Raw genomic sequence first — 52941 nt, forward strand, 5'->3', positions numbered from 1 at the left:
AATGCCATACCTACTATGCCAGTCAGGGCCATGCCATACCTGCCATCCCATTCCATACCATGCCTGCCAGGCCAGGCCTTTCACACCACACCACGCCACGCCAGGCCGGACGAAGCCGAGGCGCAAGACCCCCCACTCCCCATGCGGCCTCCTCAACCTGGGCCAGTCCCCGGGCTCCCAAATTTCCTCAGGCCGCACCGCGGAGGGAGGAGGTTCCTGCGGAAAGGAGGGGGGTCACACCCACACGTGAGGCACCCGGGGGAGGGAAGGAGTGGGCCCCGCCTGCGTGTGTGTGTGTGTGTGAGAGAGAGAGAGAGAAATCGATCCATCGATCGACCGATCCACCGAGCGAGGCAGCTGAGGCGTCCCTGAGGCGAGCGGCCTCGTCCTGGCCAGGGTAGGCCCCGCCCCTACCCCGCGCCCGCCCCTCCCGCGCCCGCCGCCGCCATGTTGAGGCGGTCGCTGCCCGGCGCTGCTGGGTGAGGCCTGAGCGGGCCCGGGCGGCGGCGGAGCCCGCGGCGGACCAGCCCGGTCGGTAAGTGCGGGGCGGGCGGCTCGGGGGACTGAGGCCGGGAAGGGCTGGCGGCGGCGGAGGGACAGCCTCCCGGGGTGACGGCTCTTAGGGGCCCTCCGCGGGGCAGCCCGGCTGCTTGGGCAGCCCAGCCCCGCGGCGGAGCGCTCGGCCTCGGGGGGCTGGCAACGAGAGGGACGCCTGGCAGGGACTCCCCCAGGCGGGCCCGGGGCGTTGGTGGGCCTGAACCAGGTTGGCAGAGGCGGCCTCGCTGCCCACCCTCCTGGGTCGCCTCTGCCCCAGCTGGGGGTCCTTGCGGGAGGCCTGGCCCTCCTTCCTGGGCGCTATCCGCCTCTGCAAGCCCCCCACCCCAATATATGGGACCCCCCCCCATCTAGTAGCGTCGTCCTGCAGCCAGGCTGGCATTCGTGCCCGGCTGGTGCTTATGCGAGACCTGCGCCAACTTTGGTGGCAGCTGCCAGGCTCAGGGATGCCCCATTTCTTCCTGCTGCTCTTCTCCTCCTCCTCCTTATTTATTTTATTTATTTGTTTTGTATTGGTGGTACACAAAGGTATATAATGATATGATACTAGTGAAAGCGAAACATTAGGACAGGGGAGGGAAGGCACTTTGCTGCACTCCTCCTCCTCCTCGCAGGTCCCTCCTGGCCATAGAAACATAGAAGATTGACAGCAGAAAAAGACCTCCTGGTCCATCTAGTCTGCCCTTATATTATTTCCTGTATTTTATCTTAGGATGGATCTGTGTTTATCCCAGGCATGTTTCAATTCAGTTGCCAACCACCTCTGCTGGAAGTTTGTTCCAAGCATCTACTACTCTTTCAGGGAAATAATATTTTCTCCTCATATTGCTTCTGATCTTTCTCACAACTCACCTCAGATTGTGCCCCCTTGTTCTTGGGTTCACTTTCCTATTTTGCCATCATCCTTATTTTATTTTGTTTTGTTTTGTTTGTTTGTTTTGTCAAGCACGTATTGGTGATATACAAAGGTATATAATACTATTTATACACGTGGTACTAGTAAAAGGGAAACATTAGGAGGGGGGGCGGAAGGCACGCTAGTGCACTACTCTTTTAATAGGAAAGTGAACACAAGAACAAGGGGACACAATCTGAAGTTAGTTGGGGGAAAGATCAAAGGCAACATGAGAAAATATTATTTTACTGAAAGAGTAGTAGATCCTTGGAACAAACTTCCAGCAGACGTGGTTGGTAAATCCACAGTAACTGAATTTAAACATGCCTGGGATAAACATATCCACTGTAAGATAAAATACAGGAAATAGTATAAGGGCAGACTAGATGGACCATGAGGTCTTTTTCTGCCGTCAGACTTCTATGTTTCCATGTTTCTATGTTTCTACTCCTCCTCCTCCTCCTTGCCGGTCCCTCCTGGCCATCATCCTCACTAGATTCCTTACCACGGGTACTCCGCCGCCAATGCTGAAATGCATTTCTAATCAGGACCTCTTGTTTGCAACCCCTCTTTGTGTGTGTGTGAGTGTGTGTGTATTGCATGGCAGCCTCTTCTCCTGCCACTCTTCCCTGGTATCACACTCACTCGGCTGGCCGGCTGTGTAAATATTTATTTATTTATTAGATTTGTATGCCGCCCCTCTCCGTAGACTCGGGGCGGCTAACAACAATAATAAAAAACAGCATATAACAAATCTAATATTTAAATTACTAAAAACCCTTATTAAAAACCAAGCATACACACAAACATACCATGCATAAATTGTATAGGCCTAGGGGGAAGGTATATCTCAATTCCCCCATGCCTGACAACAGAGGTGGGTTTTAAGGAGCTTATGAAAGGCAAGGAGGGTGGGGGCAATTCTGATCTCTGGGGGGAGTTGGTTGCAGAGGGCCGGGGCCGCCACAGAGAAGGCTCTTCCCCTGGGCCTTAGCAATAGCATTTACACTTATATACTGCTTCAGAGTGCTTTTACAGCCCTCTCTAAGCTGTTTACAGAATCAACCTCTTGCCCCCAACAATCTGGGTCCTCTTTTTACTCACCTCGGAAGGATGGAAGGCTGAGTCAACCTTGAGCCGGTGGTGAGATTTGAACTGCTTGAACTACATCTAGCAGTTAACCAAAGTAGCCTGCAGTGCTGCACTCTAACCACTGCACTACCTCCAGCTCTTGTAAATACTTTATTGTCATTGTATGTCCAAGTGCCGCCTCTATCTTGGTTGAGGCAGGCAGGGTTCCCTTGGGTCCCATTTGTTGGGGGTCGAGGGAAAGGGAGGGTCTTGCCTTCTCTTTCTGCTCAAGATCCTCATGGACAATTGGTGGGACACTGTGTGAGACAGAAGGCTGGACACCATGGGCTTTGGCCCGATTCAGCAGGGCTCTTTTTAGGTTATGTATGCATATACACAATATCCGAGTCTTTGGAGAAGGGCGGCATACAAGTCATAGAAACATAGAAGTCTAATAAATTATTATTATTATTATTATTATTATTATTATTATTATTATTATTACTGGTATCACACTCACTCGGCTGGCTGGCTGTGTAAATATAAATAAATAGCAATAGCATTTACACTTATATACCACTTCAGAGTGCTTTTACAGCTCTCTCTAATCATCTAATTAATAATAATAATAATAACAACAACAATAATAATACTCACACAACAAAATTCACATGACTTGCTTCCCCTGCCCTTAAAGTCCTGCTATCTGCAGAAGATCAAGAACAGTTTGCAAATGGCATTGGCTCATTTGGGGGGCAACGAGGCATACCGATGGTACCCACTGTTCCAATGGTCTTTTTAGGCCACCCAAACTGGCACTGGGCAAGGCAGATTTGGCCAAAGAAAATCATGCCCCATCCAGCCCTACAGAGGAAATCCCAGGGGAGCTGTCCATATTCGGCTTGTTCTCCTCCCCCTGTTTTGTTTTTTGACCCAAGTCATCTTTTATTAAACTGTTTTCTCTCTTCCTGCTCATAGTAAATACTCCTTCCGATTTAGTGCCTGGCGTTTTAAGAGCTGCAGTCTCTTAATGTTTATGTGGGCTTAGCAGAGTAACAAGAGACCATGATAATTGTGATTTTTTCCCCCCCTGCCTCCCCCATAAAAGGAAGTTGTTATGTAATGGACCTCAGTTCACAGACTGCAAAGCTTTTCACATTAACTAGTAGAAAATAGCTTGGAAGATGCCAACCTCCCTCCCCTCCCCTGGCTGAAATCTGCTCAAAGTTACTTGTATTTCCGCAGAAGGATCGGTTAGATCTGATGGAATATGAAATCTTTTAAATAGTGCTGGGTTTCCCTTTATTTTTTCCCCTTCTGGCCGTTGAAATGAACCACTGTTTTCTTAGCTCAATGCATTTGCACACAGCTCAGGACAGTGGTGGATAACATTTTTTTCATCACGTGCTGAAAGTGCGCGCAGGTGTGTGCCGGGACCCATAATGCAATTCGCCTGTGATTCCCCCCCACCCATATGTCCTGCCCCCTCGAAACCTGGGGAAGGTCATTTTCACCCTCTCAAGGATTTAGATTTAATTGGATTTGTATACCGCCCCTCTCCGAGGACTCTGGGCGGCTCACAGCATGTGCAAAAAACAGAAAAACAGTAATAACAATCCAATTAATAGTACATTAAAAACAATCTTTAAAATTCTAATTAAAAACTATCATTACCATTCATTCAACAATCATACTAAACATTCATTGGTCGGGGGGAAGATCTAATAACCCCAGACCTAGCGGTAAAGATGAGTTTTTAAACTCTTTCGGAAGGTGAGGAGGGTGGAGGCAATGCGAATCTCCGGGGGGGGGGAGCTGATTCCAGAGGGATGGGGCCCCTACAGAGAAGGCTCTTCCCCTAGGTCCCACCAAGCTGGCATTGTTTGGTCAACAGGACCCTAAGGTGACCAACTCTGTGGGACCTCACTGGACGCTGGGATTCATGCGGCAGAAGGCGGCCTTGGAGATTATTATTATTATTATTTATTGGATTTGTATGCCGCCCCTCTTCGCAGACTCGGGGCGGCTAACAACAGCAGTAAAACAGTACAACAAAATCCAATACTAAAAAAAATAGTTAAAAACCCATTACTGTATATAAAAACCAATCATACATACAAACATACCATTCATAAAATTGTGAAGGCCTAGGGGGAAAGTGTATCTTAGTTCCCCCATGCCTGGCGGCAAAGGTGGGTTTTAAGCAGCTTATGAAAGGCAAGGAGGGTGGGGGCAATTCTAATCTCTGGGGGGGAGTTGATTCCAGAGGGTCAGGGCCGCCACAGAAAAGGCTCTTCCTCTGGGTCCCGCCAAGCGACATTGTTTGGTTGACGGGCCCCGGAGAAGACCCACTCTGTGGGACCTAACTGGCCGCTGGGATTCATGCGGCAGAAGGCGGTCCCTGAGATATTCTGGCCCAGTGCCATGAAGGGCTTTATAGTTTGATCCTATGCCATATAGTGCTTTATAGGTCATAACCAACACTTTGAATTGTGTCCGGAAACAGATTGGTAGCCAATGCAGACCACGGAGTGATGACGAGATATGGGTATGTCTTGGAAGGCCTAAAACTGCTCGCGCGGCTTCATTTTGGACGAGTTGAAGTTTCCGAACACTCTCCAAAGTTAGCCCCATGTAGAGAGCATTGCAGTAGTCGAGCCTCGGGAGGGCGAAAAACAGGCCTCCCAGAAGTCCAGAAGGGGGCCAAAAATCAGTGGCCAGCCTGCACATGAGTGGTGGAGATGAGAAGGATGATGGTTCATGTGCCTGCAAAGAGGGCTCTGCGTGCCACCTATAGCACACGTACCATAGGTTCGCCATCACGGCCATAGGACCTATTATTAGTCTATGTTAGGTATCTTCATTATATTATCCCAGTATGTGCGATATCAATCGTAGGTAAGGATGTATATGAGGCTTAGATTGTCTGCAGCTGAACCACAGTTTGGGAACTCATGACCTCATTGTACTGATTAAGAAACCAGGAAACGATGAGTTCTAACCCCGTTTTAGGCATAAAACAATTGGCAGGGTCACTTTATTTATTTATTATTTATTTATTTATTGGATTTGTATGCCGCCCCTCTCCGGAGACTCGGGACGGCTAACAACAGCAATAAAACAATGTACAATAATAATCCAATAAATACTAAAAATGATTAAAAACCCCATTAATATAAAAAAACCAAACATACATACAGACATACCATACATGAAATTGTAAAGATCCAGGGGGAAAGAGCATCTCAATTCCCCCATGCCTAGCGGCAGAGGTGGGTTTTAAGTAGCTTACAAAAGGCAAGGAGGGTGGGGGCAATTCTAATCTCTGGGGGAGTTGGTTCCAATGGGCTGGGGCCGCCACAGAGAAGGCTCTTCCCCTGGGTCCCGCCAAGCGGCATTGTTTAGTTGACGGGACCCGGAGAAGACCCACTCTGTGGGACCTAACCGGTCGCTAGGATTCGTGCAGCAGAATATAACAAAGACTTTGGGCCAGTACCTTTCTCAACCCAACCTACCTTACAGGAGTTGTGGGGAAAGTAGGAGGAGAAAGGAATATTAGGTATGTTCACCTCCTTGAGTTACTTATAAAGTAATAAAAGAGGGATTAAGTTCTAATAAATAATAAAGTAGAGTTTTATATGTGTTGATAGAATAACAGAATTGGAAGGGACCTTGGAGGTCTTCTAGTCTACTAGATCTTCTAGTAGAGTTTTATACGTGTTAATAGAATAACAGAATTGGAAGGGACCTTGGTGGTCTTCTAGTCTTCAAGCATGAAACCCTCTCCATTTCAGACAAATGATTGTCCAGTCTATCCTTAAAACCTCCAGTGTTGGAGCACCACAACTTCTGGTGGCAAGTTGTTCCACCGATTAATTCTTCTAAATGTTCCTTGTGCTCAAATAAGTAGATTAAAGCACAGGGACTTATATTTATATCGCTATTTGGTGTCTGTGTGTGTGTGTGTGTGTGTGTGTGTGTGTGTGTGGAGTAGTCAAAGGAATTGTTTGTTGAGTTTCCAAGCAGTTTACCCCTTCATCGGTAGACCAAATAAATGTGTTCAACTTTAGCCAGGTGGCATTATCTCAATGTTCATGTGATTGTCACATGAAGATAGACTCCTTACACGCAGCAGAACAACCTTGGTCTAAAATACGCTGCCCCTTTTTATCTACCAAGGCAAGCAATGGTTTATGGAACAAGCTATCATGATTACAGGAAGCCATAAACCACAGTTTGGGAACACAATGGTTGACTCACACAGCATGTTGAACCAAAACAGATCTGAATCCAACAAAAGGGAAGGATAGGGGAAAAGTTCAAGGAAATATCTTCACTAGGATACTCTTGGCTGCTGGTGAATTCAGCTTTAAAAATAGATCCGAAAGTCTTCTGAACAAGGAATGTTTCTCCTGTTTATGATTTTAACCTTGAATTTGTGTTGATAAAATATTATCTACCGCAAAGCAGTCCTTCACTAGGCAGGGCTTTTCATGTTTTCAGCCTACTTTCTGGATAAGATTTGTTGTATTTTTTGGGCTTTGTGTTGTTGGGGGAGGAAATTGGCAAACCGTAATGTTTGGGGTTCACACGCAAATAGTGAGCTATAATGTGGTTGGATTTTTTGGGGAGGTTAGGCTGCTGTTGAAATCACCCATTATGGATTAGTGTGTAACGTGCAAGCCCATTATGGCCTGTTCATCAAGTTGTGCTTATAAAATCTTAAGCGTTATGTGAACACAATCAGAAAGAGAAGATCACTTAGAGCGCTGGTGAGACCCCATTTGGAATGCTGTGTTCAGTTCTGGAGACCTCACCTACAAAAAGATATTGATCACATTGAACAGGGTCCAAAGACCGGCTGCAAAAATGGTGGAAGCATAAAACTTATCAGGAAAGACTCAATGAACTCAATATGTGTAGTCTTGGGGACAGAAGATTGTGATCCCGCTGTATAGAGCGATGGTGAGACTCCATTTGGAATGCTGTGTTCAGTTCTGGAGACCTCACCTACAAAAAGATATTGATAAAATTGAACGGGGTCCAAAGACGGGCTACAAAAATGGTGGAAGGTCTTAAGCATCAAACGTATCAGGAAAGACTTCATGAACTCAATCTGTATAGTCTGGAGGACAGAAGGAAAAGGGGAGACATGATAAAAACATTTAAATATGTTAAAGGGTTAAATAAGATTCAGGAGGGAAGTATTTTTAATAGGAAAGTGAACACAAGAACAAGGGGACACAATCTGAGGTGAGTTGGGGGGAAAAATCAGAAGCTGTTTTCACCTTCCCCAGGCATTGAATTATGGGCATGGGCACTGGCGCATGAGAAATACCATGCACACATGCTATTTCAGCACATGTTGTTTTTACCACTGTTGTTAGTCGCCCCGAGTTCACGGAGAGGGGTGGCATACAAATCCAATAAAGAAAGAAAGAAAGAAAGAAAGAAAGAAAGAAAGAAAGAAAGAAAGAAAGAAAGAAAGAAAGAAAGATTCTCCTGCTTGATCAAGGGGTTAGACTAGAAAACCCCCAAGGTCCCCTTCCAGCCCTGTGATTCTGCATATCTTGGTTGACACAACATGCTAAGCTAAAATCAAACAGACAAACACTGTAAATATGGCTTAGTGAAAGGGTGAGACTCACTAGGTAGCCAACTAGGTAGGTAACTTTAGGCAGATTAATTTCCCCTCCTCAATTTCAGAATTTAGGAAACGTTCCGTGCAATATACAGTGCAGGATATGGGTATACAGTACAGTACAGGATTATGCAGTGTATATGTATCTGTGTGTATTTGTGTGGTGCATTGGTTGGGGGTCATGCAACATCCGGGACTGTATTAAAAGTTTGCAGCATTAGGAAGGTTGAGAACCACCGTCCCAGAAGATAGTTTTGCCTCTTCATCTACCATTGGGATGCTGCAGAGCCCTCTTCCGCCTTCAAAACCATTGACTGTGTTGGGTAACCTTGAAAAGGGGCCCTTACAAGGTGCTACCAGACGGTCCAGCTGCACCAAGGTTTTTTAATGAGGCATTACTCCTCCAACCCGATGGCATAACAGAGGGTGATCTTCCAAGTATCTGTGCAAATTTGGACAACTTTTCCTCCCACAATCAGGATCAGGAAGGGGGGGGGGGAGCAGGCCACCTGCCTGTTGATGGCAAAAGGCAGGATCAGGAATTGAAGGGGGAGGAATATACATACATACATACATACATACATACATACATACATACATACATACCGGTACATACATACATACATACATACTCAGGGCAGATAGATAGATGGATGGATGGATGGATGGATGGATGGATGGATAGATGGTAGGTAGGTAGGTAGGTAGATAGATAGATAGATAGATAGATAGATAGATAGATAGATAGATAGATAGATATACATACATCTAGATGGATAGATAGATAGATAGATAGATAGATAGATAGATAGATATACAGATAGATAGATATACAGATAGATAGATAGATAGATAGATAGATAGATAGATAGATAGATAGATAGATAGATAGATAGATAGATATACAGATGGATGGATGGATGGATGGATGGATGGATGGATGGATGGATGGATGGATGGATGGATGGGCGGGCAGATGGATGGATGGAATAGATAGGTAGATAGACAGACAGACAGACATCCTTTGATAGGGAGGGAGAGAGAGTCCCCGAAGTGGGGTGGCATATAAGTCCAATAAATAAATAAATAATAAATAAGAGATACATACATACATACATGCATGCATACAGTACATGCATACAATACACGAGTGGGTTAGAGCCCAGTTGCATTTGTGCCTGTTCAGAAATATAGTAATCGCCATTGGGATCCATGAAATCAAAATGGTTAAGTGGTGCAGACTTGGAATCTCATTTATCCATCCCTACCCTGCCTTTTACAAGATGTTCCCCAAGATGGTGAACATACGCAACCGACTTCCCTCCTCCGATCTTCCCCACCACAACAACCCTGAGAGGTGGCTTGGGCTAAGAGAGAGAGAAAGGGAGGCAGGCCCCCAAAGTCACCCAGCTGGCTTTGTTCATTTGTTCAGATTCAGGTTCTGGTGTTTGGGGTTTTTTTTTTCCCCATCTGCAGCAACCAACCTGGAGTCTGGTGGGTGAGGGGCAGTCCTCAGTCTTTCTGATATTACCATAAAAGCTGCATTACCTCCCATACTAATGACAAGATTAGCAATTGCGGGATTTTTTATTTAAAAAAACCCCAGTAAATGAAATGTGAGAGGCAGAAGGACGGGAGCTTCAAATTGCTGTCACCGTCCCCTGCAGCGTGCTCAGGTTTAAGTCTTGCTTTCTCACTCATTAGCCTGGGGGAAAAGGTCTTCCTTGGGCCTCCAGGAGATATTGCCGCTGGGTTAGCGGCGATAATGAAAATTTCAAAACAAGCGAAAGTTTAAAGCTCTCCCTCTCGCTCTCCCCCGTCAGGAACAACGCCGAGATCTCATTTCCTCCCTCCCTCCCTGTTTCCTTTCTTTCTGCCTGTCTTTTTAATTTTTAAAACCCAGTCCAGATTGTTTAGTGAGCGCCTGGCATGAAGTGAAACCATAAGCACCCCGTCCCAAGCGCCTGGTGAACTTTGCAGCAAGGAAATGGAAGACTTCCTTGTTCCTGTGGGCGGTCAGCGTTGACCGTTCTGGACGGAAGGTCAGAGAGGCTGGCCGGCTCTTCAAGACCTTTGTACTGTGCACCACCCGGGACCGAAATATATATTTTTTTGACTCGTTTTGTTTTGCGTACGCAACCCCTGGGGGAGATCAAGCGTCCCCATTGTTTCACAACCCTCTGGCAGCCGAAAGGGAGTTTGCTCCGATGCAGATTTTGGCTGCGTTTCCCTCCTGGCTTGGGCCCAACTGCCAAAAGTCTGTGCACGCTTTGATTTCTTCAGTCCCTTCACTTTGGGCCCAAACCGGCGACGGAAAAGTTGCCGACTGCACCAGCAGGAAACAGAGACGGCAGAAGAGCCGTGCAGGATAATGATAGGAAACTGGGCAGGGCAGGGGGATTAAACTGGAAGAAAATAATAATAATAATAATAACAAGAGAGTTGGAAGGGACCTTAGAGGTCTTCTAGCCCAACCCCTTGCTTGGGAAGGAAACCCTACACTACTTCAGACAGATGGTTCTCCAAGTGTTGGAGCATTCACAACTTCTGCAGGCAACTTCTTTTCCACTGATTAATTGTTCTAACTGTCAGGAAATTTCTCCTTAGTTTTAAGTTGCTTCTCTCCTTGTTTAGTTTCCACCCATTGCTTCTTGTTCTACCCTCAGGTGCTTTGGAGAATAGCTTGACTCCCCCTTCTTTGTGGCAACGTTTGAGATATTGGAAGGCTGCTATCATATCTCCCCTGGTCCTTCTTTTCATTAAACTAGCCATGCCCAGTTCTATTATTATTATTATTATTATTATTATTATTATTATTATTATTATTATTATTATTATTTATTAGATTTGTATGCCGCCCCTCTCCGAAGACTCGGGCTGGCTCACAACAACAATCAAAAACAATATAATATTGCAACAAATCTAACATTAAAAGAGAACAATATATAAAACCCCGACAATTTAAAACCCATGCAACACATACATACCAAAAACATAAAATATAAAAGCCTAGAGGAGATGTCTCAATTCCCCCATGCCTGGCAATATAGATGGCTCTTGAGTAATTTGCGAAAGATAAGGTGGGCGGGAGCTGTTCTAATCTCCGGGGGGAGTTGATTCCAGAGGGCCGGGGCCGCCACAGAGAAGGCTCTTCCCCTGGGGCCCGCCAAACGACACTGTTTGGCCGACGGGACCCGAAGAAGGCCAACTCTGTAGGGCCTTATCGGCCGCTGGGATTTGTGCGGTAGAAGGCGGTTCCGGAGGTATTCTGGTCCACTGCCATGTAGGGCTTGCAACTGTTAAAATAGAATAGAATAGAATAGAATTTTTTATTGGCCAAGTGTGATTGGACACACAAGGAATTTGTCTTGGTGCATATGCCCTCAGCGTCCATAAAATAAAATATACATTTGTCAAGAATCATGTGGTACGACACTTAATGATTGTCACAGGGGTCAAATAAGCAATGAAGAAGCAATATTAATAAAAATCTTAGGATATAAGCAACAAGTTACAGTCATACAGTCAACATGGGAGGAAATGGGTGAAAGGAATGATGAGAAAAACTAGTAGAATAGAAGTGCAGATTTAGTAGAAAGTCTGACAGTGTTGAGGGAATTATTTGTTTAGTAGTTCTTCATGTGTTTTAGCTTCTAATCCCCTAATCATCTTTGTCAGTTTTCTCTGCACTTTTTCTATTTATTTATTTTCTACTGATTTAGTGCATTTGTCCAGTTCTCAAGTTGCTTCTCCCCCTGAATACAATTCTTTATCTCTATATAATATCAATCGCATTAGGATTTATATTTATATACCGCTTCAAATTCTGGGGAGTTGAAATCCACCCCATTTTAAAAGCTGTCTAGCTTGGAAAAACGCTGCCGAATAAAACCATTTTTATTGTGGCGGAGTTCAAGCTTTAGTAGCCTGGAATCTGGAGCCTCTAACGAAGCAGGTTTTAATGTGCATGTTAAACCAACAGTAAACAAACTACATTATAGCCCTGCAGGATATGGGGAGTAGTCAACAGTTGGTACAGTTGGGATTTTATCATCTTCGTTCTCCGATTACAAGACAGAGGCAGTTAGTTTCCCTAAAACACAGTCTGAAGGGTGGAAGCAATTCTCCCTAAACCAGGACTTTTAACGCTAATAGCCCTGCCTGCTAGCAGTTACAGGGATTGAAGGCTGGCAAATCTGGACGGTATCCGGTGTTCTGTCGGGCTCTCTGGTAGACTTCTCCCAAAAATTCACAGGTACAAATTTCAGACACACACACGTTTGAAAATTCAAAACAATGTTCTTTACAATGGAAATTCACTTAAACCAAGCCCTCTTTTGGTATAGCAAAGAGCCCTCGTCTCCAAACAAACTGGTAATTTGTACAAGTCCCTTATCAGTTCTGTGATACTTAGCTTGCAGCTGTGTGGCAATTCACAGTCCTTCTTCTTTCACCAAGTGAAACACACTTTGCTCTGGTTTAGTTTCAAAGCTGGGGGAAATCAGCACACAAAAGGTCAAAGTCAGTAAAGCAGTCACGAAACACAACGAACAGATAATCCTCCACAATGGCCAAACCCACAGGCTGCTCTTTATAGCAGCCTCACTAATCACCCCAGCCCCACCCAACCACAGGTGGCCTCATTTTCTTTGATAATAATCTCTCAGTTGTTGCTGCCTATGCATCGCTCTCCGCATGCGTGGCTGTATCATTAACTCTTGTTCTGAATCCAAGGAGGAGCTAGATAATTGATCTCCTTCTGAGCTGTCTGCCACACTCTCCTCCTCCCTGTCACTCATGTCTTCTTGGTCAGAGGAGCCTTCATCAGCAGATTCCACCGGGGGGGCAAAACAGGCCTGCAGCATGTGGATGTCTCCCCCACATCCACAGTCCTTGGGGCAGGAGCAGGGCCAGAGCTAACCACAACAATAAGAAACTGATAATTAGGGTGCATTTTATACTCTGGATGTAGCTTTTTCCCCCCCAGTCCTAAGTAGCTGCTAACAATCTTCCCATCTCTTACCTTGCAGGCTCTTTCATTGTTACTCTCTGCAAACAATGTTTTCCAAGCCCTAAGCCTTTGCAGGGTTTTTTCATTGCTCTAACTTGCTCCGAATTCCTTTCCAGCCCTAACCAGGTGCTAACAATGTGCCCATGTCACACCAACACTCCGCAGTCTGCATTGGCTGCTGATTAGTTTCCAGGCACAATTCAAAGTGTTGGTTATGACCTGTAAAGCCCTACATGGCATAGGACCAGATTACCTCCAAGACCGCCTTCTGCCGCACGAATCCCAGCGTCCAGTCAGGTCCCACAGAGTTGGCCTCCTCAGGGTCCCATCAGTCATGTTGGCTGGTGGGACCTAGGAGAAGAGCCTTCTCTGTGGGGGCACCGGCCCTATGGAATCAGCTCCTCCTGGAGATTCGCACTGCCCCCACCCTCCTTGCCTTCTGTAAGGGCCTTAAAACTCACTTATGCTGCCAGGCTTGGGCAATTAGATCTTGGCCCCCTCCGTGCCAATAAATGTGATGTATGGCTGTGGTTTGAATTTGTTTGTTTGATTTTTAATATATCAGGATTTTAGCTTATGTAGTTTTTAATTAATTAGATTTGTCTTTGTATTTATTGTTTTATATTATATGCTTTGAGCTGCCCCGAGTCTTCGGAGAGGGGCGGCATACAAATATAATATAATATAATATAATATAATATAATATAATATAATATAATATAATATAATATAATATGTCACTTTCTTCAGTGCCCTTATAACTCCAAACGGTCACTTAAGGAACGGTTGTAAGTCAAGGACTACCTGAATTTATAGGAAGTGTTCATTCCCAGTGTTGCTTCTGATGGCCTTTTTTCAAATTATTATTTCTAGTTTCAACATGGGGGACATGAAAACTCCTGACTTCGACGACCTTCTGGCTGCTTTCGACATTCCTGACCCAACCAGCCTCGACGCCAAGGAAGGCATCCAGACAGCCGGCGAGGAGAACGACAACCACCTCAAGCAGACAGGCATCGGCATAGACGAAAACGCCGCCTTGTCCCACGCCGCCCCTCCGGCTTCCGACGTTCCCGTCGTGAGTGTCATTGTAAAAAACACCTGTCGCCAGGAGTCCTTCGAGGCCGAAAAGGATGGCAACCACCTCGCACCGGGCCTGTTGCACAACGGATTCCGTGGCTCGGAGGCGCCTCTGGAGACTCACGGCTATAGGAAGTTCGATTCGGCCTTTGTCAACGGGGACGGCTTGAGGAATTACCCGGAGAAGACGGAGCAAGCCAAACCGGAGCCCTTACCCACTTTTAGTCAGTTCAGTCCCATCTCCAGCCCGGAGCCGGACGACGTCCTCAAAGAAAACAGTATTGTAGACAAACCTAAACTTGCCCAAACTCCTTATTTCCCACCCCACCCCATGTATATCCCGTCGGGATCGTCCGTGTTAGATTTGCTCAGTAGGACCCTGCCGGAGCCGGAATTCAGTCGGTTCATATCCACCGGCCCATCGCTGCTAGACCTCTTAAGTAAGAAACTGCCCGAACCGGAGCTGAGTATGTTTGATCAATATTGTAAAAGAGACCCAAAGATCGACCTACACAGCCTCCAGGAGAACAGAGCTGAGGTTGGTGCCAAGAGGGAACATGAGAAGAGCCCAGAGAAATGCGACGGGGCTGAAAAAGATCTCGCGGAAACCCCCGGTTCCTTTGGTGAAGGGCTTCCTCTTGCCAACTTCCATGGCAATAACTTGGAGGAAGGGAAAGGCCCTGCGCCCGAGGTGGCCTTCTCTTCCTCCGTCCCGCCTCGCCAGCGTCTGAAGCCCGCTCACTCCAAGCTGTCCTCTTGTGTCGCTGCCCTGGTCGCCCTCCAGGCCAAAAAAGTGGCGGGCGTCCCCAATGAAGAGCAGGCGAACGTGACCAGAGAGCCTCCCGCCACCTTGAAGGACGGCCCGAAGGGGAGCCCCAAAATGCCCAAATCGCCCAAGAGCCCCAGAAGCCCTCTGGAAATAGCGAGGAAGGTCAACAAGACACCCGACTCTCCCCAGAGCGTGTGCAGCGACAGCAGCGGCAAAGGGTCCCCTTCGGTGGGCACCGGCTCCCCACCGGCCATTCCCAAAGTCCGGATCAAGACCATCAAAACCTCTTCGGGGGAAATTAAAAGGATGGTCACGAGAATCGTGGCCGAAGCAGACGACCTGAGCAAGTCGCCTCAAGGTTCGCCTGCGGACGACACAATAGTCGAATCCTTCCCTTCTCCGGAAGCGCCCTCTTTGGAAGCAGAGACGGGCAAGGATTTTGCAAAAGAAAGCCCCCCGGAACCAAATTTAGCCACCCCCCAAACCAACCCTTCGATTTCAGACATTCCCTTCAGCGGCATCCCTGCTGTGTCGCACTCGGCCAACAGCGAGACGGCGAAAGTCGGCCCAGCGGGGCAGCCGCCGAACAAAAACCAGTCGCCAGTGCCCGCGGCGCAGGCCTGCAACCCCGCCAGCCTCCTCCCCAAAGCCGTGCACCTGGCCAATCTCAACCTGGTGCCCCACAGCGTTGCCGCCTCGGTGGCCGCCAGGTCCTCCATCCAGCGGCGCGGCCAGCCCCAGCTGACCCAGGTGACAGTGCCGCTGGTGCAGCAGGTGAAGAAGACCTCCCCGCTGGTGGTCGAGGCGTTCAACAAAGTGTTGCACGGCGCCAACCCAGTGCCAATCTACACGCCCAACCTCAGCCCTCCCGTCGAGAGCAGTATTCACGTCCCGGCATCCGGCTACGGCTGCCTGGAATGCGGGGATTCCTTTGCCTTAGAGAAAAGCCTGATGCAACATTACGGCCGGAGGAGCGTCCACATCGAAGTGGTGTGCACCCAGTGTGCGGCCACGCTGCTCTTCTTCAACAAGTGCAGCCTGCTCAAGCACGCCCGGGATCACAAGAGCAAAGGCTTCATCATGCAGTGTTCGCAGCTCTTCATGAAGCCCATCCACGCTGACCAAATGTTCTCGCCCTACCCGGCCACTTCGCCGGCCTCGTCGAGCCCGCCCGCCTCGCGGTTGTCCTCCCTGCCCCAGAAGACCTGCGCGGCCACGGGGAGCGGGGCGGGCAGCACCGGCGCTGCCCAGCCGGCCCTGCCTCTGTACACAGACCCTTTGAGACTCATTCGTTATGGATTAAAGTGTTTTGAATGTAATAAACAGGCCTTGGACTACGTGGCCCTGGCAGCCCATTATCAGAAGACATCGGACGATAATGAGGGCCTGGTAAGTCACCTTCGGGGGCTCGCGAGTTAATTCCTGTCCATTCTGGTTTCTAATCACCAGGATGGTATTTCCAGCACACGCAGGTAGTTCTCGACTTACGACCGCAATTGAGTCTGAAATTTCGGTCGCTGGGTGGCACATTCGTTAAGTGGATTTTGCCTCGTTTTACCATCGGTCTTGCTGCTTTTACGGGCAACAGCTGTGTGGGTGGCGCAGTGGGTAGAATGCAGTGTTGCTTTCGGCTGCTGACTGCCAGCTGTTCGGCAGTTCGAGTCTCACCGGATCAAAGCTTGACTCAGCCTTCCATCCTTCCGATGTCAGTGAAATGCAGACCCAGATTGTTGGGGGGCAAAAGGCTGGCGTTGTAAACTGCCCAGAGAGCATGGTAAAGCACTATGAAGTGGTATAGTTGTGTAAGTGCTATTGCTAAGTTGGGAGAAAGGAAGGAAGGAAGGAGGGGAAAGAAAGGAAGGAAGCAAAGGAGGGAGGAAGGAAGGGAAGGAAGGAATGGGAGGGAGGGAGGGAAGAAAGGAAGGGAAAGAAGGGAGGTAGAGAAGAAAAGAAGGGGAAGGAAGGAGAGGGAGGGAGGAAAGAAAGGAACGGGAGGGAGGAAGGAAGGAAGCAAAGCAAGGAGGGAAGAAAGGAATGGGAAGGGAAGGGTCAACCTTGAGCTAGTCAGAATCAAACTCCTGGCAGTGGGCAGAATTAGTCTATAACAGTGTTTCCCAACCTTGGCAACTTGAAGATATTTGGACTTCAACTCCCAGAATTCTGGGAGTTGAAGTCCAGATATCTTCAAGTTGCCAAGGTTGGGAAACACTGGTCTATAATACTCACCAAAAGGTCACAAAAGATTATATAACATTACTCCAGGACCCTGCAATTGTCACACATTTGAACCCATTGCTGACCAGCCAGCTGGGGAATTCTGGGAGTTGAAGTCCAAATATTATTTTACTGAAAGAGTAGTAGATCCTTGGAACAAACTTCCAGCAGACGTGGTAGATAAATCCACAGTAACTGAATTTAAACATGCCTGGGATAAACATATATCCATCCTAAGATAAAATACAGAAAATAGTATAAGGGCAGACTAGATGGACCATGAGGTCTTTTTCTGCCGTCAATCTTCTATGTTTCTATGTTTCTATGTTCAAGTTGCCAAGGTTGGGAAACACTGGGTTAGGGGGATTAATGCCGGGTTCAGAACCATCATTCTGCCATTCGAAACCTCGCTTCAATCACAGCAGCCTGAAACAAGGGAGGGGGTTAATGTTAACCCACAATGGAAGGCACGTCGGAGGTCCGATGCTCCTGAAAAAAACACTGGCAGCTCTCCCAGCTAAAGCCCCCCCCCCCCCCCCCCCCCCCAAGAACTACAGCCGACACAAATCAGCAGCCCCACCCACCCTCGAGTTGTCAGTTGTACGGTTTGTCAAGATTGTTGTGAGTTGGCCCCTTCTTTGCATTTGTTTGCTTCCTTTCAGCGAAAACCTTCAAACGACGGTTCCGATGGCTTAATAACCAATTTCCTGTTCAGGCTGAGTTTTGCCTCCGCTGGTGCACCTTGAAAGCCAACCTCGGCCGTCTATTAGCTGTGCAAAAAGAAAATAATAATTGGGGTGGGGGGTGGGTGTAGCTTGTGTGCATGCAACTCCTTTTTCTCTGCCTGCGTAGCCTGCTTGGAAGACCGTTGCGTATGATAATTGTGGTCTCGCTGAGGCTAATCGGCTGCGAGACGCCGTCGTTTACGGGAAGAGGCAAGCGCCTGTGTTGTGATTCTTCAGAAATGTGTACCCGTGAGGTTAAAAGGACAGCAAGGGCTAAAAGAAGTGTTAACAGCCAAGTGGGTTGTTAGCGAACAATCCAAATTCTGCCTTCGGAGATAGAGGGGCGGCATACAAATCTAATAAATAGTAATAATAATAATAATAATTCTGATCAAAGCTCGCCTGTCTTCCTCCCAGGGGAGGCTACCTGTCAACCGTCCCATTGGTAAATGCAGCACAAGGAACTCCAGGGATGCGATGCTAGCAAGAGCATCACTTCACTGGTGATTGGTTATTGAAACGGATGTCCAAGGGCCACCTCTTCCTTCCTTCCTTCCTTCCTTCCTTCCTTCCTTCCTTCCTTCCTTCCTTCCTTCCTTCCTTCCTTCCTTTTTTCTTCCTTCTCCCTGCCCCTTCCCCCCTTTTATCTTTCGTCTTTTCCTTCTTTCCTTCCCTGTTTCAACTCTTTCTCCTTCCTTCCTTCCCTCCCTCCTCTCCCTCCTCCCTTCCATTCTTCCCTTCCTCCCTCTTTCCTTTCCTCCTTCCTTCCTTTTTTCTTCCTTCTCCCTGCCCCTTCCCCCTTTTATCTTTCGTCCTTTCCTTCTTTCCTTCCCTGTTTCAACTCTTTCTCCTTCGTTCGTTCGTTCCTTCTTTCCCTCCCTCCTCTCCCTCCTCCCTTCCATTCTTCCCTTCCTCCCTCTTTCCTTTCCTTTCCTTTCCTCCTTCCTTCCTTCCTTTTTTCTTCCTTCTCCCTGCCCCTTCCCTCCTTTTATCTTTCGTCCTTTCCTTCTTTCCTTTCCTGTTTCAACTCTTTCTCCCTTCCTTCCTTCCTTCCCTCCCTCCTCTCCCTCCTCCCTTCCATTCTTCCCTTCCTCCCTCTTTCCTTTCCTCCTTCCTTCCTTCCTTCCTTCCGCCGTGTGACTAACTGCAGTGAATCACTTAACAACTGAGGGAAGAAAGGCCGTAAGATGGGGCAAAATTAATCTAACCAATGTCTCACTTGGGAAGAGAAATGTTGGGCTCCATTGCCTGTTGTAAATTGAGGACTACCTGTAAGACACTGAGAAAGGAGCACTCCTAATGGAGCGAAGCTGCTTAAAACTTTTCTGGCACATTCATTTGGAAGACCTGTGTATTAAATCAGTACATTTGTATAATGATAATAATGATAATAATGATAATAATAATAATAATAATAATAATTGTTATTATTAAATTAATGATAATGATGATTATCATCATCAATATAACACAGCAAACAAGATCACTATGCTGAATTTCATATTTTATCACCAGTCGGGTGCTTCCCAAGCACCTAGGACTGTGTGATGTAGTAGGACTGTGTGATGTATTATTATTATTATTATTATTATTATTATTATTATTATTATTATTATTATTTATTAGATTTGTATGCCGCCCCTCTCCGAAGAATCAGGGCGGCTCACAACAGTAATAGAAACAATATAACAGTGAAACAAACCTAATATTAAAATAAAACATATCTAAAACCCCAGCAATTTAAAACCATACAACGCATACATACCAAACATAAAATATAAAAGCCTGGGGGCAGGGTGTCTCAGTTCCCCCATGCCTGGCGATATAGGTGGGTCTTGAGTAATTTGCGAAATAATAATAATAATTATTATTATTATTATTATTTCATCATCATCATATTTATTTATTTATTTATTTATTCACAAAAACAAGTGAAACACAGCAAACGAGATTGATATGCTGGATTTTGTATCACAATATCACAAGTCGAACACTTCCCAAGCGTCTAGGACTGTGTGATGTATTTTCGTGTGATGCACGCAGATCTAAGTACGATGGCCTTTCGCAACTGACTGGTCATGATTTTGTCAATGTTTATTGTTTTCAAATGCCGGCTGAGGTCTCTTGGCACAGCACCCAGTGTGCCAATCACCACTGGGACCACCTGTACTGGTTTATGCCAGAGTCATCATAGTTCGATTTTAAGATCCTGATATCAGCTACGGGGTTTTTTTGTTGTTGTTTCTTATCAATTCGACTGTCACCTGGCATTGCAACATCAATGATCCACACTTTTTTCTTTTTCACAATTGTGCGGTCCGATGTATTCTGTTCCGAAACCCTATCAGTTTGAATTCGAAAGTCCCAAATAATTTTGGCATCATCATCGTTGTTGTTGTTGTTGTCAAAATGGGTGAGCATTGTGGTCGGGCGGTAGGAAAAGCAAGTAGGATGCTTGGCTGCATAGCTAGACCACACTGCTCACCCATTTTTGACAACAACAACAACAACAACAACGATATTGACAAAATTGAACAGGTCCAAAGACGGGCTACAAGAATGGCGGAAGGTCTTAAGCATAAAATGTATCAGGAAAGACTTCATGAACTCAATCTGTATAGTCTGGAGGACAGAAGGAAAAGGGGGGACAGGATCGAAACATTTAAATATGTCAAAGGGTTAAATAAGTTCCAGGAGGGAAGTATTTTTAATAGGAAAGTGAACACAAGAACAAGGGGACACAATCTGAAGTTAGTTGGGGGAAAGATCAAAAGCAACATGAGAAAATATTATTTGACTGAAAGAGTAGTAGATCCTTGGAACAAACTTCCAGCAGACGTTGTTGGTAAATCCACAGTCACTGAATTTAAACATGCCTGGGATAAACATATATCCATTGTAAGATAAAATACAGGAAATAGTATAAGGGCAGACTAGATGGACCATGAGGTCTTTTTCTGCCGTCAGTCTTCTAGGTTTCTATGTTTATTTAAGGGGGTCTTCATAGATCTTCATTTAAATGGTTAAGAGAACAATTAGGAATAGACTACAGTGATCCCTCGATTTTCGCGATCTCGTTCTTCGCGAAACGCTGTATCGCGATTTTTTCCCACCCGATGACGTCACTCTCTTCCTTCCTTTCTCATCTTTCTTTCTCTCTCTCTTTCTCTATCTTGCTTCTTCCTCTCTCACACTCTCTTCCTCCCTCTCTCATTTCTTTCTTTCCTTCTCTCTCTTTCTCTATCTCTCCCCCTCTTGCTGGTGGGGTGGGCGGCGGGCGGAGCGGGCGGGCGGGGGCATCAGCGAGATAGACCCAGGGAAGGTTCCTTCGGCCCGCCCAGCAGCTGATCTGCTCGGCAGCGCAGCGAGGAGCCGAATCGGGGTTTCCCCTTTGCGTGTGGGCGGCGGGGGAAACCCTGATCTTCGTCTGCTCGCTGCTGCTGCGCTGCCGAGCAGATCAGCTGCTGGGCGGACCGAAGGAACCTTCCCTGGGTCTTCCCCGCCGCCCACGCAAACTCCACCATCTGCGCATGCGCGGCCATGAAAAAAGGGCGCGCATGCGCAGATGGTGTTTTTACTTCCGCAACCCTACATCGCGAAAAATCGATTATCGCGAGGGGTCTTGGAACGGAACCCTCGCGATAATCGAGGGATCACTGTATTTTGTTCCCCCAGGCCTGACATTTATTGCAGCTTTATGGGAAAATGCAGAGGGCGTGTTGAAATAGAACTACAGTACATCTGATCTCCAGAGTAGCAGAACATCTGTCTTTCGTCTTCCTCCTCCCTCCTGGGAGGCTCCCACATCTGGGAAGCTCCAGATTCTTACAAGCTCCGGCCTTGAAAGTTGTTTCCCTCCCACATTTTCTTCCGTTGTTTCCCTTCCTCTCTTATCTCTGCCTCTTCTTGCGTCCAAATGGCTTTTAATGTTTCCTCTGGCGAAGTTTTGGGAGCTGGAGCATTCATTGGCGACCCTTCTGTTGGTGCAAAGACTGATTTTATTTTATTTTATTTATTTATTTAAAGAAATTATTGGCTTTCAAATGTATTTTGAAACAGACAAATAAATAGCAACCAAAAATTAAAACAATAAAAAAAATTATATCAGCAAACATTCCGTATTTCTGCATTGCTAGATATTTCATTAAATCCTGTAATGATATACATATCAATTAATTACAGTAATATTTGTATTATATCATACAATCACAAAATCCCTACTCAAGTCATTCATATTTACATGTTTATATTCTTTATTTTACTAATTTTTATATACTGTGGTTGATAAATCCACAGGAACTGAATTTAAACATGCCTGGGATAAACATATATCCATTGTAAGATAAAATACAGGAAATAGTATAAGAGCAGACTAGATGGACCAGGAGGTCTTTTTCTGCCGTCAGACTTCTATGTTTCTATATCTTTTGTGATCTTTTTATTTCTATTTGCCCATATTTCACGATACTCGGAATCTTTTTGGCCCCTTAATTCCATCGTCAGTTTGTCCATTTGAGAACAATTATATATTTTATTAATTACTGATTTTTCTGAGGGGGTTTCTGTATTTTTCCAATATTGGATGAAGGTAATTCTGGGCGCAGTCGTAATATGTAATATTAGATATTTTTCAGCTTTACTGTATTGCTTTTTTGTTATTCCCAATAAGAACAATTTCTATAAGAATTCTATCTTTGTTTCTATTATCTCTTATAACCATTAGTGGATTTACCACCACATGTGGAAGAAGATGCCATTGTTGTTGTTTTTTAACAAAGACTGGTTTTAAATGGCCTTGCAAGAATGGTGGAAGGTCTTAAGCATAAAACGTATCAGGAAAGACTTCATGAACTCCATCTGTATAGTCTGGAGGACAGAAGGAAAAGGGGGGACATGATCGAAACATTTAAATAGGTTAAAGGGTTAAATAAGGTCCAGGAGGGAAGTGTTTTTAATAGGAAAGTGAACACAAGAACAAGGGGACACAATCTGAAGTTAGTTGGGGGAAAGATCAGAAGCAACATGAGAAAATATGATTTGACTGAAAGAGTAGTAGATCCTTGGAACAAACTTCCAGCAGACGTGGTTGGTAAATCCACAGTACAGTAACTGAATTTAAACATGCCTGGGATAAACATATATCCATTCTCCGTACTGAAGGAGTGGGTCCAGCAGTCACATGGGTTGCTCCTGTCCAATCCGTTGGAACTGAGCCTAGTATTAAAAAAGACTGCTGGATCCGCCCCTTCCCCAGAATTCGCTCAGTTCGCATATCCTGCGGTTGTATTGTGATAGCTCGTTCAACATACTAACACCTTCCCTTCGATCCTTTTCTTCAAAAGTAGTAAGATTTGTTTTATCATTATTATTTACTTGCACTAATAGCGCCAGCCGTTTGCGGCTCGGCTTTTTTCCTTGGAGAAGTTGCAGTTTCGTTTTTCCCCCGGCGGTTTTGCCGGTTACGATTCCTGCGGCCGCTTGTGGATTCTTCTAATCCTTTGGCCTGGAGGTCCTGGTGCAAGTATTAATCCATTGAATTATTGGCCTCCAGGTCTATTGTATGCCTTCCCTCCAATTCCAATTCTGCCAGACGTGATTAACAAAATCCTCCTGGAGAAGGCCCGAGTAATTCTGATTGCCCCTCACTGGCCTCGCAGGCCCTGGTTCGCGGACCTCCAACAATGTCCGTCCAGGACCCCTGGCGACTCCCCGTTTCGGAGGATATGTTGCGACAGGGGGCCTCCTTCCATCCAGACCCAGAGTGGTTCCACCTCACCGCCTGGTTATTATCCGGAGGGACTTAGACCTGCGAGGGTATGACCCGGACACAGTGGAATTCATCCTGAAGTCTAGAAGAGGGTCTACCAACCGGATCTACGACCATACTTGGTCCAAATTCCATCAGTGGTGCTTGCAGGAGGGCTTATCTCCCCTGTGTCTTCCCATCCACAGGATAATCACCTTCCTCATGAAAGGCTCCCACCAAGGCCTCTCTACCAGCACCATCCGCCGACACCTGGCCGCCATCTCTTCCGTCTTGGCGGGGCCTCGCAGGCAGCCCCTCCGCTCCCTTCCAGAAATCCAAGAATTTCTAAGAGGAGTGGCCAACCTCAGGCCTTCTAAGATCCACAGATATCTCACCTGGGACTTGCCACGGGTTCTCCACTCTCTTACTCAGGCACCTTACGAACCCCTGATCTCTGCGTCCCTCAGGTACCTATCCTTCAAGGTAGCATTCCTGGTGGCGATTACATCCGCCCGACGCATATCTGAGTTGGCAGCCCTTTCTATCAGACAGGACCTTTGTCAGTTTCACCAGGACAAGGTGGTTCTGCGACTGGACCCCACCTTTCTACCAAAGGTCAGTTCCATGTCCCACAGATCTCAGGATATCATATTACCTTCCTTCTGCCTCCAACGAGAGCATCCCCTGGCAACTAGATGGCACACTCTGGATCTCACTAGAGCGCTAAAGGTTTATATCCAACGCACAAGATCCATCCGGAGGTCTGAAGCACTCTTCATAGCCTACCATCCCAGATCCTTGGGATCCAGAGTGTCTTCTACAGTAATAGGTCGTTGGATCAGAGGGACCATCTCTAAGGCCTACGAGACAGCTTCCCTTTCCATTCCAAGGAATATTACAGCGCATTCCACCAGAAGTGCTGCCACATCTGCCGCTTGGGCGACTCAGGCTCCGTTGGAAGAAGTCTGCAAAGCAGCCACTTGGGCCTCGCCAAATTCCTTCATCAACGATTCGTACGCATCAGCGGACGCTGCCTTCGGCAGAAGAGTACTCCAATCCGTTATCTCTCACGATAGCAATGTACTCCCACCCTAGGGACCTATCTCTTGGGTATGTCCCATGTGACTGCTGGACCCACTCCTTCAGTACGGAGAATAGGCATTGATTGCTTACCTGAACGCCTCTTCTCGTACGGTGAGTGGGTACAGCAGTCACTTCCCTCCCTTTGTGTGGTCTTCTTTACCTTCTATTCTATTTTCTTATAACACATGAGAGTTGAACATTAAAGAGCTTCACTACTGAGCCTAGTCTATGGATTCGCGAATTCTGGGGAAGGGGCGGATCCAGCAGTCTTTTTTAATACTAGGCTCAGTTCCAACGGATTGGACAGGAGCAACCCATGTGACTGCTGTACCCACTCACCGTACGAGAAGAGGCGTTCAGGTAAGCAATCAACGCCTATTTTAAGATAAAATACAGGAAATAGTATAAGGGCAGACTAGATGGACCATGAGGTCTTTTTCTGCCGTCAGACTTCTATGTTTCTATGTTGCTTTTACACGTAAGTCACTGTTCAAAGATACAAGAGCACCGACTTAGGAACATTGTTTTCTCAATTAATTCACTTGCGGCAACCTCCATGGTCATGTGTCTTAGATTCGGAGGCTTGATTTTGACTTACTTTTTTTTAAAAAAAAATTTTAATTGAATTTTATACATTAAAAAAATTATAAGCCCATACAAACAGACATTAACACAAATCCAAGTGGATTGTAATGTAAGTGGAAAATGGTTCTTGAGAAGAGGCAAAAAAATCTTGAACATCCGGTTCTTATATAGAAAAGTTTGTAAGTAGAGGCGTTCTTAGGTAGAGGTACCACTGTAGTCCGAATCTTTTTTATCTTTTAATACCATCGTTAGCCGATCCGTTTCCACACAGTCATATACAGTGTTCCCTCGCTTTTCGCGGGGGGATGCGTTCCGAGACCACCCGCGAAAGTCGAATTTCCGCGAAGTAGAGATGCGGAAATAAATACACTATTTTGGGCTATGAAAAGATATTGACAAAATTGAACGGGTCCATAGACGGGCTACAAGAATGGTGAAGCATAAAACGTATCAGGAAAGACTTCATTGACTCAATCTGTATAGTCTGGAGGACGGAAGAAAAAGGGGGGACATGATCGAAACATTTAAATATGTGAAAGGGTTAAATAAGGTTCAGGAGGGAAGTGTTTTTAATAGGAAAGTGAACACAAGAAGAAGGGGGCACAACCTGAAGTTAGTTGGGGGAAAGATCAAAAGCAACAAGAGAAAATATTATTTTACTGAAAGAGTAGTAGAGGCTTGGAACAAACTTCCAGCAGACATGGTTGGTAAATCCACAGTAAGTGAATTTAAACATGCCTGGGATAAACATATATCCATCCTAAGATAAAATACAGGAAATAGTATAAGGGCAGACTAGATGGACCATGAGGTCTTTTTCTGCCGTCAGTCTTCTATGTTTCTATGTTTCTATGAACAGTATCCCAAGCCTTCCCTTAACACTTTAAACCCTTAAATTGCAATTTTCCATCCCCTTAGCAACCATTTAGATTATTACTCGCCATGTTTATTTATTAAAGTTTATTAAAAAAAATATTTATTAAAAGCAGACAAAAGTTTGGAGATGACATATGACGTCATCGGGTGGGAAAAACCGTGGTATAGGGAAAAAAACCCCGCGAAGTATTTTTTAATTCATATTTTTTGAAAAACCGTGGTATAGACTATTCGCGAAGTTCGAACCCGCGAAAATCGAGGGAACACTGTACTTTCTTAATTATTTCTTTCGACTCCCTTTTATGACAGCTGCCACGTCCCAGTGTTACACGATGCCCCTTTGCCCCCTCCTGGAAAGCCAAGCAGATTTGCTGAAGAATCGAGCGGCTAACTTAACAACTGCAGCGATTGGCAATTATGGCAAGAAAGCTCATAAAACTGGGCAAAGCTTAATATTTAACAGATGTCTTCTCCCTTACCGGCAGAAATTTGGGACTCAGTTGCAACCAACCCCGCAGTGGAACAGCAGGGTTGTTTGTTACGTCCTTTGCATTTTGGCAAAAATGTACTGCTCAAAAAAAAATAATAATAAAGGGAATACTCAAAAAACACATCCTAGATCTGAGTAAATGAAATATTCTCATGGAATACTTCGTTCTGTACAAAGTTGAATGTGCACAACAGCAGGTGAAATTGATGGTCAGTCCGTGTCGCTTCCTAAGTGGACAGTTTGAGTTCACAGAAGTTTGATTTACTTGGAGTTATATTGTGTTGTTTAACTGTTCCCTTTATTTTATTTTTTTTGAGCAGTGTACAAAGACCCCAAAATCTTACCTCTCCCTCCCACCTCCCCAGGACCATTTATTTATTTATTTATTCATTCATTCATTCATTCATTCATTCATTCAGTTAGTGATTGATTGATTGATTGATTGATTGGATTTATATGCCGCCCCTGTCCGAAAACTCGGGGCGGCTAACAGCAATCATAAACAGTGTACAATAATAATCCAATACTAAAAGCGAATTAAAAACCCCTTAATATAAAAAACCAAACATACATACAAACATACCATGCGTACAATTGTAAAGGCCTAGGGGGAAAAGGAATCTTAATCCCCCCATGCCTGGCGGCAGAGGTGGGTTTTAAGTAGCTTACGAAAGGCAAGGAGGGTGGGGGCAATTCTAATCTCTGGGGGGAGTTGGTTCCAGAGGGCCGGGGCCACCACAGAGAAGGCTCTTCCCCTGGGTCCCGCCAAGCGGCATTGTTTAGTTGACGGGACCCGGAAAAGACCCACTCTGTGGGACCTAACTGGTCGCTGGGATTCGTGCGGCAGAAGGCGGTCCCTGAGATAATCTGGTCCGGTGCCATGAAGGGCTTTATAGGTCATAACCAACACTTTGAATTGTGATCGGAAACTGATCGGCAACCAATGCAGACTGCGGAGTGTTGGTGTGACATGGGCATATTTGGGAAAGCCCATGATTGCTCTCGCAGCTGCATTCTGCACGATCTGAAGTTTGTGAACACTTTTCAAAGGTAGCCCCATGTAGAGAGCGTTACAGTAGTCGAACCTCGAGGTGATGAGGGCATGAGTGACTGTGAACAGTGACTCCCGGTCCAAATAGGGCCGCAACTGGTGCACCAGGCGAACCTGGGCGAACGCCCCCCTCGCCACAGCTGAAAGATGTGAGCTGTGCGTTGAGGAAGACGCCCAAGTTGCAAACCCTCTCTGAGGGGGTCAATGATCCCCCCCCCCCCCCCAGGGTAATGGACGGACAGATGGAATTGTCCTTGGGAGGCAAGACCCACAGCCACTCCGTCTTGTCTGGGTTGAGTTTGAGGTCAACAGATCTCGCCAGTCTGAAGGTCTTTGGTAGGTTCTCCCAAAGACAAACCCGTGGTAGAAATCAGCGGCGAAATCTACAGGAGCACGTGCTTTGCAGAAGGCTTTGCGCATGCTCAGAGGGTGGGTGAGTGGAGCCCTAGGCTGCCACCGCTACCAGTTCTGCAAACCACCAGCGTCCACCGCTAATGATAAGCCTGAACTGGTAGCAATTGGGAGGAAATTTATTGATTATTTATTTATTGGATTTGTATGCCGCCCCTCTCCGTAGACTCGGGGCGGCTTATGAGCCTCTTTCGTGCAATTTGGAAAGCTTGCATTTATTTATTTATTTATTTATTTATTTATTCATTCATTCATTCATTTATTGGATTTGTATGCCGCCCCTCTCCGTAGACTCGGGGCGGCTAACAACAGTGGTAAAAACAACATGCGACAATCCAATACTAAAACAGCTAAAAACCCTTATTTTAAAACCAATCATACATACAACCATACCATACATAAATTGTAGAGGCCTAGGGGGAAAGAGTATCTCAGTTCCCCCATGCCTGATGACAGAGGTGGGTTTTAAGAAGCTTAACGAAATGCAAGAAGGGTGGGGGCTATTCTAATCTCTGGGGGGAGTTGGTTCCAGAGGGCCGGGGCCGCCACAGAGAAGGCTCTTCCCCTGGGTCTCGCCAAACGACATTGTTTAGTTGACGGGACCTGGAGAAGAGCAACTCTGTGGGACCTAATTGGTCGCTGGGATTCGTGCGGCAGAAGGAGGGCCCGGTGCCATGAAGGGCTTTATTGGTCATAACCAACACTTTGAATTGTGACCGGAAACTGATCGGCAACCAATGCAGACTGCGGAGTGTTGGTGTGAAAGGTAGCAAACGATGGAGTAGGAAGGCGAGAGGGATGCTGCGTGCAAATGCTTTTGGCTTATTTATTGCACACTACACCACAGTGGGTGTGTTTGCCTTTCTAACAGCCTCCGTCACGGAGCTTTTGCAATAAAATCTCCAATGAAAAAGAAATACAAAGGAGCGAAAACAAAGCCGTAAATTTGAACAATCTGCAGAGGAAAAACAGCAGAGATAGAACTTTTTAAAAAGCCACACATTTCAAACTGGCTCGAAGGAATGTTTCTTGTGTCGGGCTGCTTTTGCAAGGCGGTTTTAACCCTTTGCTATTTCATCTAGGGAAATGTTCCCTGCAACCTTTATTTGGGGAGGTTTCCATCCAACCTTTCTTTCTTTGGTGGGCAAAGGATTTGAAATGCGTCCGTAATCATCATAACATGGCAGCAAATTACATGAAAGAATTAAGTGCTCTGAGATTTGAACAAAAAAAACAACCCACCAGTGGTGATACAGAAACCAAAAGAAAATAGAAAGGTGCTCGATATGTTTTCGAGAGTATTGCAGAACTCGGGATTGGGGGGGGGTTAGCTTGATTTTTCTTTCCCTCCCCCCCAAAAAAATAATATTAGAACAGAATAGATTTCTTTATTGGCCAAGTGTGATTGGACACACAAGGAATTTGTCTTTGGTGCAGATGCTCTCAGCGTACATAAAAGAAAATATACATTTGTCAAGAATCACGAGGTACAACACTTAATGATTGTCATAGGGTGCAAATAAACAATAACAATCAATATTTATTTATTTATTTATTTATTTATCTATCTATCTATCAGATTTGTATGCCGCCCCTCTCCGCAGACTCGGGGCGGCTCACAGCAATAATAATACAATGTAAACAAATCCAATATTTAAGTTTAAGTTAATTTAAAACCCCAATTTCACCAATCATACATACTAACATACCATGCATAAATTTTATAAGCCTAGGGGGAGGGAAAGTCTCAATTCCCCCATGCCTGACGACAGAGGTGGGTTTTAAGGAGGTTACGAAAGGTAAGGAGGGTGGGGGCAACTCTGATATCTGTGGGGAGTTGGTTCCAAAGGGTCGGGGCTGCCACAGAGAAGGCTCTTCCCCTGGGTCCCGCCAAACGACATTGTTTCGTTGACGGGTCCCAGAGAAGGCCAACTCTGTGGGACCTAACGGGTCGCTGGGATTCGTGATTTTTTAAAATAAAAATCTTAAGGATACAGGCAACCAATTACAGTCATAATTGGGAGGAAATGGGTGAATTAATGATCTGCAGGTTAAATAGATATTATATAACTACACCCTTACTCCGCATATTGTTTAGGCAGTCAGTCAATCGAAATACCAATTTACAACAATGTCTAAGGGTAATTTCAGCAGATAATTTTCCAGCTGATTATTCTTCTGCCCTTAAATTCCCAGCTGGTAGGATCACTTTGTATTTGGGCTATCATTGTCATGGGTTTCCTTTCCCCTGTCAAGGTTAAAATTAAATACCTGATTAGGTAGGAAGGAAGCCTGTTTGCTCTCAAGGGACATAAATAAATATACAGGAGGCTTTGGCATTTGTTCAGAGAAGGGGAACTTCCCCTAATGAATTGGAGTTGTCATCTACCTCTGTGAGCTGGGAACACTTTGGGGCAGTTTGGGTACAGAAAAAAATAATGCCGGTCAGAAGTTTGATTTCCGAGTCTTATCTGCAGCAGAATGTTTAACAGGCAGTGCAGGATTTGGGCAGTGTATCTTTTGTCCTTGTTTTCCCTCTTGGTCAAACAAGGAAGCTTTTTCAAGCATTTCTCTCCCGGGTGGATAAAAATCAATACTTTTTTTTAAAAAAAATCAGATTTTAAAAATTTTAAATAGGATTTTTAAAATCAAATTTATTTTGATAAAATGCTTTTGGAGTGGAAATCTATCCAAAGGTAGTTTTCTATTTAAGACCCATGAGTAATTTCGTTTATTCGGCATGAAATGGAGCTTAGTTATGTAGCATGAGGCTGCGTATTTTGCAATGTTTACATTTTTGGTCAACTCAATGAATCCGAGCTGTGCCAACTGAGATAATGTGCCCTGCATTGAAGCATTAAGGCAACTTCACAGCCGAGACGAGACGAGAGTTTGCTCTTTAAAAATTATGATTTAAATCGAGTTGATTTAAATCAATAATAATAATAATAATTGGGGTTGGTCTAGAACAGTGATTTCCAACCTTTTTTGAGCCGCGGCACATTTTTTACATTTACAAAACCATGGGGCACATTGAGGGGGGGGGCAGCTAAAAAAAGTTTGGACAAAAAAATTATCTCTCTCTCTCTTCCTCCCTTTCGCTCTATTTCTCTCTCCCTCCCTCCCTCTTTCTCTCCCTTCCTCTTTTTTCCTTTCTCTCTCCATCCCTCTTTCTTTCTCTCTTCCTTCTTTCCTCTTTTTTGCTCTCTTTCTCTCTCCCTCCCTCTATGTCTTTCTCTCTCCCACCTTCCCTCCCTCTCTTTGTCTCTCTCTCTCTCTCTCTCTCTTTCTTTCTTTCTTTCTATCTCTTTCTTTCTCTCTCTCTCTTTCTTTCTCTCTCTTGTTTTTTCTCTCTCTTGCTCTTTCTTTCTCTCTTTCTCTCTCTCTCTTTCTCTCTCTTGTTTTCTTTCTCTCTCTGAGTTTCGCGGCACACCTGACCATGTCTCACGGCACACTAGTGTGCCGTGGCACACTGGTTGAAAAACACTGGTCTAGAAGACCTCCAAGATCCCTCTATTATTCTATTCTAATCTGGCAAGGAAACCTCTGCAAGAAAACCACCAAGCCCAAAGAGCCCCAAGACATTTCAACCCTGAACTAGAAATAACCCTCATCTCTTGGAGCTAGCATCCTATAGAAACAGCTGAATAAAGAGCCTGGACCCCTCTAGGACCATTTCTCAATCTTGGCCATTTTAAAGCTATGTGGACTTCAACTCCCAGCATTCCCCCTGCCAGCCGATGCAAATCAGTCAATCAAGGTTGCCTCTCTATTTCCTCTCTCTCTCCTAGACATGCCAAGTGTGTCAGATGCTGTTGCCGAACAAATGCAGTTATTGCGCTCATCAAAGAATCCACACCCATAAATCTCCCTATTGCTGCCCTGAGTGCGGCGCCATTTGCCGGTCAGCCTACTTCCAAACCCACGTCAAAGAGAACTGCCTGCATTATTCCCGCAAAGTCGGTTACAGGTCAGTGCTAATCTTGAGGAGGAGGAATCCCAGGGTTGGGTGGGGTGGGAGAAAGCAAGATGCCGTTTTTATGCATTTAAAAAAAGAAAACCAAGGAGAAGGACCTCAGTTCTCCTTCCCCTTTGAAGCTTTTAAGGGCCCTTTTAGCTGACCCTTTAAGACTCGTGGACTTCAACTCCCAGCATCCATCATTTCTGGGGGTTGAAATCCACAAGTCTTAAGAGTTGCCAAGGTTGGAGACCCCCAGCTCGAGAGCCAAGATGCTCTAAAAAAAGTACACTGCTCAAAAAAATTAAGGGGAACCCTCCTAGATCTGAATGAATGAAATAGTCTCACTGAATACTTGGTTCTGTACAAAGTTGAATGTGCTGACAACATGTGAAATTGACTGTCAATCAGTGTGGCTTCCTAAGTGGACAGTTTGATTTCACAGAAGTTTGATTTACTAGGAGTTATATTGTGTTGTTTAAGTGTTCCCTTTATTTATTTATTTTGAGCAGTGTATATGACTTTAAAAAAATAATAATCTCCAAATGACTGAGCTTTGGGGGCAGATTGCAGGAGTCTTACGGAACTTGCTCAAGGATCCATTCTGATATTTTTAGTTAGCGATACTGGGCATCTTTCGTTCATTTTATTTTTATTTTTAGCTGACCACAAACAGTAGAATCCTCAGCCTAGTCCTGTCACCGGTGATTTCGCCAGCCTTAGCCCCTGTGAAAAGGGACTCTTTTTTTGTTTATATTTTTCACCAGCTGACTTTCTCAGACGTTGCTACAGCGAGGGAACAATGTCTTGCCCGTTACTCCTTTCTGGAAAATTATGGTTCTTTTCTTCTGGTGCAGGAATGACCAGCAGAGAAGAAGGAGCGAGGCTTAAACTCAGATTAATATTTTCAGCCCGGCTTCAGAGAATTGATATGGTGGGGTGGACCTCATTTTTGCATACTCCCTCTTAACTATCTCAACCTCCGATGTCTACCCATTATCTGCAGCAAGCTATCTAGGCTGCTATCCTGTAACCCAGTGATGGCGAACCTATGGCATGGGGGCCACAGGTGGCGTGCGGAACCATATCTGCTGGCACGTGAGCCGTTGCCCTAGCTCAGATCCAACGTGCATGTGTATGCCGGCCAGCTGAATTTGGGCTCGCACAAAGGCTCTGGGAGGGCGTTTTTGGCTTCCAGAGAACCTCCGGGGGGGTGGGAGAGGGTGTTTTTACCCTCCCCTGGCTACAGGGAAGCCTTTGGAGCCTGGGGAGGGCAAAACAGGAGCCTACTGGGCCCAGCCGAAGTTGGGAAACAGGCCGTTTCCAGCCTCCAGGGGATGTGGGAAGCTGTTTTTGCCCTCCCCGTGCATTAAATTATGGGTGTGGCCACTGGCGCATGCACAATAGTGCATGACACATGCTCTTTTGGCACCAGAGGGGGGGAAAAGGTTCGCCGTCCCTGCTATAACCTGTGAACGTTCACAGGTTCTTCACAAATGATTTATGGTCCCATTTCCTGACTTGTCTCCAGGGATGACGCTGGCAGATGTGCTGCCTTCCAGCTGAGTGTGTCCTCTCCTTTTTTCTCCCCCAGGTGCAGCCACTGCGGAGTGGTGTTCATGTCGCAGGCTATGCTGAAAGTCCACATTCACGAGAAGCACTGCGAGGTCTTCCACAAGTGTTCGTTCTGCCCCATGGCCTTCAAGTCTGCCGACAGCACCACCGCACACATTAACAGCCAGCACCCTGCGGAGCCTCACAAGACATCTCAGTAAGTGGCCTGCTCAGGACGTGGACTTTTTTGTATCGTTCTACAGTGTCTGGAGTTTCTTTGCCTCCTTCATCTGAGCCATGGTGGCTCAATGCGGTATTACAGACTAACTTTGCCCGCTGCCTGGAGTTCGATTTAGAGTGGCTCAAGGTTGACTAGGCTTTCCTTCCTTCCTTCCTTCCTTCCTTCCTTCCTTCCTTCCTTCCTTCCTTCCTTCCTTCCTTCCCTCCCTCTCTCTTTCCTTCCTTCCTTCCCTCCCTCCCTCCCTCTTTCCTTCCTTCCTTCCTTCCTTCCTTCCTTCCTGTTAAAATGCAGTATTAAAGATTAACTCTGCCCAACACTAGGAGTTCGATTTAGAGTGGCTCAAGATTGACTCAGCTTTCCTTCCTTCCTTCCTTCCTTCCTTCTCTTCCTTTCTTCCTTCTTTCCTTCCCTCCTTCCTTCTTTCCTTCCTTCCTTCTTGTTAAAATGCAGTATTAAAGACTAACTGCCCAACACCAGGAGTTCGATTTAGAGTGGCTCAAGATTATCATATAAATACGATAAATAATGATTTTAATGTTTTGATTGCCCAATCCAGTGGACTTTGAAGTCTTGGTCTATTTGCTTTCCCTGCTTCGTTCATTCCTGAAGGTTCTCGTTTTTCCACCTGCAGGGTGATCTACAAATGTTCCTGTGAGACGGTCTTCAACAAGAAGAGACTTCTACAAGAGCACTTCCAGCAAAATGCCAACCGGCTGATGGTGGGCGTGTTCAAGTGCCCCCACTGCCAACTGGTGTATATGCAGAAGCTGCAGTTGATGCAGCACGTCAAGGTCGGTAGTTCAAAGCCACTGTCACCTTTCAGGCTCATCCCTTAAAACACCTGGGCTGCCTTTTATTTTCCCCACCTCTGATGGGCGTTTTCTTAAGAGTGAAGTTGCTTAACTATGATTTAAATGTCAGCCACAAACGACTGAATTTAAAGAACAAGCTAAGCCTATAAGTTGCAGAGTACAGTGACTGGGTTGGCATAGCCTGTTAGTCCCGACATGACAACTTAGCATAGCCAGGACAGCATCCTAAAATCACCTTATTTATTTACGTATTAAAAGTTGTGGTGGCGCAGTGGTTAGAGTGCAGTACTGCAGGCTACTTCTGCTGACTGCTAGCTGCCTGCAGTTTGGCAGTTCGAGTGTCCCCAGGCTCAAGGTTGACTCAGCCTTCCTTCCATCCTTCCAAGGTCAATAAAATGAGGACGCAGATTGTTGGGGGAAATATGCTGACTCTGTAAACCATTTAGAGAGGGCTTTGAAGCACTATGAAGCGGTATATAAGTCTTAAGTGCTATTTATGTATGTATGTATGTATGTATGTATGTATGTATGTATGTATGTATGTATCTTTCAGCTGTGGCGAGGGGGGCGTTTGCCCAGGTTCGCCTGGTGCACCAGTTGCGGCCCTATCTGGACCGGGACTCACTGCTCACAGTCACTCATGCCCTCATCACCTCGAGGTTCGACTACTGTAATGCTCTCTACATGGGGCGACCTTTGAAAAGTGTTCGGAAACTTCAGATCGTGCAGAATGCAGATGCGAGAGCAGTCATGGGCTTACTTAGGTATGCCCATGTTTCACCAACACTCCGCAGTCTGCATTGGTTGCCAATCAATTTCCGGTCACCATTCAAAGTGTTGGTTATGACCTATAAAGCCCTTCATGGCACCGGACCAGAATATCTCCGGGACCGCCTTCTGCCGCACGAATCCCAGCGACCGATTAGGTCCCACAGAGTGGGCCTTCTCCGGGTCCCGTCGACTAAGCAATGTCATTTGGCAGGACCCAGGAGAAGATCCTTCTCTGTGGCAGCCCCGACCCTCTGGAACCAGCTCCCCCCAGATATCAGAGTTGCCCCACCCTCCTCGCCTTTCGTAAGCTCCTTAAAACCCACCTCTGTCGTCAGGCGTGGGGGAATTGAAATTTCCCTTCCCCCTAGGCTTATAGAATTTATACATGGTATGCTTGAATGTATGAGTGGTTCTTTAAATTGGGGTTTTTTAGATTGCTTTTAATATTAGGTTTGTTTACATTGTCTTTTTATATTGTTGTTAGCCGCCCCGAGTCTTCGGAGAGGGGCGGCATACAAATCTAATAAATAAGTAAGTAGATAAGTAAATAAGTAAGTAAATAAGTAAATAAATAAGTAAGTAAATATGTAAGTAAATAAGTAAGTAAGTAAGTAAATAAATAAGTAAATAAGTAAGTAAATAAATAAATAAATAAGTAAGTAAGTAAATAAGCAAATAAATAAGTAAATATGTAAGTAAATAAGTAAGTAAATAAGCAAATAAATAAGTAAATAAGTAAGTAAATAATTAAATAAATAAGTAAATATGTAAGTAAGTAAATAAATAAGTAAATAAGTAAGTAAGTAAGTAAATAAATAAGTAAATAAGTAAGTAAATAATTAAATAAATAAGTAAGTAAGTAAACAAGCAAATAAATAAGTAAATAAGTAAGTAAGTAAGTAAATAAGTAAATAAGTAAGTAAATAAGCAAATAAATAAGTAAATAAGTAAGTAAGTAAGTAAGTAAATAAGCAAATAAATAAGTAAATATGTAAGTAAATAAGTAAATAAATAAGTAAATATGTAAGTAAGTAAATAAATAAATAAATAATAAAATAAATAAAATAAAATAAATTAAGAAGAGATGCAGAGGCTGACACTGAGCTCGATTCCTTGACTTTTTGACTAGAGCATCCATGGAGTCCCGGAAAACCCCCAGGATTTCCCCGGCACTCGGCCGAAGGTTGAGACGACCGCCACGCCCAGTCCCGTCCTTCCCACGCCCAAGGAACTGTCCATCGTCAACGGTACTTCTCAGCCCACCTCTTTGCCCGCGAAAGGCGTCAGCCCGGAATCCAAGGCAAAGTCCAAACCGGGCAGTTGGACTTGCCGGGAGTGCTCGCAGTGGATCCCCGATCGTGAAACTTACGTGTCCCACATGAGGAAAAGCCACGGAAAGGTAACCTCTTGCTTGTTGAAGCATAGGACAAGGGTGTCCAGCAAACCTGGAGAACAGGGAAATCAGGGAATTATCAGGGAATTCGTGAAAAAAACCAGAATAAATCAGGGGGGGAAACCAAACTATTAAAATGTTTAAAAGTCAGGGGGAAATCATGTTTTTTAAAAAAACGGATCGCGCTGCCTGGCAGATTCAAGCAAAAATGAACATAAATGTGGCAACAACTTGCTTCCTCAGCTACCGATATTTGTCCACGGCTTAGACCAGTGTTTCCCCAACCTTGGCCACTTGAAGATATCTGGACTTCAACTCCCAGAATTCCCCAGCCAGCAAATGCTGGCTGGGGAATTCTGGGAGTGGAAGTCCAGATATCTTCAAGTGGCCAAGGTTGGGGAAACACTGGCTTAGCCGTTTGGTATGACGTCATCTACGACCATGCCTTAAGTTATAGAGAAATATTAGGGAAATATCAGGGAATTTCAGAATGCTTTCTCCCCTGGACACCCTGGACATTCTCCCCCATCATTTTTAATATGGTTGCGTCTTCTAACTTCCTAGCAATGCAGTGGAAACAGGAAGAAGACTCCTGCTTGTATTCTTCCCCTTCCTTCTGGTTATTTTATGCTGTTGTTTTACGTTATGTGCATGTTTGCTGGAATTGGGTATGTCTGGGTTAATGAAAAGAAGGACTGGGGGTGACAGGACAGGATATTTGAGGACTCCTACAAAGACAAGGGGTGGGGGTTCAGCCTATTTTCCAAAGCACCTGAAGGCAAGACAAAAAGCAATGGGTGGAAACTAAACAAGGAGAGAAGCAACTTGGAACAAAAGGAGGAATTTCCTGATAGTTAGAACAATTAATCAGTGGAACAACCTGCCTCCAGAAGTTGTGAATGCTCCAACACTGGAAGTTTTAAAGAAGATGTTGGAGTCTACCGAGAGGGGCGGCATACAAATCTAATAAAGAGAGAGAGAGAGAGAGAGAGAGAGAGAGATAGACAGATAGACAGATAGATAGAGAGAGATAGGTAGATAGATAGATAGATAGAGAGAGAGAGAGAGAGAGAGAGAGATAGGTAGATAGATAGATAGAGAGAGAGAGAGAGAGAGAGATAGATAGATAGATAGATAGATGATAGATAGAGATAGATAGAGAGATAGATAGATAGATAGATAGATAGAGATAGATAGAGAGATAGAGATAGAGAGAGAGAGAGAGAGAGAGAGAGAGAGAGAGAGATAGATAGATAGATAGATAGATAGATAGATAGATAGATAGAGATGGATGGATAGATAGATAGATAGATAGATAGATAGAGATAGATAGATAGATAGATAGATAGATAGATAGATAGATAGATAGATAGATAGATAGATAGATAGATAGATAGAGATGGATAGAGAGAGAGAGAGAGAGAGAGAGAGAGATAGATAGACAAACAAACAAACCATCTGTCTGAAGTGGTGTAGGGTTCTCTGCCTGAGGAGGGGGTTGGACTAGAAGACCTCCAAGGTCCCTTCCAACTCTTCTTTTTCTGTTTCTAAACTGACTCTTCCGGTCCCTTTGCAGAACATGAAGAGGTTTCCCTGCCGACAGTGCGAGAGGTCGTTCGGTGCCTCCAACAGTCTGCACAGACACGTTCGCAATAATCACGACACAGCAAAGAAACTCTACACTTGCTGGTGAGTCTGGGAGGGAAGAAACGATGTGCTTGTACACATCCCCTGCTCCTGTCCTTTCCTGCCTGCCTGACTGAGGGACCGTTTTCGTTTCCAGGAGATCCCGTGATGAGGTTAAATAAGGTTCAGGAGGGAAGTGTTTTTAATAGGAAAGTGAACACGAGAACAAGGGGACACAATCTGAAGTTAGTTGGGGGAAAGATCAAAAGCAACGTGAGAAAATATTATTTCACTGAAAGAGTAGTAGATCCTTGGAACAAACTTCCAGCAGACGTGGTTGGTAAATCCACAGTAACTGAACTTAAACATGCCTGGGATAAACATAGATCCATCCTAAGATAAAATACAGGAAATAGTATAAGGGCAGACTAGATGGACCATGAGGTCTTTTTCTGCCGTCAGACTTCTATGCTTCTATGTTTCTAAGCCAGGCATAGAAAAACCTATCTTGGCTACAAAAAATTCCAGTTTAAGAAAGGCTGTTCCACATCAAACACTCACTGCCCAAAACTGTTTCTTTATACTTCCTTTTCTAACTCCTAAAGGGGTTTTCATTCATGTTACGCTGTCTGGCTAATGGGGAGCTTAATTCCCTACCAAGACATCATTTAAACCTCCTTCACTGACAACTGACTAACCTAGAAAACAGTGCCAAGTTATGCCCATGTTTCACCAACACTCCGCAGTCTGCATTCAATTTCCGGTCACAATTCAAAGTGTTGGTTATGACCTTTAAAGCCCTTCATGGCACCGGACCAGAATATCTCCGAGACCGCCTTCTGCCGCACGAATCCCAGCGACCAATTAGGTCCCACAGAGTGGGCCTTCTCCGGGTCCCATCAACTAAACAATGTCGGTTGGCGGGCCCCAGGGGAAGAGCCTTCTCTGTGGCGGCCCCGACTCTCTGGAACCAATTCCCCCCAGAGATTAGAACTGCCCCTACTCTCCTTGCCTTTCGTAAGCTCCTTAAAACCCACCTTTGTCATCAGGCATGGGGGAACTGAGACATCTCCCCCGGGCCTATACAATTTATGCATGGTATGTTTGTATGTATGTTTGCTTAGCAAATGGGTTTTTAAAAAAATATTTTAAATTACAATTTAGATTTGTCATGAATTGTTGTATTTTGTTGTGAGCCGCCCCGAGTCTGCAGAGAGGGGCGGCATACAAATCTAAATAATAAATAAATAAATTTTCTGCGGAACCTGTTTCAGGCTAGAGTTTATTCCTGTTATTCTTCCTGCGGAAAACATTTTAAGGAGGAGGAGAAGGGGGGAAAAAAAGTTGTTATTTTAATTAATTAATTTATTTTATTTATTTATTAGTTGGACTTGTATGCCGCCCCTCTCCGAAGACTCGGGGCGGCTCACAACAAGTAAAAACAGTCACAACAATCCAATGAATTAAAATATTTAACGATTTAAGAAAAACCCCATGTAATAGCAAACACACACACAAGCATACCATGTATAAATTAACATGCCCAGGGGAGATGTTTAGTTTCCCCATGCCTGACGGCAAAGGTGAGTCTTAAGGAGTTTTCGGAAGGCAGGAAGAGTAGGGGCAGTTCTAATCTCCGGGGGGAGTTGGTTCCAGAGAGCCGGCGCCGCCACAGAGAAGGCTCTTCCCCTGGGACCCGCCAACCGGCATTGTTTAGTTGAGGCACCCCGCAAGGGAGAGACCTCGGAGCCGACCTCTGACCCCCCACTAACACCGACTGCGACCGGCCAGAGAGGTAGGAGGAGAACCACTGAAGCACAGTGCCTCCCACCCCCAGCCCCTCCAACCGGCGCAGAAGGATACCATGGTCGATGGTATCGAAAGCCGCTGAGAGATCGAGGAGCACCAGGACAGAGGATAAACCCCTGTCCCGGGCCCGCCAGAGATCATCCATCAACGCGACCAAAGCGGTTTCCGTGCTGTAACCGGGCCTGAAACCCGACTGCTGGGGACCTAGATAATTGAACTACAGATGGGGAATTCTAAGGGTTGCTTTAACTGGTGTATGTGAAGAGAGCACGTCTGGGTTCATATCTAATCTTGGGATTTTAAAGGCCTCCTCTCTGGGGCCTCCTGCATTCCTGTCACAAGCTGTTAACAAACGTAAAATTGTGGTTCCCACCAAGACTTCAGACAAAACATTAAGCGTCCCACTGCAAACCTTTTATTTCCGCCCCGTTCTTATCAGCCCTGAAGCTGTGATCCAAGGCCACTTTTGATATCGCTGGAATTGGCAGCTAGCTTCCAATCTACTAAGAGGTAGAATTTTTGTCTCTTTAGAAAAACAGGTCTTGTTCCTGGGAGATATTGCTGTAAAATTTGCAACGTTTGTGCTCAAGATGCTTTCTCACCAACGAGACTTAGCTCACAAGAAATCATAGAAATCCAATTAATGATAAAGTCCATCTGGTGAGAAAATTGCACGGATCTCCTTCAAGGACATTGTTCAGACGATTCAGAATAGATGCAAAGTCACATATTGGATATGGATGGATGGATGGATGGATGGATGGATGGATGGATGGATGGATGGATAGATAGATAGATAGATAGATAGATAGATAGATAGATAGATAGATAGATAGGTGATAGATGGATGGATGGATGGATAGATAGATAGATAGATAGATAGATAGATAGATAGATAGATAGATAGATAGATATAGGTGATAGATAGGTAGATAGATAGGTAGATGGTAGGTAGATAGATAGATAGATGATAGATAGATAGATAGATAGATAGATAGATAGATAGATTATAGATAGATAGATTATAGATAATAGATAGATAGATAATAGATAGATAGATAGATAGATAGATAGATAATAGATAGATAGATAGATAGATAGATAGATAGATAGATAGATTATAGATGATAGATAGATAGATAGATTATAGATAATAGATAGATAGATAGATAGAAAGATAGATAGAAAGATAGATTATAGATGATAGATAGATAGATAGATAGATTATAGATAGATGATAGATAGATAGATAGATAGATAGATAGATTATAGATAGATAGATAGATAGATAGATAGATAGATAGATAGATAGATAGATAGATAGATAGATTATAGATAATAGATAGATAGATAATAGATAGATAGATTGATAGATAATAGATAGATTATAGATAGATAGATAGATTATAGATGATAGATAGATAGATAGATTATAGATAATAGATAGATAGATAGCTAGATAGATAGAAAGATAGATAGATAGATAGACAGACAGATAGATCCTTCACATAATTTCTACATCTCCCGTTCATTCTTTTTTCTCAAGGTCATTTTCACATGGGCCTGTGATACATTTCCATTTTTGTAGAGGGACAGATCTCCTATTATAGGACTCTTGTTTTTTTTTTGCACAAACAGGGTTGTTTGAGGCAATTACGACACAGGGCCTTATGATTTTTTCTTATTACATCTCAGTAGTTTACAGATGTGTGCTGGGAAGAGAGATCCACAAATCTTAAACGGTGCCCAGGTTCCTTCCAGTTCTGCACTTCTGTGAAAATTCTGTGAAAATAGACTGCAGAGTGAAGATAGGAAATGGTCGCACAGGGAGAGCCTGAGAAATCCAGTTGCATTGACGGCATTTTTTTTCTTTTGTTGTTGTGTATTTCGCAGGTATTGCACAGACGAAATCCAGACATTTCCTCAGCCATCGATGCTGGAGAGTCACATGAGCCTCATGCACGGCATCAAAAATCCAGATCTTTCCCAGATATCCAAAGACTTGACAAAAGTAATCCGCAGTGTTTTAGTTAAAATATGGAGGCGGTGCAGTCAGGCGGTAGGGAAAGCAAGTAGGATGCTTGGCTGCATAGCTAGAGGTATAAAAAGCAGGAAGAGGGAGATTGTGATCCCCTTATATAGAGCGCTGGTGAGACCCCATTTGGAATACTGTGTTCAGTTCTGGAGACCTCACCTACAAAATTGAGCAGGTCCACAGACGGGCTACAAGAATGGTGGAAGGTCTTAAGCATAAAACGTTATCAGGAAAGACTTCATGAACTCAATCTGTATAGTCTGGAGGACAGAAGGAAAAGGGGGGACATGATGGAAACATTTAAATATGTTAAAGGGTTAAATAAGGTTCAGGAGGGAAGTGTTTTTAATAGGAAAGTGAACACAAGAACAAGGGGACACAATCTGAAGTTAGTTGGGGGAAAGTTCAAAAGCAACGTGAGAAAATATTATTTCACTGAAAGAGTAGTAGATCCTTGGAACAAACTTCCAGCAGACGTGGTTGGTAAATCCACAGTCACTGAATTTAAACATGCCTGGGATAAACATATATCCATTGTAAGATAAAATACAGGAAATAGTATAAGGGCAGACTAGATGGACCATGAGGTCTTTTTCTGCCATCAGTCTTCTATGTTTCTATGTTTCTATTTGATTTGATTTGATTTGAATGCCGCCCCTCTACGTGGACTTGGGGCGACTTACATTTCTGGCTGGGACAACCTCCTGCAGCCTCCTCATGGCCCTCCCTCTTTTTTCCCTGGCAGAGGGCTGCAGGAGGCTGTCCCAGCCAAAAATGGAGCTTGTGAGCTTGTTTTCACCGGCAGATGCATCACAGGCCAGCTCTTCAGTATTTTCAGAAGAGCCCTGTGGGCCAGATCTAAGCACCCTGCAGGCCATATCCAGTCCACAGGCCTTGAGTTTGACGCCCCTGGTTTAGGGGTGTCATGGACAGCTTTGGTAATGGGGTGTGAGGAGGAGGAGGAGGAAGAAGCATCAATACGGTTCTTATTGCTCTTAGCGAGCATCGTTTGGCTGGTGGGCTGACGGGTACGATAAGCACACGGCCTTTGTTTTGCAGACGAAATCTCCAAAGAGAGTAACCGCCGATGGTCCGAGTCCGATGGAAGTGGCCGCGTCCGGATCCGACGATCCACCAGCAAAGAAACTGAAGGCAGCCCGCTGGAAGTGCGCAAAGTGTGGCTTTGCGACGGCCACCGAGACTGAATTTCTGGAACACATACCTCGGCACAAGTCAGACAGTTCCACTTCGCAGTGCCTGCTCTGCGGCTTGTGTTACACGTCGCACCTGTCTCTGAACAGGCACCTCTTTATCGTTCATAAAGTGAAAGATCCGGAAGAAGGAGGAGAAGAGGAGGAGGAGGAGGAGGAGGAAGAAGAGCCAGAGAGTGCAAAAAAGATTCCGGAAATGGAAAGGAGAGAGAACGGACTGGGCGACGCCAACCCCAGCGAGACCAGCAGGGCAAAAGGAGAGACTTCCAAGAGCAGAGACTCGGAGCGCGACGGCGCGCCCTGCAGCAGAGAGAAAAGCAGCTCCCAGAACAAACCCACCAAGTCTCCCTCTATTTAAGAGTCCTGCTCAGCTGCCCCAGAAACCTTGCTTGGAGGAGGGAGGGAGGACTGTTCATTTGATGGGCGTTAAGGCTCAGTGCATTTTGAATCGGGGAGGGAAATTGACAAAGCCATCAACTCCCCAGCACTAAATGAGTAGTGGAAAGGGGAAACAGAGAGAGAAAGAAAAATTAGAAGAGTCTTTCTCAATTTTGGCCGCTTTAAGAGGTGTGGACTTCAACTCCCAGAATTCCCCTGGCTGGGAATTCTGGGAGTTGAAGTCCGCACCTCTTAAAGCCCCCAAAATTGAGGAAGACTAGCATATAGGATAATCCTGGCAAATTTTCTTCCAGCAAAAAACGCATTCACCTGCTGCCCAAGACTTTTTGCCTATTAGCTCAGATTTTTTTTAAAAAAAATTAAGAATACAGTAGTACCTCTAGATACGAGCTGCTCTACATGCGAGTATTTCAAGATACGAGCCACAAGGGGAGAGACATTTCTGTTCTATTCCCGAGCTCAAATTCGGGATACGAGCCGAGCGTCCACTAGGTGGCGCAAGAATCCTTGCTTTTGGTTATCTCGGAGGGGAAGAACAACTTGTTCCAGATATGAGTTGCCTCGAGATACAAGCTCCCGTATGGAACGAATTATGCTCGTATCTAGGGGTACTACTATGCAGTCCTTCCTCCCACTCCCTTCAACACCCACCCCCTTCGCCCCAACCCCCTGCCAGGAATCTTCTGGCCATATCACCACTCACTAATAGGTTTGTTTTTCCTTTCAAAACAAAGATTCCACCCCCCTAGCCTGAAAAATTACCTTTCAGACACTCTTGTGAATGAAACCTGTGCTTCACACACACCCTCCTACAAAATACATACCCCAGCACTATTTAGTAGCAGGTGTTTCTTTTTTCTTTTTTTTCTTTTTTCATTTTTGAGAAAATATTACAAAAAGGGAGAGCCCTGCTTAATCTTGGCAGGGGAGAAATCAGTTGCATGTCTGCTTTAAGATTTGCTCTCTCCTTACACAGACAAACACACGTACACACCTGGAAGTATTGATCACACATGGCGGGTGGATTCTAAGACCCCCTTCTCACTCCCATCTAGGGCTTGGAGACACAGGTATTTTTTTTTAAACGACAACCCGCCCAGGTAAATAATTGGCATCTCTCTTAAGAAAGAATTTGATTTTTTTTAAAGAAAAAAAATGTGAGACTTCCACTTCTGCATTTTTGCTGTCTCTTTCTTCCATGGTTAGCACTTCCGTCCTTCCTCGAATCGGGGAGCGACGTCCTTCGCTCCCCTGAACTGTTAAGGATCAGAGCTGCTTCCAATCCTGGTTGAAAGCTACCGAGAGCCAGGAAGGGGGATAGATCGGCTTGGTTTATTTTCCTTCTAGCATGGTCCCGTTTTTTGTCGTTTTTTTCCAGCTGGGATACAAAATTGGGAGGATAAAAGAAGCCAGAAGTCTCTCTTGATATTGGGTGAGCAAAGTTAGGACCGGTGGACTTCAATTCCCAGAATTCCTGGGTTGCTCAGGAATTCTGGGAATTGAAGTCCACCAGTCCTAATATCACCGTAGTTGCTCGCCCCTACTTTTAAGAATGTCTTCTGCTTGTTGGTTCAGAAAATGCAAGAATTTGGGGCTGATGGTGATTATTCCATAGGGGGGGGGAGTGTGGATCGCAGCCTGATTTTTTCTCAAATACACCTGCTCTTCCAAAGCACACCTTTTTCCTGCTCAGCCCTCTCCAGATTTATTTTTTGTCTCTCTTTCCCCCCTACCCATCAATTGGAGATTGCTTTCCTCCCTTTAACCTCTTGACTCATACCCTCACCTGTGGCTTCCACCCCCCACCCCACCCCGTGTGCTTTTCCTCGCACTTCCTATAATATTTTTATTTGTTCGTTCGTTCGTTTGTTTTAATACGGTTGTTATGTTTCAAGTCGGAGACCCCTGCTCATTGTTTACTATAAATAATTTAAAAAGCAAAAAAAAAAAATTACCCTATTTATCATACGGCCCATTTGAATCGCTCACTTTCTCGTCCAGACGTGTTTTGATAAAAACCCTTTGTATTTTTTGATACCGTGTACATTTTAGTCTAGGGAATGTTTTACAAGTTAGCCTAGCTATAGTTAACAATAGCAGGGGGCCGGGAGGACATTTCTCTCAAGCCATCACATATCTATTTAATCCGCAGTGGCATCTGTGCCTTGCTATAATGTTTACTTCAAAGTATTTCAAATAAAAACCATCTAATAATGGAGTGGCGTCCAACCTCCGTTCTCTGACCTCGCAGCTCTCTCCCAAATCCACAGTGGCCCTTCAGACCCATTGCTGGACATGCATTACGGAGCCTCAAATACCGTAGCTTACCTTGATCTCAGTGCTTAGACCAGAGGTGTAAAACTCAAAGCCCACATACTGGATCCGGCACGCCAGGTGCTTAGATCTGGCCTGGATCTGCGTGAAGATTTGCTCTCTCCTTACACACACACAGGTCTGGAAGTATTGATCACACATGGCGGTGAATTCTAAGACCCCCTTCTCTCTCCCACCTAGGGTTTCTCATCAAAGTTGGAGATACAGATGTTAGGGGTGTTGTTTTTTTTAAAAAATGCCCAGGTAAATAATTGACATCTAAAAGAAAGAATTAGATTTTTATTTTTTTAAAGTCAGGCTTCCACGTCTGCAGTCTCTTCTGAGCAGAGCCAGGTTACAAGCGGTGTGCCACAAGGGTGTGTTCTGGGTTCTATTCTTTTTAATATGTTTGTGAGTGACATAGGGGAAGGTTTGGTAGGGAAGGTTTGCCTATTTGCCGATGACTCTAAAGTGTGCAATAGGGTTGATATTCCTGGAGGGGTCTGTAATATGGTAAATGATTTAGCTTTACTAGATAAATGGTCAAAGCAATGGAAACTGCAGTTTAATGTTTCCAAATGTAAAACAATGCACTTGGGGAAAAGGAATCCTCAATCTGAGTATTGCATTGGCAGTTCTGTGTTAGCAAAAACTTCAGAAGAGAAGGATTTAGGGGTCGTGATTTCTGACAGTCTCAAAATGGGTGGGCAGTGTGGTCGGGCAGTAGGGAAAGCAAGTAGGATGCTTGGCTGCATAGCTAGAGGTAAAACAAGCAGGAAGAGGGAGATTATGATCCCGCTATATAGAGTGCTGGTGAGACTACATTTGGAATACTGTGTTCAGTTCTGGATACCTCACCTACAAAAAGATATTGACAAAATTGAACGGGTCCAAAGACGGGCTCCAAGAATGGTGGAAGGTCTTAAGCATAAAACGTATTAGGAAAAACTTAATGAACTCAATCTGTATAGTCTGGAGGACAGAAGGAAAAGGGGGGACATAATCGAAACATTTAAATACATTAAAGGGTTAAATAAGGTTCAGGAGGGAAGTGTTTTTAATAGGAAAGTGAACACAAGAACAAGGGGACACAATCTGAAGTTAGTTGGGGGAAAGATCAAAAGCAACATGAGAAAATATTATTTTACTGAAAGAGTAGTAGATCCTTGGAACAAACTTCCAGCAGACATGGTAGATAAAACCACAGTGACTGAAATTAAACATGCCTGGGATAAACATATATCCATCCTAAGATAAAATACGTATAAGGGCAGACTAGATGGACCATGAGGTCTTTTTCTGCCGTCAATCTTCTATGTTTCTCTACCATGGTTAGCACCACCATTCCCCTCCTTCAGATCGCGGAGCGACGTCCATCGCTCCCCTGAACTGTTAAGGATCAGAGCTGCTTCCAATCCTGGTTGAAAGCTACCGAGAGCCAGGAAGGGGAATAGATTGGCTTGGTTTATTTTCTTTCTAGCATGGTCCCATTTCCCCCCCCCCCCCCTAAGCTGGGTGCTTAGATCTGGCCTGGAAACAGTAAAGGATGAATTGGGTGCTCTAGGGTGGAGCTCCATTTTTGCTACTCCCACTGCGTCCCCGTCCCTCCCGCCCATCCGGGCAGTAGCCCACCCCTGGGTATAAATATTGCTGAAGCATGAAGATGGAGGAATGAGGCCGGGTCATCTTTTAATAATAAGTATGTGTGGGGCACAAAAGGCCTGTGCATAGTAATCTCAAGGTTAGCACCTGATTGCTGTTAAGATTCCACCACTCCTGCAAAGCTGCACCAGATCAGGTGCAGCTTTGGAGGGAGGAGAGGAACTCATTCTTTTACTTAAAAGTATTAAGTGCTTTTCACTTAAAAGCATTATGCTTAAGTATAAATATTTAAAGGTGTTATACTTAAGTATAACTACTTAAAAGTATTATACTTTTCACTTAAAAAGTATTAAGTGAAACAAAGCATTTAAAAAAAGGAATCTTCTGATAATTACAATATAATGTTCGCTGGTTGCTCAGTTCCCAAATAGGGGGAAATTGTTTGCCAATCAAATTGTCACCACCTCTGGACAGAGGTACATATTATGGCTGGCTGGGGGATTCTGGGAATTTTAGTCCATGATTCTCAAAAGTTCCCAAAGTTTTTTTTTTCCCCAACTCACCTTTGGGGAAATTGGAAAAAAACCAAAATCAGGCAGTAAAAAGAATAAAAAGGCTCTTTATAAACTCACCAAGACTTGTTCTATCGTTCAAATGAGATTTTCACTTAAACTTTGACACTTGAAGTGTCATTTAAGAATTTGCAGGGGATTTTTATTGCATTGCAACAAGGCCCGCCTAGAAATCTGCAAAAAATAAATAAAAATCCCCCCCCCCCCAATCTAAAACCCCGATTTTCATATTAAAGAAGGGTGTCTCAATATAGCCAGGAGGACTTCACAGCAAACCCTCCTTTGTAAAAAAAAAAAAAAAATGCCGCTCTAGGACCCGCTCCCGCTCTACTACTGGTGCAGAACCAGAAAGTGACGTTGTCCCCCTCAATACGACCTCCTTCGGGGCCGGTCTAGGCAGGCCTCGAGATCTACGTTTTCCCCCTCCTCCAACTTTACCATCACTTGGGTTGGCCGGATATTAGATGTGTGGCGGCGCGGAAGCGGAAGTGCGGGACGGTCGGGTGTCTCCGGGCGGCAGCCCTATTTCGACCGCCAGGATGCTGGTCGTTGGACTTTCTGGACGATGTTCGGCGGATGAATAAGCGGCAGGTTCGCGGGGGCAGGTTGGGGGAGGGGAGGGAAAAGGGGGGCGGGTGGAAAGCTTGCTCTCTCTTGCGGGGGCGGCTGCCAGCCTCCCCTCATCGGTCTCCAGCGCGGGAGGAGGCTTCTTCCCCTCTCCCCCCCCCCCGCGCCCATTGAGTTTGTAAGACCGGCGTGCAGGCTGGGTGCGTCACGTGACCAAGCGGGATTGACCTCCCCCCCCCCCCCCCCCTCCTTTTCTGCTGCTGGTACAGCCCAGACCCTAAAGCAGTTTTAGAATAAATGGTTTTAGAATGTTTTTTAATATTAGATTTGTTACACTGTCACTATTTTGTTGTGAGCCGCCCCGAGTCTGCGGAGAGGGGGGGCATACAAGTCTAATAAATTATTATTATTATTTATTATTATTATTATTATTATTATTATTATTTCATTGTCCAATACCTTCTTGAAAATCTCCAGTGTTGGAGCATTCGCAACTTCTGGTGGCAAGTCGTTCATCTGGTCAATTGTCCCTCCCCGTTTAGGAAGTTTCTCCTTAATTCCAGGTTGCTTCTCTCCTTGGTTAGCTTCCCTCCATTCCTCCTGGTGTTGGCTCAAAGTCACCCAGCCAGCTTCCATGCTAAGGGCGGGGAGTATAGCTCAACTGGTTTCCAACTATACTTAGGAAATCAGCTAAATATATGTGTGCTTGCAGTCTCTAGTGCAATGTTTCCCAACCTTGGCCACTTGAAGATATCTGGACTTCAACTCCCAGAATTTCCCAGCCAGCATTTGCTGGCTGGGGAATTCTGGGAATTGAAGTCCAGATGTCTTCCAAGTTACCAAAGTTGGGAAACACTGCTCTAGTGGGTGCTATTGACCATAGCAAGACTTCTAAATGACAGCTTGTCATTTGCAGGGGGGGGCATTGCTCCTAAAGATAACACCCAAGGAAGAGCGTCACTCATGGGCGGCCTTTGTGTTTTGTATCCTAAGATTTTTATTAATATTGATTATTTCTTCATTGCTTATTTGATCCCCCATGACAATCATTAAGTGTTGTATCTCATGATTCTTGACAAATCTATCTTTTTCTTTTATGTACACTGAGAGCATCTGCACCAAGACAAATTCCATGTGTGTCCAATCACACTTGGCCAATAAAATTCTATTCTATTATTTTGCAAAGAACTTGAATCCCCATTGATAACCCTTCTCCCCCCTCCCCCCTTCCCAGCTGTATTACCAGGTTCTGAACTTTGGGATGATCGTTTCCTCAGCGCTGATGATCTGGAAAGGGTTGATGGTGGCAACGGGCAGTGAGAGCCCCATCGTCGTGGTACTTAGGTAATAGAAGAAACATAGAAGATTGATGGCAGAAAAAGACCTCATGGTCCATCTAATCTGCCCTTTATACTATTTCCTGTATTTTATCTTAGGATGGATATATGTTTATCCCAGGCATGTTTAAATTCAGTGACTGTGGATTTATCAACCACGTCTGCTGGAAATTTGTTCCAAGGATCTACTACTCTTTCCATAAAATAATATTTTCTCACGTTGTTTTTGATCTTTCCCCCAACTCACCCTCAGATTGTGCCCCCTTGTTCTTGTGTTCACTTTCCTATTAAAAACACTTCCCTCCTGCTCATCTCGAGCTCAACCTATCCTACTGTATGAGATTACGAAGGAAGAGGTGGCAATGATTGTTTGAGGGTGGAGACATGGTTTCTGCCAACACAGTATGCTCTTTTGAACGCGGGATCTTGGCAAAAGGGCAAAGTCTAGGTTTACAGCCTGTCTTGTGACTTGGTTCACGGGTTCCGACTTGATTGAATACTGCCACATTTCTGCCAAGATAATCTCTTTTCAAATATAAATAGTCCTTGGCTTATGACCACAATTGAGGCCAGAACTTCTGTTGCTAAGCTAGCTGGTTGTCAGTGAATTTTGCCTGCTTTTTATGGCCCCTTTTGGCTGTCGCTGTGACGCCGGGCCCCTGTGACCTTTAAGCGAATAATGCTAGCCATTATGTGAATTGGGGCTTCTCGGTGACAATTGGGGGACTTTAGGATGCTGACACAGTTGTAACACGGATGTCCAAGAACAGGGTTCCCTTGAGTACCATTTGTTGGGGGTCAAGGGAAAGGGGGGGGTCTTGCCTTTTCTTTCTGCTCAAGATCCCATGGACATTTGGTGGGCCATGGTGTGACACAGAATGCTGGACGCCATGACCTTTGGCCCGATTCCACATGGCCCCTTCTTATGTTCTTATAAGTTAGGTAGGTAGGTAAATGGATAGGATAAGATAAGATAAAGGTAAGGTAAGATAGAAAAGGTGGATAGAGAAAAAATCTTTTTTCTATCACAACACTAGGACGAGGGGGCACTCCCCTAAGCAGCGTTTCCCAACCTTGGCAACTTGAAGGTATTTGGACTTCAACTCCCAGAATTCCCCAGCCAGCAAATGCTGCTGGGGAATTCTGGGAGTTGAAGTCCAGATATCTTCAAGTTGCCAAGGTTGGGAAACACTGCCCTAAAGCTCATAGGTGAGAGAAAGTGAGGACAAATCAAGGGAAAATATTTCTTCACCCAGAGGGTCCCTTGGTTTATGGAATTCACTTCCAGAAGAGGCCGTGACTGCTGTCAGCCTGGAGAGCTTCAAGGCAGGATTAGACAGATTCATGGATGCCAAGTGTATCAGTGGGTTATTGAAACGGATGTCCAAGTGCTGCCTCTATGTTGGTTCCCTTGGCAGGGTTCCCTTGGGTACCAAACCCTCTGCGCACTTGTTTTCCTGTAGGGTGGGGCTTTGAGAGCCAAAAATGGCTGTATTCAATGTATAAGATGCACTAACAATTGGGGTGGGGGGGGTGTCTTATACTCCAAAAAATACAGTATGTGCACTCAGCACAAAACCCCACAATCCCCCTAGCTTTTTTTTTACAGAACTGAAAAGATAAAAGTACTCCTTTCCTTTCAATCGAGTTGACATCAGAGAGAAAACAGATGGGGCGGAATAGGAAAAAAAAAGCATTTCTTTGCACGCTCGAGCCGCTATCGAGTACAAAATGAGCAAGCAAACCCTTCCATCTGTTGTGGAAAGCAGTGGAAGGCAGCTGGGTTGTGGAAGGCAGAAAAACACAATCCCTGTGCAACAACTTGGCACCCATGGTTACAGAGTGGGCTTACATACGGCTGTGCCAGTAAAACCAGGAGGCAGCCGCAGAAATGCAGAAATTGAGGTGCTGTGGTGTGTGTGTGTGTTTTAAATTAAGCGATGCTTTTTAAATCTTCCAGCAAGGGCAGCATGGAGCCCGCCTTTCATAGAGGAGATCTCCTGTTCTTGACCAACCGCATCGAAGAGCCAATCCGAGTGGGGGAAATCGTGGTCTTTAGGGATAGAAGGAAGAGAAATTCCAATCGTGCATCGGGTCCTGAAAATCCATGAAAAGTACGTCTCAGGATTTGGATGTTGATAGTTGCGGGCATCTGTTTTTCCACTGTGTCCTTCCATAAGAGCTGTCCCTGTTCCAGTCTTTTCTTTCATTTTATTGGATTTGTATGCCGCCCCTCTCCGTAGACTACGGGGCGGCTAACAACAGTGGTTAAAAACAACATGCGGCAATCCAATACTAAAGTAGCTAAAAACCCTTATTTTAAAACCAATCATACAATTTATTCATTTATTTATTTATTTATTTATTATTTAGATTTGTATGCCGCCCCTCTCCGCAGACTCGGGGTGGCTCACAACAAAATGAAACAATTCATGACAAATCTAAATTATAGTTTAAAAATATTTAAAAAACCCCATTTACTAAGCAAACATACATACAAACATACCATGCATAAATTGTATATGCCGGGGGAGATAT

General features: G+C 45.0%; 2 protein-coding genes across 2 annotated transcripts in view; both read left to right on the forward strand.

Annotated features, from left to right (window-relative positions):
* Positions 1 to 439: 439 nt before the first annotated feature.
* Positions 440 to 44143, forward strand: ZNF592 (zinc finger protein 592). Its single transcript, XM_070761960.1, has 9 exons — positions 440 to 535; positions 14047 to 16411; positions 31995 to 32173; positions 33756 to 33932; positions 34588 to 34747; positions 36669 to 36938; positions 38509 to 38621; positions 42261 to 42378; positions 43462 to 44143. The coding sequence occupies exons 2-9, from the start codon at positions 14054 to 14056 to the stop codon at positions 43969 to 43971; spliced, it is 3885 nt and encodes a 1294-aa protein (XP_070618061.1). The 5' UTR covers positions 440 to 535; positions 14047 to 14053; the 3' UTR covers positions 43972 to 44143.
* A 4839-nt stretch (positions 44144 to 48982) lies between these two features.
* The window catches only part of SEC11A (SEC11 homolog A, signal peptidase complex subunit), a 10099-nt gene continuing 6140 nt past the window's right edge, over positions 48983 to 52941 (forward strand). Inside the window, 4 exon segments of the mRNA XM_070763178.1 lie at positions 48983 to 49090; positions 50301 to 50410; positions 52364 to 52463; positions 52465 to 52517. Of these exon segments, the coding sequence (XP_070619279.1) occupies positions 49076 to 49090; positions 50301 to 50410; positions 52364 to 52463; positions 52465 to 52517 (278 nt within the window). The 5' untranslated portion in view covers positions 48983 to 49075.

Source organism: Erythrolamprus reginae, chromosome 10 (assembly GCF_031021105.1).
Source record: "Erythrolamprus reginae isolate rEryReg1 chromosome 10, rEryReg1.hap1, whole genome shotgun sequence".
Taxonomy (NCBI): domain Eukaryota; kingdom Metazoa; phylum Chordata; class Lepidosauria; order Squamata; family Dipsadidae; genus Erythrolamprus; species Erythrolamprus reginae.

What these genes read in the sequence shown, in the direction of transcription:
- ZNF592 (XM_070761960.1), top strand. Translation starts at nt 14,054, where the DNA reads ATGGGGGACATGAAAACTCCTGACTTCGACGACCTTCTGGCTGCTTTC. An exon ending in CGGACGATAATGAGGGCCTG is followed by an intron (nt 16,412 to 31,994) that starts GTAAGTCACCTT and finishes TCTCTCTCCTAG; the next exon opens with ACATGCCAAGTGTGTCAGAT. An exon ending in AGTTGATGCAGCACGTCAAG is followed by an intron (nt 34,748 to 36,668) that starts GTCGGTAGTTCA and finishes CTTTTTGACTAG; the next exon opens with AGCATCCATGGAGTCCCGGA.